The sequence below is a fragment of the Andrographis paniculata genome, unplaced genomic scaffold (assembly GCF_009805555.1).
Source record: "Andrographis paniculata isolate CXL003 unplaced genomic scaffold, ASM980555v1 Contig37END, whole genome shotgun sequence".
NCBI classification, from domain to species: Eukaryota; Viridiplantae; Streptophyta; class Magnoliopsida; order Lamiales; family Acanthaceae; genus Andrographis; species Andrographis paniculata.
In genome coordinates, this window is record NW_026137570.1 from 5,911,873 (window position 1) to 5,983,961 (window position 72,089).

General features: G+C 28.4%; 1 protein-coding gene and 2 long non-coding RNA genes across 7 annotated transcripts in view; 1 reads left to right on the forward strand and 2 right to left on the reverse strand.

The window, feature by feature from the left end:
• Positions 1-20,472: 20,472 nt before the first annotated feature.
• Positions 20,473-23,911, reverse strand: LOC127250224 (uncharacterized). The gene is made up of 4 exons (XR_007838592.1): positions 23,817-23,911; positions 21,698-21,836; positions 21,093-21,326; positions 20,473-20,817 (listed from the first exon to the last, which is right to left on the reverse strand). It is a non-coding gene; the product is annotated as an uncharacterized LOC127250224 (long non-coding RNA).
• An 18,826-nt stretch (positions 23,912-42,737) lies between these two features.
• On the reverse strand, positions 42,738-44,311 carry LOC127250694 (transcription factor bHLH148-like). Of its 5 annotated transcripts, none has more exons than XM_051274096.1 (4): positions 44,118-44,311; positions 43,825-43,874; positions 43,105-43,683; positions 42,738-43,007 (listed from the first exon to the last, which is right to left on the reverse strand). In XM_051274096.1, the coding sequence occupies exons 2-4, from the start codon at positions 43,852-43,854 to the stop codon at positions 42,879-42,881; spliced, it is 738 nt and encodes a 245-aa protein (XP_051130053.1). In that variant the 5' UTR covers positions 43,855-43,874; positions 44,118-44,311; the 3' UTR covers positions 42,738-42,878. The 5 variants fall into 5 exon arrangements, with proteins under 5 accessions (XP_051130053.1, XP_051130056.1, XP_051130055.1 ...); XM_051274099.1 differs by having other exon boundaries at positions 43,105-43,723; positions 44,118-44,309; XM_051274098.1 differs by lacking the exon at positions 43,825-43,874 and having other exon boundaries at positions 44,118-44,309.
• A 27,685-nt stretch (positions 44,312-71,996) lies between these two features.
• LOC127250636 (uncharacterized) overlaps positions 71,997-72,089 on the forward strand; it is a 1,611-nt gene continuing 1,518 nt past the window's right edge. The window contains exon 1 of the long non-coding RNA XR_007838711.1: positions 71,997-72,059. This is a non-coding gene — a long non-coding RNA (uncharacterized LOC127250636). The remainder of the gene's footprint in view (positions 72,060-72,089) is intronic.

The window sequence follows — 72,089 nt, forward strand, 5'->3', positions numbered from 1 at the left end:
GTGATTTGAATCTTAATTTAATTTTTAATAAATAATTAAGAAATATATTAATAAAAATAATTATTACATACTAATATAAATAATTATATATTAAAATTAAAATAACTAATTAATTTAAGTAAAAATTTAAAAAATATTAATTATAAAATTTAAAATGTAACTAAAATATAGTTTAATAAAAAAAGACAAATAAAATAAAATGAATGAAAATAAAAATATTGGACAAATAAGTTGGTATGAGCTAGTATTCGATATAATATTTGTGAAAAAATTAATTATTTAATAATATATACTCCTTTTATTCTGTCATTTGAGATTTTTGTAGTAGATTAAGAAATAATAGTATTTGATTGGTTGGTGGAAGTGTATAAGAAATTTTGACATTGTTTGTGTTATGTATGAAAATTAGAATTAGGTTAAAAAGCCCAAGGTAAAAAGAAGAATGGGCCTGGCAATAGAGTTGATTGCACTGGCTGAAGGACACCGTGAGGAAATCAAGGAAAATAGATTTATTTCTAAGGAAAATTCAAGACGGAAGGACCTCAGGTCGGAAGGTCTTCAGGTCGGGGGGAAATCCTCAAGACGGAAAGTCATCAGGACGGGAAGTCCGCAGGTCGGGAGGCCCTCAGGACGGGAAGTCCGCAGGTCGGGAGGCCTTCAGGTCGGGAGGTCCTCAAGACGGAAAGTCATCAGGACGGGAAGTCCGCAGGTCGGGAGGTCCTCAGGACGGGAGGCCTTCAGGTCGGGAAGTTCTCGGGTCAGAACTCTGCGGCGGGACCAACAAGTCGGATGGTTTGTTAGTCGGGGTGTCTGTAGCTAATCCAAACAAGTCGGATGGTTTGTTAGTCGAAATGTCTGTAGCTAATCCAAACAAGTCAGATGGTTTGCAAGTCGGGAGGATTGGCAATCGGACCAATACGGTTGTAGATTGGCAGTCGGGCCAAAAGGGCGGAAGGTCTGTGGTCGGCTCGAAGAGTGAAATATAGGGATAATTTTGGTCCGCTGAGGACACGTGTCAGCAGGAGAAGGGTTGGAAGACGGTTGGGAAGGAGACGTTGTAACCGTTCGGGCGACGGTTTTCAGTACAGTTTCCCAGAGAATATTTAAGGGTTTGGATCATCATTTGGCAGGGCATCTTCAATCAACTTCAACAAAGCAAAGTCAGATTTGGGGATCACCACTTTAAATTTCAGTCTTTTATTTTCCAGTTTATTTTCTGTACCATACAGTGTTTAGAGATTCCTAATCTCAGACACTAATTAATCAAGTTTAAGGATATTTTCTATATCTTTGAATTTTACTTTATTTTTGTTGAAAAATTACATCAACAGTTTGTCTTTAATTTTATGTATAAATTAATTATACGTGTAATGATATATTTGTAATTTAAATATCAGTTAAGAGTATTTTCGTATTAATATATTACTATTTTTTACTAATAATAAAAAATATATATATACTTTTGAGTGAATCGGATATATAAATAAATAGCATCAAAATTTGTAAAAGTTTTTATATAAACATAGCCTTTGCGTCTCAAATTCGTCAATAATTCGTCGTCTGTCTTTATTTATTTATTTATTTTATTTAAAGCTACTACATGTTGTATTTGTAAATAAAGATACGAAAAAAAAAATAATAATAATAATAAATAAAGATACGAAAAGTATTTCGTGTACAATTTACTCTTTTATTTTTTCTTTTTATATGAAGGGATATAATTATGTATACACTAATTAATGTACTTTACTTTGTACAGCTTGATCTTTTCTACAGTGCAATAACTTTTGACAAAAATAATTGGTATATACATACATACATAAGACATGTGACGAAATAATCATTAATAATTAATAATTTTTATATTTAAGATATTATAAATTTATAATTATATATATATATCTCAATTCCCATCGATGGGGCTAGCTAGTGGCGTGTAGGAGCATTTGCCTATATCGACGACACATGCAATTTGCAATATATCGTACGTAAATTCATTAATTCCTTACAATTAATATATATATATATATATCTATATAATTATACATGTATATGATAATCAGACAAAATTAAAAATTGGGCATTAATAATATAATTTGTTTTTTTTTTTCATGTGATGACACTGACGTGGATGCATCATCATGTCATGTGTATATATATATGTATGTATGGTTGCAACATCCATCGTCATGCAATGATGAAAAGCAGTGGAGTTTCGTGTTCAACATCCATCTCCACATCCATATATATATATATATATATAGTAATAACATAAATAAATACTCCCTCCGTTAATATGGGTGTATTACTGTAGATACGAAAATTTAAGTAAAATATAATTAGTAAGTAATTAAAAAGTATATTAGTAAAAATAATTATAGATTAAGATTAAAATAAATAAATAGTTTAATTAAAATTAAGAAAATTATAAAATTTAAAATACGATTAAAGTGTATAATTATCCAAAAATAGAAATGATAAGTTACGTGAGACGGGCGAAAAAAAAAAATAAGAACAAATTATATGAGACGGAAGGAGTAATTTAATAATAATAGTAATAATAAATATAATAATAATAATAATAATTGCACACGAAACTTGTAACACTTTCCTAAGGTCGTGTACAGTACCACTGTTGGTGTTGGGACCAAAAACACAATACCCATGTATATATATATATATCTATTTATGTACCATACAGCTGTCATCATTCTTATATATATATATATAATCATAACTACATTAATTAGTTCATTCATTGATAATATTCAGACATATATTTGTGTATATATATATATATATAGAGAGAGAGAGAGAGAGAGAGAGAGATCAGATGTCAACTGGGTAATTAATATACGATAATTTCCGTCAACACAAACTGCTTATATTTCTTTATGAATGGTTTCTTCCTTCATTCATATTTTATTATTATTATTATTATTATTATTATTATTATTATTTATTTCCCTTGTCCATTGATACGTTTCCCGGACAACCGACCATCTAATCCAAATGTTTAGATAAAAAGTTTTGAATATTTTAAGAAATAAAATAATTTGTATATTTAATGAGGTAAATAGATATTAGATGTAATTTTTGTATAAAATAACTTAAATAATGTTCTAAAAAAATATCCTCTCCACTAATTAATATATATATATATATCTTTAGCTGAGAGGAAATATTTGATTTAGTGCTAAGGAGAAATGTTTAACACTACTAAATAAACTAATTTTAAGGTGTGTTTGTTTGAGGGATTAAATTTTAATTTCACTGTTCATCCCATTTTTTCCCCTAAAAACATCAAATCAAACACCCATATTTTATTTTTTATATTATATTAAAAATCAATTTTACATTCAAAATATCACGTCAATACCTATTTATATCGCATCATACAACTATTCAAATTCAAAATTTTTATTATTCAAATCCCAACTCAAAATTCAAACCTCCAAACAAACAATGTGATTTGGCATGTTTTTATTTTTATTTTTAAATTTTTATGTAATTTAAAAGATTATCCTTTTTCCATCATAAAAAAATTTGTTCATTTACTTTAGAGACAAATTTTAATATTATGTGTACTTTTTGGCTTTATAATAAAAAATTAAAAAGAAAAACAAAATAGTTAAAATTATCAACTAATTAATAATTAGTATATATAGGAGTCTTAATTAAAACATTAGTATCTCACCGCTCCCTCCTATTTAGCCAACACGTGCCAAAGATACATTTAATTTTGTTACATGTTACTCCCTCCGTTCTACACGTCCACGTTGTCATTTCTGTCTGTCTCATATTTCATATCACTTTTTTTTAAAAAAAAATAATTACACACTTTAATCTCATTTTAAAATTTTTAATTTTTTTTAATTTTAATTAAACTAATTAATTATCTTAATCTTAATTTGTAATTATTTATATTATATGATAATTATTTTCACTAATATATTTTTAATTATCTACTAATTACATCCCTCCTAAAATACTGTATCTACAGTGTAGCAGACACGGTATATGAGACGGAGGGAGTATTGATTTACAATGGTTGTAGTAATAAATTAATTAAATGGTTGATTAATAATTATGTGAATATTCAATATTTAAAATTTATCGTTTTATTCAGAATGTTAACATCTAAAATATATATATATATATATTTTAATAAATAATTTCAAATTTGAAACACCCAAAGCACATCTAACACACCTTAACTCGATCTTGCACCAATTGATGTAATAACCATACCTTGATTTTGAGTGAATTAATTAATATGTATAAATTAAATTGATCAAATCGATCATATATATGCTTGGTTCATTTTGGACATTAATGGATGAAGCAGAAATTTGTGGCTGCTACTAATTATTACTCCCTCCGTCCCAAATACTGTGTCTGCTACACTGTGGACACGGTATTTTAAGAGGAGTGTAATTAGTAAATAATTAAGAATATATTAGTGAAAATAATTATCTTATAATATAAATAATTATAAATTAAGATTAAGATAACTAATTAGTTTAATTAAAATTAAAAAATAAAATTAAAAAATTTAAAATGAGATTAAAGTGTGTAATCATTTTCCAAAAAAGAAAAGTGACATGGTACGTGGAACGGACAGAAACGGCAACATGGTATTTGGGATGGAGAGAGTATTATTTATTTATTCATTTATTTATTATTATTATTTTTTTAAAGCTAGCTGAGCAGTTGGATATATATATATATACACACACACATAGCCATGCATGCATGTAATAAAGTCGAAGCAGAAACAACGGGGAAGCTTCTTCGAATTTAATTCAGCGCTAGCAATCTATACAAATCATAATTATTAATTAATTGAGAAATTGAAAATAACTTAAACTATCTTATCTAATGAAATATCATAATCACTTAATTAATTAACAAGATTTATGGAGATCTTTTTATTTTTCCTAAGTTTTTTCACTGTGTAATTTCACAAATTAATTTAATAAAAATATGTTGTTTTATTTCATAAGAGATCTTTATATGTTTGTTTTAAAAAATAATTTGAAATATATATATTTTAGATATAAGAAATTGTGTTAGTAATATAAAAAAATATTTTATGAGCTTCACTCTAAAGTAGTCTCTTAAATATTCATAGTATATTAAAAAATAATAATATTTATTAATTAGTAAAAGTGTATAATATAATTTTGATATTTTTATTATTTATACTTTGTATATAAATTAATTGTATGTATAATAGTATATTTGTAATTGATCTAAAAATTAAAACGTATTTTATTATTAGTGTGTGATTACTTTTAATAAAAAAAATATTTTTGAGTGAAAAAGAAAATGATAGAAATAATACTTTCAGTTGAGAAGGAAAAAGCAATACTTCTTTCATCCTGCAGTTACGTATAAAATTACTTTTGATGCAAAATTTAATAAATAATAGTATTTTAATTGTAGTGAATAGTTATGTAACGATAACTTTATCTTTACTTTTTAATATAAAAATAATAATATAATGATAAATGGAAATGGAAATGGTCACGATATTGATTTAAAAAATTCAGCACTATCCAAATCAACACCCATAATATATACAAACATCACATGTTCTTATTGCACACAACACATGTTGTGTGTAATAAAGACAATAAGTACACATAACACATGTTGTGTGTAATAAAGACATGTATTGTTTGTTCATAATTGTATGTGTATTGTATAAGAGTATATCGTGCTAAATCAATTATTGTGTGTTATATAAGAGTATGTAATGTGCTAAAATCAATATTGTGTGTTTGTTTATAATTACATTAATGAGAGACAAACAAAAATGACAAAATATTTACGTGTTTAACGGATATGAAGTATCTTATTTTAAATATTGATTTTTGATAAGAGAATCTACTTTGTTCTTTTCATTCTTATCTCCTACACATTTTTCTAAAAAAAAATACACTACACATATTTATTATTTTTATATTCTTTATATGATTTCATATACCTCACATAATTTTTTTTGTTTCAAACTATCTTACAAGACAAACACACCTTTATATATATTAACTAGTGTGTTGATCCGTGCGTTGCACAGATTGTATAAATAATTAAATTTATATCGTATAAATAATTTATTATAAAATAAAATATCAAAAAATAAAAATATATTCGAATCAGTCAATCATTACTACACATATTATATAAGAACATTCTCTTTAATTTTTTGATTTTTTTCAAGAATTAACTATCAATGTATAATAAAATAATAATTTTTAATAGATGACCATGAATATAAACATATGATCATATTCCATTTATTTATTTTTTTTGTTGCCATAGATATATAATTGATAGTTTAAATATATAAACATATTCTATTAAAGGTTGAATGTTCTTCTATTTACATAATTTATTTCATTTATGGTCGTTATAAAATATACTATGAAACGCACTTGGAATAATAATATCGTCATCGTTGACATCAATATTTATCTAAGTAACTATATATTTTAAATAAAATTTTTTACTTTTCATACTATGAATGTAATAAAATTGTATTAGGATATTTTTATATTTTATAATTATATTTTTTTATTAAGTAATTCATTTTTATATAATTATATTTAATTTATATTTATATTGTCATCTACTACTATTTATCTTAATTATTATTCCATAATTAATTTACGTAAATTGAATTTATTAGTTGATTTATCACATTTATTTAATATATAAAACATCCAATACCTTTAAGTAATAATATTTATGTAATTAATTTATAATTTTTTTTAATTAAGCAATTATTTTATATATAATTATGTTTAACTTAATCTTATATTATTATCTACTATTTAAGTGGATTATTATTCCATAACTATATTTTTAAAAAATTTATATAAAAATAAATATGAATAAACTTATTCATATTTAATTCAGAAAATATAAATAGATTTTTATATATAAATGAATTATATAAATATATATATGTGAATGATTATTATGAAATACTTTTATAATTCTTCTAACTCGGTGGAGAAGTCGATAAATAATAAAAAAAATCATAATTTGCACAAATGTAAGAGTTTAAAGTGTTACTTTTTTAATCGAGATTATTTCAATACAACTACCACTGCCAGAAAATTAGGCTATAGTTGCGGTAAAAAAAGTCACGGTTTTAATACAAATTGATAACTTTTTACTAAAAAGTCACGGAAAAATATACGGAACTATTTCCGTGGAATTTTGCTGGTGACTTTTTTTAAATGGTGACATTTCTGTGACAATAAGTTGTAGAATAATACCATGATATGTCCGTGACTTTATATAGCAACAGAAGCTGCAACAAAATTTCGTGAATATTTTATAATTGTGACATTTTCGTAACAATAAGTTACAAAATAATACCATTACACCTCTGTGACTTTATATTAACGAAAGCTGTAACAATTCCGTGATTTATATTTTGGAAAAAATATAATTATATTATAATTTTTGTTCAATAAAACCACGAACTAGTGACATTACAGTTCTTAAAGATTTACACGACCTGTCATACCAACTTAGCTATCTACTCTAAAGTATTACTTTTTTTTTGTTATTATATTTTAACTATATAAATATTATTGATTATAAATTTATCTTTTAAAAATATATACATATTTATTTAATATATCATCATGAATTTTTAACAAAAAATTGAATAGCTACGGACGATATTGAATAAAAATATTGAAGATGATTTTATTATTTTGTAATTACTTTGAATAGCTACGAACAATAATAAGAATAGTTGTTTTCGTTACTTATGTTGTGACATTTAATTTTAAAAAGTCACGAAAATTATACTATGACAATATCTATAATAATTTAAAATGTTGGAAATATTTTGGTTATTTTTGCCGAAACTTAAAATAGTCAAGAAAAAATTTCGTGACAATTTTTGTGACGAAATAGTCAAAAGACGCGGAATAAAAATATCTTGGACATTTTCGTTACATAAATCGTTACTTTAAATAGTCATGAAAAGTTGTTTGTAGTTTTTTCTGCAAATATTACTTATGGAATAGTCAAAGTAAAAAGTTGTGACATAAATTTGTTTACGAAATTACTTTTCGTGGCTTTTAATTGTCACGGATTAAAATTTATGATAAATTTCTGCAATTATCAATATTTTTTCTAGTAGTGTACAATCCACAAATAATACATTTAGAGAGAAATAAATAAAATTAATATGAAATTGAAATCTATAAAAATATATATATATATAAAAATATGTTCATGTTCGAAAGCAATCACAAAATCAAACAAAAATATTAATGATAATACAATAAATACCATAATCGACAAAAAACTATTGGAAATAAAAATAAAATATCATGTATATTTTACATAAAATGAAAAATTAAAATATATCATTATTATTAATAAAAAATTAACATCTTAGTATCAATCCAAGACCACAAAATGCACATAAAATATATATCTTCAATTTGTGGCGCAATGATCCCAAAGATATAGTAATTTATCGTCTTCAAATTATATGATATTCCAATATTCTAGAACTTAGACAAACTAAAAGAGGAACATCAAAGCTATATTGCAAGAAGTGAGAGTTGCCGGAATATCAATCGGAGACTCGCCGGAAATAATGCCGGAAAAAGAGAAAAAAAGAATAAAGGAATATGAGGAAGAAAGTGCTCGTGGTGCATATAAAATAAGTGCTTAGAAAACTTTTTTTTATAGACATTGAAATGATGATTGTCATCAAATTCGTCATTAATATCGACGTTAATTAAGCGTATTCATATCTTTAATATTTGGTAACATGTTGCCATAAATGTTAAAATTTATTTCATTCATAATGATTAAAATTTATTTATATTTAAGATAAATTTTATTATTTAATTGTAACAAATTTTATTATTAATTAAATAGATTTTTTTAATTAAAATATATTATTTAATTTTAAAATAAAAAAGGTAATATTATACTATAGATTTAATAATTATATCAAAATTTTTATTTTTAAAAATATTTATTAATTGTATTAAATAAATTAAAAATACAAAATAGAGTGATGTGACAAATGTATAATATTTATAAGTATTCTAAATTTTAATAAATATATTACTAATTATGATTGCATTAATTATATAGACTATAATTATATAATGTTAATGGTAATATATTAATGATAGCAATTAATATAATAATAATTATTATTGTATTTTGTATTTTAATTGTAATAATTAAAAATTTATTCAAATAATATTTATAAATAAAATTTCAATTATATTTTATGTAAAATATATTATTATTAATTATTTTTATTTAAAAATATTAAAATAAAAATAAAAAAATTCTCCAAAAATTATATAGTTAATATATAATCATAATATAATAGTTATACATTAAAAATTACTTCATCCGTCTCAATACAATAGTCTTGTTTATCATTTTTGTCAGTCCCAAAACTATAGTCTCATTTCCATAAATAAACATATTACTATAAAACTACACTTATTTTTTCATTATTATTACACAATTGTCACTACTTTTTACACTAATACCCTCACAAAGGCAAAAACGTCTTTTACTTGTACTTTTTACCCACTACCAATATAATATCATATTTCTTAAATCCCGTGTCAAACACAACCTAGACTATAATTTTGGGACGGATGGAGTACTTAATAATTATTATATAATTTTTATATAAATATATCAATATAATAGAATATACATTTGTAAAATAAATTAAAATATTTTTAAACTAAAATAAATTATTTAATTTTAAAGTAAATAAAGAATTGTTATATAGTACTCCCTCCGTCCAGCTACAAAATATATATATTTCTATTTTGGGACGTCCAATTACAAAGTAACTATTTCATTAAATACTTCATTCTTTCCACAAATATCTTTACTTTACATTACATCATTACTTTTATATAAAAAAGTAAGGGCAAAAATGTCATTTCACTATTTTTACATACCCACTATCATTAAAATACTATTATTTCTTAAACTTCGCGCCAAAAGTAAATGTATACTTCTTGCTTGGACGGAGGGAGTATTATACAATAATTGTAATAATATTATCAATTCTTTTAATTGTCAAAATATTTATTAATTGTATTAGTTATAATATTATTAAGTATGTTAATTATAATTTTATTAATTGTGAGTATTTAATTTAAATTCAATTTATTAGAAAAACAAAAAAAGAGAAAAGAAAAATAGTTATGCGGCTTTATTTTATATATAAATAATAATGAAAATTATATTTCAAAATTATTAAAATTTAATTACTCTAAATTAGGGGTATAAATGAATATAAAATTAATATTATAATTTATTTTAATCATAAAATTAAATGAATTATTTTATTATTTTTATAAATATGTTATTATAATTTTATTAATTATGATATATTTCTTAGCATTTAATATAATTTTATTTTATTAAAAATAAAAAGTGATATGGTGAAGTGGATCTCACCGATCTCTTTTATATAATAATAATAGTAATTTTTAACTTTTAATGAATACATTTATTAATTATAATTTCATTAATTAATCAATTAAACTATATTAATTATATAATTATATGAAAAACAAATTATAAAATTTACTGGTGTTATATAAATATTAGGATTGCAAAATATAATTAGGTATTTTTTTGTTTTATTGATTATCAATGTAATTATTGTAATTATAAAAATAATAAAAATTATATCCCTTAATTAGGGTAATTAGGGGTATAAATGAACATAAAATTATATTATAATTTATTTTAATCATAAAATTAAATGAATTATTTTGTTATCTTAAAAATATATTAATTATAATTTTATTAATTATGATATATTTAATAGCATTTAATACATATTTATTTTATTAAAAAGAAAAGAGAAACGATCTCTTTTATATATAGATAATCGTGTCCTAGTTAGACATATTATTAATGAAAAATATTCTATAAACACTCTTAGGACTGAGTCAACTCAACGCTAGTATGATATTGTCCTCTTTGGACTGAGTACGCACAAATTTGTTTTTGAATATTCACCAAAAGACCTCTCATACTAGTGGAGTTCACTTGAGACTTATAAAATGTGTAATTTTATTCGCAACTTTCAATGTGAGACTTGCGTTTATAGCCCCGACAAACATACTAGAAACTTCGATTTTTGGACAAAAAAAAGTGCATGGTCAATAAAATGGTCATTAGATTAATTAAATAATTAATTACTACCTTGTTATTTAAGTTAAGTGACGTTTAATTCCTACGACGACAAAAATTCAATACCTAAATTTTACGCAAGCTATTTAGATTAATCATTACCAATCCCCTTCACTCTTTCATGTATCTCATTTCACCAAAACAAAATAAAAATATCTTAATTTTATTTCATAATATATACCTTTGCACTTACACAGTACCATGGTGTGCATGCAGGATCATGACTCTAGATATATATATATATATATATATTTGATATATATATATATATTTTTTATAAATATTGTTTAAATATTTTACTTCTTATATTAAGCCAATGTATGAGTATATTTATTTTGTATTAGACATATAAATAAATATCTGATTTCATTAATAAAATACTTCATCGGTTTCGACTATCATGTCTGGTTTACTGTAACACGAGAATTTATGAAGGGTGTAAGTAGTAAATAATTAAGAATATTTCGGTGAAACTAATTATCATATAATAAAAATAATTATAAATTAATATTAAGATAACTAATTAATCTAATTAAAATTTTAAAACATTATAAATTAAAAAAAATTAAAATAAGATTAAAGTGTATAATTCTTTTCCTAAAAAATGACAAAATAAGTACGACAAACATAAATGAAAATGTAGACATAGTAAGTGGGATTAATAATACTTCCTCCGTCCCACTTAAATTGTCCACTTTAGGTTATGTATGAAGTTTTAGATATTGTCTAATTAGTAAGTAACTAAGAAGTGTAGTAGTAAAAATAATTATAATTCAATAAAAATAATTATAGATTAAGATTAAGATGACTAAATAGTTTAATTAAAATAAAAAATTATAAATTATGAATTTTAAAATGCGGATTAAAATGTATAATTATATTTTTAAAAAAATAAATAAATTATGAAATATAGAAAAAAATAGAAAAATTTGACAAATTAAATAGGACAGATTGAATAATAATTAATAAACAATATATAAACATATCTACTTAACTAGGTACTAATATATGTAAATTAACACAACATGTGTTGAGCTAATTGCAATCTAGAAGTGTCAATCTACAATTTTGGATCGTACTTGTGTCAAATTGAGGTGCGGATATAATAAAACATCTGCCGACTCAAACTCAATTTTCAATTCGAAATTCTAAGTCCGAACAAAATACCAATTTTTTTAGGTGAAGTTTATGTCAACCAAATTTTGTTTCAGGTCAATCAATAATCCGAACGAACCCGAAGAACATGACATGAAATAGACCCAAAAATTGACACGAAATTGATCCGAAAACCTAATAATTTTAAACTAAAAAAAAAAATCCGATGCGAAACATATTCAAAAACTCGATTTTGTTTTGTTTTGTTTTTTAATTTTTATAATTGGTATATTATTATTATTTCTTAGAATTTTAACTTTTTTTATATTGTTTTATTTTGAAATACATAAATAATAATTGTAAATATAAATTATATATTCCGGATTATCAAGTCGATCCGAAACTCGATTAGATCCAACCCAATTTTTTTCGTTTCAGATTCGATCAACTTGATTATTTAGAAAATCCGAAACACCTAAACCTGATGCTGAAAATTTTCAGGTGGAATATATTTGATTTTTAGGATCGAATTCAATTTTGACACCCTTGCTGAGATCCTATGTTGATAGTTCATATTGAGAAGTGTGTTGTATGAATGCATTTTTTGTGAATGAGATGAATGACAATATATGTTATCAGTTTATATATTGTATTTATATTATATTAAAATAAATATTATATAAATATTATGTTATTTATTCAGATTTCATATGATGTCCATATTTGAGGTGAGCACCATAGTGAATTAAAATCATTTAGCATACTAACAACAACCTCAAACACAAAAATCGGACAAGTCCATCAAGTTTGGTAAGAATGCTAAATCAATTACATATATAATTAACGAATAATTTAATTAAAGATATATAATATTAATAACAATATATAACTTGTGTTTGAAACACACAATGTTATAAAATGCATTTATAGTAAAAAAAATAAAAAATAAAAAAATAAATAAGGTGATGGGGAAATTAAATAAATCAAAACAATTAATTAAAGGCGACAATTAGGGGGACCAAATTTCGAAATCAGTCAGAATCAGCAACTCTTGAAAGATTCTGATGAGTGGTCTGCAGGGCTTTCTTTCTTTATTTATTTTTTAATTAAATAAATAAAAAATCAATAAATCAATAAATTAATTATAAAGAATGAAAATTGATGCCAAACTTTAATTAGTTAAAAAGTGGTTGCTTTCCATGCTTCTATTTTAAATTCTATGAATACTATTTCCCACCTCTTACTTATTACTATATATTGAATAATGCTTACAATCTAAGGAAATTGTATTTATTTTTATTTTTATTTTTATTTTTTATTCTTATATTGAGACACATTAAATTGTAGTAGTTAATCGTTTTAGTCATGCTAATGTTAGCCTCATATCACATTTAATTACCCGGTTAGAATTACAAATTAATTGGGGTTGGTTTAAGTTAATTTAAAAATAATAATATTTTATTAGTTAATAGAAAGTAAAGACTCCATTCGTTCCATATCAAATGAGTTTTTTTAGAGTTTTGTAATATATTAAAAAATAATACTTCATCCGTCATGTAAAAGTATGCCCATTTGACCGGGTACGAGTTTTATAAAAAGTGGATAAAAATATAAACTTTTTTCTTTTATGATAAAAAAAAAGTAGAAAAAATAGTATTTTTTTAACTAAAAATAAAATCTGGAATAAATTTAGATGACAACCAAAAATGAAAAGTGGGAATAAGTTTTGATGATAGAGGACAGTATTTTATTGGTTACTGAAAGTGCGTAAGAGATTCTAACATTTTTATCTTTTGAATGTATACTTGTAATTTACATAAAAGTTGGTATTTTGGTATTAGTATATGATTATTTTTTCTAAAATAGAAAAGAGATACTATGAAATGGACATAAAAAAAATGGTACTTTGAATTGAGAGAGAATGAGTAGTATTCTTGTAATTTAAGTAAAAGTTACAGGTATTTTGATATTAATATATGATTATTTTTTCTAAAATAGGAAATAAATCTTTGAAGTGAGATAGACGAAAATGGTAAAAATGATATTTTGAATTAAAATGGCGGAAATAGTTGGTAACTAAGCGATGATGGACGAACTTATGATCACTGCAACATCATGCGTTCAAATCTTATCTGTTGGGAAATAGTGGATCGACAAATCTACTTCGAACACTTAAATAGGGCCAACTTCCCCTGAAGCGAAGCTAATTCACAATAACAACAGCTCACTGACAAAGATATAAATACTTGATTAGAAAAGCAATAAATGAGTCAAGTATTTGTTAACTCAGTTCGGTTATAACAACCCATTCCAGAAAATACTCTACTATAATCAATACTGAAACTAGTACATAACAACCTTAAACTCACTTAACTCATACCTCCATAAAGGTTTACCTTGTATTCAATGCACATGTATTGGAAGTCACAAGTGCATACTGACACCATTGTATACAACGAGCCTAAAGTAATGCAACAAACAAGCTGGTTGTCATCTCCTTTGGGTCTCCGAGAACTCCTTCCTCAAGCAACTCCTCCGGTAAGTTTTGTGTATCAAACATAGATGAAAATCATGGAGATGAGGAGAGTCTTAAATGTGAGTTCTTACAATAATTTCTCTCTCAAGGATAAGCTCTCAAATGTGCTCTCTCTCTAAACCGAGATTGTCTCATGATGTGTATACAACAGTCTGGTTTGATTGTAGATTAAACAATAATTAATTCTCTTAGCACATAAATGGAAGGAGGCCGTTTTCAACATAAATTTGACATTCCTTTTACTATCCCAATTCGATCAAATTTTTCTTGTATGAATATATGAGATAAAATGAACAAGACAAAATAAATATACAGCTGTTGCAAGTGTGAGTCTGCCTACTGTCTGTGTCTATCTGCAACAGTAGAAAGTAACTTGTTGTTTTTGGTATCTGGCGACATTATCAATGCCTTCTTAATCAAATATGTAACACAGAATTTTTCTGACGTAATTTGCATACTATTGTGCTCGGCATAAGGATTTACCATGGTGCCGGATTTCTCATAAAAATGGTAGGGTAAAATTTGTCATATATTTTAGACTTGTACCTTATCTTATTTATTTATTTATATTTTAAATCTGAAATGTACATGTTTATTTATTTATAATTTCAAATAGAAATTTACATTATTTAACTTGCATGATTTTTGATAAAAATATTATATTAAAATACTATTCCCTCCGTTCCAATACAATAGTCTTGTTTACTATTTTTGTTCGTCCCAAAACAATAGTCTCATTTCATAGATAATCATATCACTATAAAACTACTCTTACTTTTTCATTATTATTACACAATTGTTACTACTTTTTACACTGATACACTCGCAAAAGTAAAAAAGTCTTTTACCTGTGCTTTTTATCCACCGGTAGGAACAATCACATATATTAAATTTCAAAATGAAGAAAGCATAATCACAAACTTATCCATTTAGATAGAAGTTTGGTAATTTTGAATTCAAAATAGTAAGAAGACAAATATTTGATATGATATTTTATGGAAAAAAAAAAAAAAAATTAACCTAATACTTTTTGAAATAATTAATATTGATGAATTATTGTAAAAGCTTCCTTAAAGTATATATATATATATATAAATAGTGCATTAAAATATCAAAGATATGATTGTACAATATTATAAACTGATGATAATAATTCATATATAGAGTGTGTTTGTTTGGTTTTTTTTTTTTTTTTTTTTTATAATTTCAAATAAAAAATTTCATTTGATGTGCACAGTTTTTAATAAAATATATTCTTTATTTTCATAAAATATTACATTAAAATATTATTTAAATAAAAATTTAAATCACCAGTTTAATTATAATATTTAATTTTCTTCTCTCTCTCTATATTATTAATTCATACAATTTTCGATAGTCAATTATGTGTAATGAAGGTAGAAAAAAAAGGGTATGAAGTAAAGAAAGATAATTAATTGAAAGCCAAATTTTTAGTTGATTAAAGGTGTAATTTGAGTGGAATTTCAACTAATTTACACACTCTCTCTATATATAATTACTTCTTTCCACTTGATTAAGTGATTGTGCAATAAACTCTTCTAACTAACTAACTTTGTATTAATTTGTCATCATATATATATATATATATAATCAACAATCATTATCCATTCTGTGACGGTTAGAAAAATATTTAAATTAGTAAATAATTATGATTTATATATAAATAATAATATACTACTATTATTCTACACAACCACTATTTATTCCATTCTATTCCAACCCCATCAATTATTTCTTTATGGGGTGAGAGGATTCTCAACAAGATTTTGTGTTATGAATACTCCCTCCATCCCAGATATCGTGTCTACTATACTATAGACACGGTATTTTAAAAAATATGTAATTAGTACATAATTAAAAATGTATTAGTAAAAATAAATCCTATAATATAAATAATTATAAATTAATATTAAGATAACTAATTAGTTTAATTAAAATTAAAAAAATAAAATAAAATTAAAAAATTTAAAATGAGATTAAAGTGTGTAATCATTTTCCAAAAAATGAAAGTGACATGGTATGTGAGACGGACAGAAACGGCAATGTGGACATGGTATCTAAAACGGAGGGAGTATATGATAAGATACATTTTATAAAACTAAAATATAGCAAAATAAAATAAAATAAAATCACTCTAATATTCAAACAATAATTATATAACCAATTCATCACTTCAATCTTCTTTAAAGGATCCATAGAAGTCTACATCGCTATATACCTAACTATTGGTATTCATTCTCAACTATCTTTCAATATTTACATATATATATATATATATATATATGAATTATGTATTTTAAAATATATATATATTTTTTTTAAAATTACTTGCAAGTTAATTTCATCTGCATACAATATATATATTTTTAAAATCGTTTATTCTAAAAGTTACTATCACAAGTCTTTAATACTCCCTTCGTCCCACATACCGTGTCTGCTACACTGTAGACACGGTATTTTAGGAGGGTGTAATTAATAGATAATTAAGAATGTATTAGTGAAAATAATTATCTTATAATATAAATAATTATAAATTAAGATTAACATAACTAATTAGTTTAATTAAAATTTTTTTAAAAAAATAAAAGTTTAAAATGAGATTAAAGTGTATAATCATTTTCCAAAAAAGGAAAGTAATGGTATATGAGACGGACAGAAACGACAACGTGGACATGGTATGTGGGACGGATGGAGTAATAATTATTATATTAATAAAATCTATAATTTGTTGACATAAGTAATTATATCAATCATATAAAATCTTTGTAATAATTTCTTGTATTTACAATTTTGTTAAACCTATGGTTACTTTTTATATACATAGCTTGTGTGTGTGTGTGTGTTTTATTTATTGGTTGAATTAATTAATGTTTATTTTTATTAATATAGTTTAGACTATGTTTAGGCAAAGCTATAACAAACAGCCTATAGGGAAAGTAGTTAAAGTAAACTATTTTGCAATCCATTAATTAATTCTCACTATGGCACAAAAATTGGGGCAAAAAAAGCTTAATGGTCATATTTATGGTTCTTATTTAATTATTAGGAGTTGTAAAATTATGAATTAGTACAAGTTATTTTTATTAATCTTTTCAATATCTGTCACCTTTATGGAGTTGTCCATATAAAATCACTTCATAGGCATGGATCCCATCAACTCAATAAAATTATAAACACACATAAATATATATATATATATATAATCAGGGCGGCTCATAGTAGGAGCAGGTGAACGACTGTTCGGGCCCCCTAATTAATAGAGGATCTATATTTTAAATATTATCTATTATTATTATTATTAAATTTTAAAATTAAATTTAATTTCTAATCATATATATATTTTTTTATTTCTTTCTAATCGTCTATGCTTACACCCTATTTCATTGCTTCCAGCAACTCGATCAAACTTGCCTCACATTTTCTCTTATATATTTCACCATCCTTCAGTCTTTCTTGCTTTTCGAACTTTCAGACAGACCGTCTTTCATCTCTTTTTTCTCAAATTGACATTGTTCAGACGGTCACGTTCAGCCTCTTGTCCAATCAACGACAATCAATAATATTATTAAAAATACATTTTAATCATGTATTTGTAGGGATCTATAATTTATTTTCGCTCAAGGCCTAAAAAAAAAGGTCTGAGACGACCCTCCCTATATATAATTTACATAAAATTGCTTTGCACCATTTGCAACCACTTTCTATTGCACCTTTCTTCCTTAAATAGATAAATAAAGACATATTTCACACAACTTCACTATAAACAATAAAATACTTTTTTGTAAACTTTATTACATTCTAACTTATAGCATTTTAATATATATATATATATATATATTAGATTTTATGAACAAATTGTGTACTATTACATTAAAAGATGAGTTATGCAATAAATAAATTGTGCTTTATGGCATGATATGATGTTGGAGTATAATATATATGTATATATATTGTAACCCTAAAAAATTTAAATAAAAATAAAATAGTTTGTACACTTACCAAAGCGAAACGCTTTCATCAAATTATATGTGAATGTTCTTGCCTATGTCCTTGAAACTTGAATACAAACATTATACTACCTAGAATTAATTAATTAATTAATTAATTAATTAGTATATATATATACAATAATACTTTCTTGAATAAAAAGCATGGTTACACACACAAGTTGTTTGACTTTTTCCTTACACAAATTTTAATGCAACTAATTATACCCTATCTATGCATGGTTTTCATTATTTTATACTCCTTTATTATTATTATTATTATTATTATTATTATTATTATTATGTCACAAAAGTACTTCACTTACCTCTTTGCTCAACCATTAATTAATACAGTTTGCAACTCCAATAATACATATATCACATAATAAACTATAAATTAAACTTAACACATTTTGAAAAAGCTAATCCAAGTCATATATATATATATATATTATACTCTCATTCCGTCATACAAATGTGTACTCATTTGACTGAGCACGAACTTTAATAAAAGTGAAGAATAATTGTTAATTTTTCATTTTATAGTAAAAAGTAGTACAAAAGTGGAATGATTTTTTACTTAAAAAGAAAATGAGAATAGTATAAAAGTGAAATGATTTTTTACTTAAAAAGAAAATGAGAATATTTTTCAATGACAATCGAAAACAGAAAGTGAGCATAAATTTTAACGACGGAGGGAGTATGTACTTATACTTTGTGTAATGAATTACAGAATTTGTCACCCATACTTGATATACTCACTCTAATGACACCCCTTAAAAAATATAATTAATTAATTTAATAAAAATAATAATAGAGAGAGAAGAGTTGAATAAGGGAGGAAAGGTTGACTAATGGGGCTCTAGAAGTTTGAACACTCTACCGTTGATTGCGGCATACAATATATCACCCAACTAACCTTTTTTTTTTTTTTTTTTTTTTTTTAACTTTTTATTTATTTATATATATTATTTATTTATTGTAATAAAAGAATGAATTGTCAGTGCACATGAATCGCAGAGAGACAGACAGACAGTCAAAACAACACACAATAGCTTTTTTGTCATTTGATGATGATATATTAATTCTATCCCTAATTGAAAGTCCCTCTTTTTATACTCATACTCATGATAAAACTTTCTGTATAGCTTTTTGTTTCATGGCTCCTAAGTTATTTTTATTTTTATTTTTTTTTTTCGTTTTACTCAACTCAAATAATTCAATACCCATAGGAAATGATTTAGGAAATAATAATAATAATAATTGATAGCTATATGTATATATATATATATATATATATTAAAGATTCTCCACTATAGTATAAAATAATTCCATATTCCATTGATCCATCCCTTAAGTTACATAATCACCAATATACATTACATAATTATGTATGCATTTTTGCTGTGCTCGAGATATATTCTGACAGTACTGTAGTTTAATAAATAAATAAATAAATAAATAAATTCCCACGTTATGCACTGGTGATGTGTTCTTCCAATTCATTATTTTTATTTCGACAAACCCATATTACTATTATTATAATTATTATTTATTACTATTATTATTGTGGTTGTACATTGATTAATTTAACCAATTAATTAATCCAAAACCCGAGATGGAATGATGTCAACACGCATTAGTCAGAGGGGAAGACACATTTCCAAGTCAAACGAACGAATTCAAAAAAGTCAAGTAAAGAAATTGAAAAAGGGCCCACACCGATCCACTCTGCTCTGATCAATCAATAAATAATAAAAAATAAAAAAAACCCTTTTTATTAATTTATTTATTTACATTAGGTCTTCTTCTCAGTAGTTGTTCCCAAATGCCAATGCCAATGCCAATGCCAATGCCAATGCCCAAAGCCCACCCTTTTCTTGCCTTTCATTGACCACCAGCTATCTCTCTACCTTTGACCTAGTCCTCTGAAAAGACTGCCCATCCCTGTAGTAATAATAATAATAATAATAATCATCATCATCGTCATCATCATATGAGGATATATAAACAAACCCCAGAATTCAAACTCAGTGGTGAAAGTGAAGGAAGAAAAAGAAGAGGTAGACAGGACAAGAAAACCATCCCCACTCATGCAAGAAAAGAGATTAAACAAATGTACCCATCAATCAATATATAATGTTGCAAAAAGAAATGTCAAGATATCCATTTATTTGTCTCTCTTGGGATAAAGTTATATATATATATGAAAAAGGTCTAACCAAAAATATGTTTCTTTAGCTGTCTCCATGCCAAGCTTTGGACCCATCCATGGATTTATTCATTTATCTCATATCTTTTCTCTCACCTGTGTGTTATGTGTTCAAAAAGGGATCAATCAGTTAGTTCCAAGAAAACAAAAGATTAGGCACCACCAACCATAACAGCATGTTTACATGCACCCGGTGAAGCAGGTTCAATTCCCGGTTCGTGCCTGGCCAGGGGCAAAGTATAGGCTGATGAAATGCACATCCAGTTTCAGTATATACACAAGAGACATGTAGAGAGTAGAAACTAGCATCTTGTAATTCGATCAATGCACACACCGATGAAATAAAAAACTTATGGAAGGGAGACAAGACTATTGTAATAAATGCATTTTTGTGTTCTTTCTACTTTGCAGCCAAGGCATATATTTATATCTTTAATAGTTTTTGTTGAAATAATATATAGAAGAATCAATTCCAACTTTCTTGATTAATATTTGGAGTTTTTGATTTAAAAAAAACAAATGAATCCTTCCATCACTTCGCCCACTTCGCCCATTAGTAATTGATGTTTGATCCGTAAAGATTTAAAGGTCGGAAACTACAGCTTGTAAACTTACTTTGGCATTGTCCAAGGTTTCAGTTGCCTATGTCGATAAGTTTTCAAGATTTCATTTGACGACACGAACAAGGTAAACATGTCTTCTGAATTTCCAATCCCTCAATACCTTCCATCACTTCAAAACAAGCAACCTTTTCCTGCAAATCATATCAGTTTAATGAACACAAACAACTCAAAGGAAACCCCTATCATGAAATGAAAAGGAATTTACATATGCCAGTTGTATAATTTGTAACAAAGGCCAAATTAAATAATTATTGCCACATATCACACAACTATGCGGCAAGCAGTGCAGATGGTATTGCAAATATTCTGATTTCTAGACTGACAGGCAGATGTGAAAAATTAGCACACACAATCCAATAAGATGTAGTTTTTCTTGCAGAAGTATTTCTACCAACGTATATAAAAAGAGTCACTAGATGAACAAATTACTTCTGAGTGTATAGGAACAAATTTTTTCAGCGCTTTTATTTTGCTTGCAAAGTCGCAACTAATGCGTAAGCACCCCACTATATCAGGAATTTAAGTTTTTTCATCAATAAAAGGATTGCCATAATTTCTTAGTGAATAAAATGGGAGTCTGGAATGGAATTAAAAGATTGCTCCTTTAAATCACTATATGAAACATAACATCCAAATTTGCAGGAACATAACATCCTTTGAGATAGTGAAATTTGTGCCGTAAGGGCAGCATACAAATAGCCTTCATGAACAAATATTATAACACAATACAAATATATAATTTAAGAAAGCTCTAAATCAGAAATACTCCAAATACATATCAGCACCAGGATAAGGGAAAAATATCATGCTGACGCCATAACCAATCATTTCGGTTCCTCATAAACATTCAAACAACTGAAGAAACCAACCATAAGTAGAGCTTCATAAATGGAGTACTGAATATTGCACAACAAAAATGTGCACACCTCAACAGATCTTCTCCAATTAACAAACAGGCTATATCTCCCACTTTATGTATTGCATAAAGTCTGCTAAAAACACACCAAGTTTAAAAGGGAGCATAGGAAACTGAAAATATTTCTTTTTCAAGAAAATAAAAGAAGATAAATGTATTTTTTAGTCCAGTATATGACATTCATTATCATTTTGGTCCTTTAAGTAAAATTGGTATAGTAATAGTCCTATATCTACTCCGTAATTGTTAAAAAAATCCTCTAATATCATAATATTGTCACGTATGTTAACATGACACCTCCAGAGCTAACATGGACTAGTCATGTATCAAATTTTAACACCAAATTTTGATGTGAATTTAATTTTTAATGAAATATATAAACTATATGTTTTCATAAGCATAAAACATAAATTCACAAGAATAGTTGAGGCTAAAAATTTATATGTTCCTAGTTCATATCCATATAAGAGGTATCATATCAAGTTATCAACACATGTGACAATATTACTATACTTAGCGACCTTTTGCAACCCCATACAATCTTCATTAGAAGGACCAAAATAACAATGAGCATATGGGACTAAATATACATTTATCCTTAAAAATAATAATAGAAAAAAATTTTAAAAAATGGATAAGCCAAGAGTTTAATAAAACTTAAAAAACATACACAAAGGAAAGGAGATCAAAAATCAATTAAGAGCCCCAACATATTGGGATCGTATAAATTCAGGGCCAAATTTGCAGTAAAGATTTAAGTATTGAATTACTTCAATCTAACATCGATTGACCTTAACTTATGCACAGCAAATATCACACTAAATGTTCCATTATATATATATATATATGTGTGTGTGTGTGTGTGTGTATTAGAAACGCCAATTAGAGCATAAATACAGATTCTCAGACTAAAAAATGCTAACAGAATCAAAACCACAAATAATCCAACATCTACAGAGCAAAAGGTAAAAACATCCACAGAGCAAAAGGTAATAGACCATAGAACTGTAGAGACTTTTCACGGTGATCTTCTACAAGCGTGATTATAAAGCATTCAGCTAACTCATTTTCAACTAGTTCAGCGTTGACGGTTAAAAATTGAAATCAAAAGTTGAATTCATTTCAAAGAAAAATAATATACGTGCACTGAAAATAACTATAGAGTCGGCGTAAATAATATGAGGACAGCACAAACCTATCTAGCAAACAATGCGGCGGCGGATCTACGCCGACGGCAGCCGTTTCCCCTCTTTCCTCCGTCGACATTTTAGTCGGCGCTGCCTTGAAGCCGATTGAATTTTTATTTAGTGCCATGAGATTTTGGGCCTTAGTATTTATTGATGGGCCAAATAGTTTTATTGATGGCCCCATTTACTTTTTGGGCCTGAATTTAGGCTAAAAGCCTTTATTTTGGGCCTTGTGACATATATAATCAGCTTAATTAATTTCTTATGTTTGGAGCAATTGAGCATTGGATTAGATCTATGGTTTAATTTCAGGTACCAACTCTCGATCCAATCAACTAGATAAATATATATTAAAATTATATGTCAAAATAAAAATATACTCTTCCATCAGCCTCTAAAGATCATATTTACTTTTTTACATTATTCTACTTAACATTAAAAATATTATTATATTTGTATAATTTTTTATACAAATGTCACTATTATTATTATAAGACATTAATGGAAGTATTTTTGCAATTTTTTTTATTTGTATTATGTTTTGATATAATAATTAATATTTAAAATCAATAAGCAAAAAGTAAATGAAATCCTTAGAGTCTGATGGATATAGTATAATTTATTTGATTGCATTTTTAAACTGTCTATTCTATTACTACCACGGTCCAGCTCTGAGAATTATATTGATCTTTGAATATTAGTTATTATATCAAAACGTAATACAAATCAATTAAAAAAAGGACAAAAATAATTATATTAGGAGCGTTTGGTACACAGAAAATAGAATTGCTAAGAATGAGAATTTATTATCTTATTTGGAAAACAAGGGAATTCACTTGAGAAATATAAAAAAAAAAATTGAATGGATCGAATAAGAATAAACGATGAATCCAACAAAAGATAATTTTAACGAGTGAAAGTTCATAAAAAAATATTTTTGGTGACTTTTTTAAAAAAATTATAAATTATATACGATATTTTGTAAAATTATATATTAATACAATTTTTCATAAATGGTAAAAATTAAATTATTGAATATGAAATTGAATATGATTTTAGTTCAAAAAATTAAAAAAATAATAATAATACTTATTTATCAATTTTCATTTCTCTGAGTCAAACTGTCAAACAAGCCAAAGAAATTGAAATATTTACCAAACATACCCTTATAGTGTCTTACAATATCTAAGAGAAAGACATTTGTACACAAAATTATACAAATATAATAATATTTTTAATATTAAGTATAATGACGCAAAAAATAAATGTAATCTTTAGAGGCGGACGAATGAAAAAAATATTTCTATTAGTATTTATTTAGGGTAAATTATGTAACACCCTCGTGTGTTTTACTAAAAATGTATAAAACAAATTTATTACGTGAAACTCTCATGTGTTAATGTAAAGTTTACACGAAATATCCTTTATCCAAAACATTTTTTTTCTAAATAAATACTTAAATTATGCAAATTTTATACAAATAAAAAGTAAAATATCTTAATTTTTTAATAAAATAAATAAATAAATAATTGATTAATCCTTCGTTTTATAGTTTTTCGAAGATAATTTACTATTTGATTTTTACAAAAATTATAAAAATAAATGATTTGATCATTTATTTATTTATTTATTTTATTCAAAAAAATTATTTAAAATATTTTTTATTTTTTATTTGTATAAAATTTGTGTAATTTATGTCTTTAATGAAAACCAAACATCAAAACACAAATAGAGTGTTTTTTATGCATATTTTACATTAACACAACGAGATTTCATGAAATAAATAAAACATATGATATTTTGTACATTTTACTAAAAACACAATAGAGTGTATATAATTTAACCATTTATTTACAATAATATGTTATTTCTATTTACTCAAAATGTTCCAATTTTGTCATTTAAAGTCTTTTAAGTATAGAATGTGTAATTAATGTTTTACATAAATGTGAACTATGTTAAGTATATATTACAATGTTTTCAAATTTATATTACACCGATATCAATACACCAAATTTGTTAAAATTCGCAACACCTACAAGGCAATACGTACTGGATACGTAGATGTTATGTGTTGTTTATATGGATGCATTATATTCACCCATTCACCTATATGTTGCCTATATATATATATGTACATATGAATGAAGGAAATGGACAGAAGAATTATTTGACTGCATTACAATTTCTCTCACATTACTCTTTCTTTATTACATTAATTATATATATATATATTATATTATATAGATAGATATATTATTATATACTATTATTAGATAGTACACTCACATATATACATACATACTTACCAATAATAGTATTATATTATTATTATTACATAACACGTTATCAGTACGAAGGTTCTTGCCTATTTTATTTTTGGTAAGTTTTATTTTTATACTATTTGTATTACCTATTTTCTAAACTATGAAAAATCTTGCAAAATTTTCTTTTAAACCTCTGTCTTTCACTGGCAATAATTTTCTAATTTGGTCCCTGGATGTAGAAATGTATCTGGTTTCTATGGACCTTGTTCATACAATTGTCAGTGAAAATGCGGCCACAAGCCAAGATCGGGTTAAAGCTATTATTTTCATCCGTCACCATCTGGACATTCCTTTACACTCCGAATATTTAACGGTGAAAGATCCACTTGATTTGTGGAATGAATTGAGGGAGAGATTTGGGCACTTGAAATATATTACTCTCCCCAAAGCCCGACATGATTGGCTGCGATTGCAGGATTTTAAAACTGTTACAGAGTACAACTCTGCTATCCATCATATTACATCTTAGTTGAAACTCTGCGGAAAAAAATGTTACTGAGAATGATAAATTGGAGAAGACTCTCTCTACCTTTCATGCTTCTAATGTTGTGTTGCAACAGCAGAATCGTGAGAAAAACTTTCAAAAGTATTTACAACTCATTGCATGTCTTTTATTAGCTGAGCAAAATAATGAGTTATTGATGAAAAATCATCAGTCCAGGCCCACTGGTTCCAGTCCGTTCCCTGAAGCAAATGTGACATTTTCTGAACGAGGCCGTGGACGTGGTCGCGGTCGTGAGAGTCAATGCGGTTGATATACCCTTTACAATTGTCACAGTTTTGACATTAATAGGATGCAGAGTAAACCCCAATATGGGGATATAGTCAAAAAGGCTAAACAATGAAAGAGACAAATCGGCATTTGTAATCGGTGTGGCATTGAAGGTCATTGGGCCAATACCTGCAGAACAACCAAACACATAGCCGATCTTTATCAAGCCTCACTATAGAAAAATGGGAAAGAGGTCGAGACTAATCATGTTGATAACGATGACAACCCTGATGATGACTTCTGGATTACGACACAACGCATCTTGATATAGCGGATTTTGTCCTCGATCCAACAAACTCCCGGTGATAGACATATTATGTCATTTTATATTTTGTAATATTTAAATTATCGCATATTACTTTTTTGTATTTGAAGGTTAAATGGATGTCAAACAAAATGATGCAAATATGTGTTTCATTGACAGTGCAACGACACATACTATATTGAAACACGAAAAATATTTCTCTCATTTGAAAAGGAAAAAAATAAATGTCAATACAGTAAATGGCAGTGCCAAACTAATTGAAGGCTCTGGAGAAGCCATTATATTTCTCCTCGCGAGGACGAAAATTGTGATACAGTATGCACTGTTGGCCACTAAAGCTCGAAGAAATTTATTGAGCTTTCAGGACATTCGGAAAAATGGTTATCACATTGAAACTATAAGTGATACCGATGGTGAATTTTTATTGATCATCAAAATCATTGATAAAAGGAAATGCATCATTGAGAGATTACCCTCACTCTCTACTGGCTTATATTACGTCAGATTAGGTGTTGTTGAAACACACCTCACGGTAGATCAAAAAATTACCGATTTTCAAATATGGCATGATCGCCTTGGGCATCCTGGCAGTATAATGATGAGGCGAATAGTTGAGAATTCGCGTGACCATTCATTAAAAGGTCAAAAAGTGTTAAACTCAAATGAGTTAACATGTGTTGCCTGCACTCAGGGAAAATTGATAACCAGGCCATCGCCAACTAAAGTAGGTATTGAATCACTTACATTTTTGGAAAGAATACACGGGGATATATGTGGACCAATAGACCCACCATGTGGGCCATTTAAATATTTTATGGTGCTTATTGATGCATCTACGAGATGGTCCCATGTCAGTTTATTATTGATATATGCGATATTAGACAAATATTTTGCTATATTTTAGACGATTTTTGGATACGAATTTTGTATATATGCTTCTAATGGTGTGTTTTTGAACTTTGTACTAGGCGTTGAGGAGTTGGCAAATTTTGGGCAGATTGGAGAGAAAAGCAGAACGCAGGAAGTCCTTAAGCGTGATCACGAAGTAGAAAAAAATGAAAATTGCAAAAATGTCCTCCGGGGTTAATTAGCAATTTTAGAATTATTTGGTTTAAAGTGCAAAGGGGATCTTGGGATAGACTTAAAGAGACACGATTTTTTCAATTGAAGAGGAGAAGAGAAGGGGACTACCACGTTCTCTACCGCGATCTCACCTACAACCTATTTCTAAGAGAGAAGAGAAGCGAAGGAAGAACACTACGGAGGGGGAACTTTTGGAGAGCAATGCAGAAGAACTTCCGGGCACCCTTTTTCTTCATTTCTCAACAATTTGGGCCGAGGGATGTCGTGGGAGTAAAAGAAGCTGTTGAGGTAAGTTCTCATATGCAACAACAATTGAATGAGCTAACTGCTTTTGTGAGGAAACTTGTTGTAGGTAATGCTCAAGTGAAGCCATGTGGAATTTGTGGGAGTGTTGAGCATCCCACAGATGCTTGTCCCACACTAAGAGAAGAGGTGGAAGTGAGTGCTACAAGTTTTGCACCGAGAAACGCTTATGACCCTTATTCGAACATATTCAACCCGGGATGGCGAGATCACCCCAACTTTAGTTATGGGAATCAACAATCTTATGGTCAGCAGCAACCACCAGGTTTCCAGTCATATGGACAACAACAACCACAAAGGACCATGCCCCAAGCCTCTATGCCTGGTAACTCTTTATATGATATGGTGAAATCAATTGCGTCTAATTTTTTGCAATTTCAGCAATAGACAAGAACGAGTATTAAAAATTTGGAAGATCAAATGTCTCAAGTTGTGAAGGAGGTGCGGGATATGAAAGAGACGGAGAAAGGCAAGCTACCGGCTCAAACCCACATGAACCCGAGCAATGCTAGTTCAATGGTCTTGCGAAGTGGTAAGGAGCTAGAAGGTCCGAAGGTTGTTACACAAAAAGATAAAGCAGGAGAGGAGATTGAAGAGGAGATTGAGCAAGAAGTGAACAAGTCAACTGATCAGGTGAATTCTAAACCTCTTATTTAATCAAATGTTAATGTTGCTCCATTTCCTCACAGGTTAGCAAAACTGGCTAAGAGCGATAAAGACAAGGAGATCATGGAGATAGTTAAGAAAGTAGAGCTAAGTATTCCTTTGCTCAATGCAATTAAGCAAGTCCCCCGTTATGCTAAATTTCTGAAGGAGTTGTGTACTAAGAAGCAGAAGTTGAGAAGGGACGAAAATGTGCTAGCTGTAGAGACTGTGTCCGCTGTGCTGCAAAGGAAATTGCCACAAAAGTGCGGAGATCCAGGTATATTTGTAGTCCCTTGCAAAATAGGTAAGATGGTAATTAAAAGAGCTATGCTAGATTTGGGTGCAGCTATAAATGTTATGCCTAAGTCTATTTTTAACTCTTTGAACATTGGGCCTTGAAAGAAACAGGGATAGTGATTCAACTAGCTGATAGAACTTACGCTTACCCCGAAGGGATAATTGAGGATGTTCTTGTGCAATTGAATGAGTTAATATTCCCTGTTGATTTCTATGTTTTAGATATGCATGATGAAAATTCGCCTAATCCTTCACCTATTCTGCTTGGATGTCCTTTTATGTGTACTGCACACACAAAAATTAATGTTAGAACATGGACACTTACCATGGAATTCGAAGGTGTAAAAGTTCATATCAATATTTTTGATGAATCGAATTATCCCGTGGAACCTCATGCTTTGTATTGTGTAGATGTTCTTGATCAAAATGTGCATGAAGTCTTTGAAGTTGGAGAAAGAGGGAAATTGCAGTTGCAAGAGTTGAAGGAGATTCAGAACAAAGCTTTCGAGAATGCGAGAATTATTAAAGGAAATAGTAAAAAATTTCATGATCCAAATATTTTGAGAAAAGATTTTTAAAGTTGGTCAAAAAGTTTTGCTTCATCATTCTCATCTTAAGATTTTTCTGGGTAAACTTCGTTATCATTGGATAGGTCCATTTGTGGTAACTAATGTGTTTCCGTATGGTACAGTTGAGATTCAAAGTTTTAGCACGGATAAAGGTTTGTTATGAATAAACATCGTCTTACGTCTTACTATGAGGGGTTCTAGAGCAAGGAAGTGGATTGCGTAGTTCTTTTTGAGCCACATAATTAGTTTGAAAGATGTTGTGTCGAGCCAATGACAATAAACAAAGGCGCTTCTTGGGAGGCAACCCAAGTGTTTTAATTTTATTTTGCGTGTTTATAGTTTTGTTGTGTTTCGGAGTCAATTTCATGCCTTGTTTTTGGTGTTTTGATGACAGGTGAAATTTTTGTGGTTGAGTGGAGTAGAATGGGAATAATTCTTAGGCGTGGCCACACATCCAGTATGTTGTGATTGATGAGATGGAGAAATTTTTATAGAAATCAGAACGTACAACTTCTTTAGGCGTGATTACGTCTAATGAAGTCTTATATTCTGAAAAATTGTGCAAAGAGGGTTTATTTTGGAGAAATTATTATTATATTATATTTATTATTATTATTAAATTTAATATTACTATATTTATTTTTATTTCTATAATAAATATTATAATAGCTATTTATTTTATTTTATTTATATATATATACTCGTAATATTTTTATAAATATATATTATTATTATTATTTTATTTTTTAATTTTATTTAATTTTATTATATATATTTTGTTTCTATATTTATTATTACTATAGTTAGTATATTTATTCTTATTATTATATTTATTACTATATCTATAATTATAATTATTATGATATTTATTACTATATTTATTATTGTTTCTATAATTAAATTATTATTTTTAGTAATTAAGTTCTAATTTTTTTTTTAATTTCCTTATTGCTATAATAGTTATACTTTATTATTATTATTTCTATATTTATTATTATTATTATTATTATTATATTTAGTATTATTATTATTATTACACCGAATTAACCCTAATTATTTATTTTCTTTTCTCTCAATCTCTCGATTCAAACCAGTTCTCCCTCATTCTCTCGCAGAAGCCACCGCCTTCTTCTTTGCTCTGCCCTGATCCAGTTCACGCCGGCGTTGCTCCTCCGCCAGTCGAGACGTCGCTCCGTGAAGTCGCCAGTTCGCCGCCCCTAAGCTGTCGCCCAGCCGCTGTCCATCTGTCCGATTCCGGTCTGCCAATCCAGCGCGCCTCCTTCGCCAAGTCGGCGCACTGAAGCCGCCCGCCAGTAGCAGTTTCCTCCGTCGCGCGCTACTCCCAATCTCAAACTACTGCTATACGATTGTTCTGCGCTGCCGTGGACAATCAGCCGCGAGTCACCGGTGGAAATTTCAGGGAAGTCATTTACTCTTAATCTATATTGCATTCTCTTGAGAAACCTCTGTTGATTATTGCCTCGATATGATATAAAATAAGTTGATGATGAAGAATTTTAATTTGGGCGATTTTCGTAGAGGTTGTTTGATGCAATCGATAAATGGATGCATATAGATTATTGGGTGATTGATATTGTCAAATAATATTTAATGTTTGTTGTGAAATTGTTTTTGATGTTGCGGTTAATTGAGGACTTGTTATTTAGTTGTTGAATTTTTTTTGGCTTGCAGGCATTATGACTAAAGTGCGGGCATCGGATTCAGTTCCAGCAAGGGTTCCAATAGCTACGAGGTCGTCGACTATTTCAAAGACGAGAGGATGCAAAAGAACAAAGGAACATGAATTGAGGGAACAGACATCTTCTTAGTTGCAGGGTAGAGATGTGGGTAATACAATGCCCACAATTCCAGTCGATTTTCCTACTTCTGCACCCACCAATGCACGGGCACGAAAAGGTAACTCAGTTCAAGTGTTGCCTCCAACTCAAGTTGGGGGCTATTTACATTCTTTCACACCCGAGGAACAGAAAAGGTACAAATTTTTGTGCGCTAAGAGCATTTTCTCGGGTAAGTGCATTCATGTTGAAACACTTGAGAAGTTAGGCATTAAAGATGCTGTTTTTGATTATATATCTAGCATTGGTTGGAGTTGTTTATTTACTTATCAACAACCTGGTTTCATTGAACTTGCCCTCGAGTTCTTCTCTACATTTGTGTTTGACTTGCCTAAACAATTTGATGTAATGCAACCTAATGTAATTAGATTCCATTTGCTTGGTAAAGTGTTTAAGCTTTCTTTAGCAGAATTTAATTTACATTTAGGTTTTGTGACTTTCAAGGAGCTTGAGGATGATTCTTTCAGTACCGCTGCATGTGCATTTGTTGAGCCCTTTTCTGTTTCAGTCGAGAAATTATGGAGTAAATTTTCTATGGATGGAAAAGTTTGTTTTGACAATAATATGCCTGCCCGTAGACTGAAGGACCCCGCCCTTCGTTATATTCAGCATTCCATTGCTTCATTTATATTCGGGCGTAGGGGTACCTTCAGTATTGTTACTAAAACTGAATTTTTCTTTCTATGGTGCATGACTAGTGGCATTAGGGTTAATCTTGGGTACTGGTTGGCTGTGCAGTATAGTGAAGTTTTTAAGAAAAAAACGAGATTTGATTGGTGCCTCGTTTATAACTACTCTTGCTATTAGTTTGGGTGTTCTCCCTAGTATTGATGCTTCTGTTATTTCTAGGAGGTGCCTCCATAAAGTGGGACCAATCAAGTACTTGGATATGGTGGTATTGTTCCGTATGGGTATGGTAGTGAAAGATGATGCTGGATATCGCCTTGTTAATCGGTGGCGTCGGCCGTCCCATCGCGATGTAGTCCAGTTTGATGATAACTGAGAGGAACTCCCTATTGCTGCTTCTACTGAGGATGGTGCTCTTGCGCGCTCCGCCACTGGCTCTACTTTACAGGCGTTGGCATCTGATGTTAAAATACTGAAGGAGGATAATAATAACCTTCGTGGCAAGCTTGATGCGATTTTAGCCGGACAAGCGACTCTAAAAGGACAGTTAGACTCTATTGAAAAGCTTTTGTGCGCCCGTCGCCGGTCCTAAGCAGGCCGGTCGCCCCCACCTATTCCAGGGAAGTTTCTTTTCTCCTTTCCTTTATTTCATCTTTGTTCTTGCAATAGGGACATTGCCTCAATTAAGTGTGGGGAGGAGATTAGAACTTTTGATGCTCTATTATACTCTATTTTGATATACTTTCCTGCATGTCCTCTTGTGTATGTCGAGCTAATATTGTTGTGCTTTACTTAGTTTATTAGGATCTTGCCATGTTTGTTGATGAAGTTAGATGACGAGTGTGCTTAGTCTTCTAACAAGGAACCTTAAGTGAGTTATTTGAGCCTTATTTGAGCAAATTCACTCATACATATCATATATGCTCAATTTTTTTTGGATTGTGTGAACATATGTTGTATTTGACTACCTAGAACTTGCTTGCTTATGCTTATTGACTCCGCGTTTATTGAGAATTGATGGGATTAAAATGATAAGGCACTAGGTTTACCCTTGTTGGCCATAATTTCATGTCTTCACCCCTATTATCCCCTAGTGAACCAAAGTTTGAGTTTAATGTTATTATCCTATTTTTCTTGGTTTATATTTAACCCAAGCCGATATGCCTTTTTCTTGGAATAAGCCGAACGTTTACTTGAGCCCATGAGAATTCGAGGGATTGTTCTTTGATTCATTACATTAGATTATTTAGAGTTGCATATCATCAGTATATTATTCGATAGTTGCATTTGAAAGTTCTCATATATGTGGCACAATTATAAATTTATATATATTTTTGCCAAAAGGATTTCATTGACCAACCTCCTAAAAAAACTAATAAAAAAAAGGTTGTGTAAAAAAAAAAAGAGAAAAAAAATTCCGAGTCAGAAAAATAAAAAATAAAAAAAAGGACCGACAACTGGCGCGCAAAAGCGTTTCAATGGAGTCTAACTGTCCTTTTAGAGTCGCTTGTCCGGCTAAAATCACGTCAAGCTTGCCACGAAGGTCATTATTATCCTCCTTCAGTATTTTAACATCAGATGACAACGCCTGTAAAGTAGAGCCAGTGGCGGAGCGCGCAAGAGCACCATCCTCAGTAGAAGCAGCGATAGGACTTTTGCGAGACAACATCATACTCAGTTTATTATCTACTCCCAATATGGCATTTGCGAGATTGCTTGCCCAAATTATTAAATTACGAGCACAATTCCCCGATAATCCAATTAGAACTATACGTCTGGATAATGCTGGTGAATATACGTCGAATGCATTTGATGATTATTGCATGTCGACAAACCATCATAGCTATTCCCCAATGCAGTTAGTATTTGGTCACGAACCAAATATACCTCATCTACGTATTTTTTTGGTGTGCTATTTATGTTCCTATTCCACCCCCCAAACGTACAAAAATGAGTCCTTAATGTAGATTGGGCATTTATGTCGGATATGAATCACTGTCAATTATAAAATATCTTGAACCTATGACGAGTGATTTATTCATTGCAAGATTTGCAAATTGTCATTTTGACGAATCATATTTTCCGACATTAGGGGGAGACAGAAATGAACCGAAAAGGGATATTAATTGGAAAATCCCATTGAATTTTTGTAATCCTCGTACAAAGCAGTGTGAACTAGAAATTCAACACATTATACATTTGCAAAATATTGCAAATAAATTACCGGATGTATTCAATGACTCGAGCAAAGTCACTCGATCATATATCCAAGTTGTTAATGCTCCGGCTAAAATAATTGTCCCTGATGGACAAATTACAAGTGCTAATGAATAAGCGACACGCTTAAATCGTGTTGGACCACTCGGTTCCAAAGACAAACATCCTCGAAAGAAAAGATGAATTGATGATGATAATCATGAAAATATCAGGAATGACATTGATAAACCTTAATCTAATGAGGAAGTCAACCCTTAAATAATTGCTCCAGAAGAGCACGATCTTGAAGAACATGATGAGATTATTGAAAACTCAATCAACTATGTTACTTCAAGAAAATATTGGAACCGTAAAAGACAATTATTGATAATGTCTTCGCATATAGTTTAGCACTTGATATAATGGAAGAAAACGAGGATCCTGAGCCAAAATCGGTTCATGAATATCGGCAAAGAAATGACTGGCCAAAATGGGAAAATACGATTCAATCAGAGCTTGACTCATTAAACAAAATGGAGGTCTTCGGACCAATTGTTCAAACACCAGATGGTATAAAACCAGTTGGATACAAATGGATATTTGTACGAAAAAGAAATGAGCATAATGAAATTGTGTGATATAAAACTTGTCTTGTAGCTCAGGGATTCTCACAAAGACCTGGAGTAGATTTTGATGAAACATATTCTCCAGTTGTTGATAAAATAACATTTAGACACCTTGTGAGCCTAGCAGTGCGATAAAAGCTCGATACGCATCTTTTAGACGTAGTTACTGCATATCTTTATGGCTCATTGGATACTAATATTTATATGAAAGTTCATGAGGGATTCAATATGCCTGAAACATACAAATTAAACACAAATGAATCATATTCCATTAAATTGAAAAAATTATTGTATAGACTTAAACAATCAGGCGAATGTAGTATAACCGTTTCAATGATTGTTTAATAAAAGAATGTTATACTAATGATTTAATATACCCATGCGTCATTATAAAGAAAAATGGATCAAATTTTGTCATTATTGCAATATATGTTGATGATCTCAATTTAATTGAAACTCCTGAAGAGATATAAATTGCAGTTGGATATCTAAAAAAAGAATTTGAGATCAAAGATTTTGAAAAGACAAAATATTGTTTGGGATTGCAAATGGACCATGTTAATAATGAGATATTTATTCATCAATCCACATATACCCAAAATGTATTAAAGCAATTTTGTCTGGATAAATCTCACTCTCTAAGTACATTAATGGTGGTTAGATCCCTTGATCCCAGTAAAGATCCATTTAGGACAAGAGAAGAAAATGAAGAAATACTACCATATCTCAGTGTTATTGGCGCATTAATGTACCTTGCAAATTTTATCAGGCCAGACATATCTTTCCCAGTAAATCTACTGGCGAGGTTTAGCGCATCCCCCACAAAGCGCCATTGGAATGGTATTAAACACATTTTTCGTTACCTTCAGAGGACTCATGACCTTGGTTTTTTTTATTCGAGTGAATTTCGGAACGAATTATTTGGTTATGCTGATGCTGGTTATTTGTTTGATCCACATAAAATAAAATCTCAAACTGGCTATTTATTTACTTGTGACGGAACCGCAATCTCTTGGAGATCTGCTAAACAGACAATAACAACTACTTCTTCAAATCATGCTGAGGTTTTAGCAATTCACGAAGCCAGTCGTCAATGCATTTGGTTGAGATCCATGACTTGCCATATTCAAAAAAATTGTGACTTGATTTCTGATGATGTATTACCTCCTACAATATTATTCGAAGATAATGCAGCTTGTATAGTTCAACTAAAAGGAGGATATATTAAAGGCGATCGGACAAAGCACATATCTCCGAAGTTCTTTTTCATTCACGATCTTAAAAAAAGTGGTAAAATTAATGTGCAACATATTCGATCATCTGAAAATTTTGCAGATTTATTTACGAAAGCGCTACCGACTACAACATTCAACAAACTGGTGCAAGGAATTGGAATGCGTCGGATGAAAGACATCAAATAAAGTCCAAAACAGGGGGAGCGCATTAATACAAGAATGATGTACTCTTTTTCCTTCACTATGATTTTTTCCCATAGGGTTTTTTTATAGTAAGGTTTTAACGAGACACATTCTTTGTATAAAGCATCCAATGAGGACTGTTAAAATTCGCAATACCTATAAGGCAATACGTACTGGATACGTAAATGTTATGTGTTGTTTATATGAATGCATTATATCCATCCATTCACCTATATGTTGCCTATATATATCTGTAAATATGAATGAAGAAAATAGACAAAAGAATTATTTTACTACATTACAATTTCTCTCACACTATTCTCTCTTTATTACATTAACTATATATATTATATTATATACAACTAGATATATTATTATATACTACTATTAGATAGTACACTCACATATATAGATAGATACTTACCAATAATAGTATTATATTATTATTATTACATAACAAAATTAAAATATAATAATAAAATAATATTTGCATACAAAAAAATTGAAAGCTATAATAAAATATATTAATTAAACTTTATGCTAAAAATAAATGATTTCAATAAAACTAATATAATATTTTTCCTTCGAAAATATCATACTCCCTCCGTCTCGCCACAAATAATTAGCATACTTGTGATTGGATCTATTCACCGGCGGTTCATCTTTCAATTGGATGTAAAAAATGTCTTCTTGCATAGTGATTTGACCGATGATGTCTACATGAGTCCCTCTTCAAGTATTGAGACTTCCGGAAAGGTATGTAACTTGTGTCAGTATCTTTATGGTTTGAAGTAGTCACTTCGTGTTTGGTTTGTCAAATTCTGCTCTGCTCTTACTCAATATGATTTCTCTCCTACTGCTCACGACTCGGCTCTCTTTATTCGTCAGAGCTCCTCTGAAGTTAATAATTTTCTATTGTAAGTTGACGATATGATTGTCACTCGGGACAATATCTTTAGTATTTCTTATTTGTAGGCCTACCTTCGTGAGCATTTCGAGATAAAATGTCTTGGTCATCTTTGGTATTTCTTGAGACTTGAGATTTCTGACACTTCAGATGGCTTTTTCTCGTCTTAGGCCAAGTATAGGTCTGATCTTATCTCTCTTGTTGGCTTGACTGATAGCAAACTCACCTCCACACCTCTTGAGGCAAAAAATCGTCTCACCCCTCAGGATGGCTTATAGCTTGACGATCCGACCCTTTATCGTGAACTGGTTGGATCCTTGATTTATCTAATTGTATCTCGTCCTGGCATAGCTCATGTCGTACATATTGTTATTCATTTTATGGATGCTCCGCGGACTATGCATTATTCTACAATGCTCCATATTCTTTGCTATATTAAAGGTACGCTTCTTCATAACCTGCACTTTTCTGCTCACTCATCATCGATCCTTGCGGGCTACTCTGATGTAGATTTGGTAAATGAACCAACCGTAGATCTACTATTGTTTTCTATTTCTTTCTTGGTGACTTTCTGATTTATTGTCGCAAGAAGAAGTAGAAAGTCATCTATAAGTTTAGTGTTGAGTCTAAGTGTCATGCTCTCGCTCATTCTACAACCGAATATCTGTGGTTTTGCTGGTTATTGTTTGGTTTTGGTGACCTTAGTCCTCGTTTACTACTTTTCATTGTGACAGTCAAAGTGCTATCTAGATTGCACACAATGATGCCTTTCACAAGCGCACAAAGGATATTGAGTTCGATTGTCATTTTGTGAGGCAACATGTGGTTGCCAAGACTATTCTGTTGCATCCAATTTCCACTGAAGATAACGGACAGATGTACTTGCCAAATTTCTTCTTCCAAATTATTTTCATCTTCCTTTATGCAAACTCAAGTTGATATTTATGACACCAACTTAAATTTATGGGGATATTAGTATATATATTATATATTTTTGTACCTATATATTGACCAAAATAGCCTTTGTACAAAATATAAAATTTATGTGTAGTGTAGATTGTGCTTATTGTGCAAGAAAATAATATACAAACTTTCCCCAAAATACACAACACCAAGCACTCTTTTTAAGTATTAAATATAATAATTTAAAGTATATAATTAAAACTAAAATCTATGGGCTAATATCCTCACAACATAATTATGTGATAACCCCAATCCTGTGCAAGAATTAGATCCTAATTATCTGTGGTGTAAATTAAAAATGCATGTAGGGTTTGCTTAAGACAAGTTACAAACATTTTGTTTAGCAGATAAGATATGTTAGAAACCAAATATACCTCTTTTAATTTCTTAATAATATTAATTAATTAATTAATTAATCACTTCATGTCTTAAAAGCTAAGAAACACAAAATCAGATGGGGATTTAATCTGTAATGTCACCAGCTTATAAGCATCAATCTTAATTATTTAATTTAATTTTCTCTACCCTCCTATTTGTTTATATATATATATATATATTTATTTAATTACTTATTATAGTTTTGTAGGTGGGCATCAAAGGTTTGAATGGAAATGTTTACCTATTCTTAACATATTCTTTTTATATGTTTAAAATAATTTAAAATTATAATCTAACAATTTAATTTGTATAATTTTGCTGTAATCTTTCTGTTTAAAATTATATATTAATTATAATCACATTTAGAAATTTATATGGAATTTAGCGAATTCATTTTTTTATTCAATAAACATAATTCAATACTCCCTCCTTCCCATAAATATAATTTTAATTGGATTGTGCACGAGATATAAGAATATTGATATTATATTGGTAGTTGGTAAAAAGTATGGATAAAAGATATTTTTGCCCTTGTGAATATATTAGTTTAAAAAGCAGTGGTAATTGTGTAATAAAAATGAAAAAAGTATTGATAGTTTTATGATCATATGGTTATTTATGAAAATAAGATTATTATTTTAAAACGAACAAAAATTATAAACAAGACTATTGTATTGGAAAGAGTATTTTTTATTATTCAATATATTTATAATATAATTCAATTGATGTTATAATTTTACAGCTCAACATGATACTAATACTGTTCGTTACATTTTTATTTTTTTTATATATATAATTTAACCAAATTTTATTTCTTCAATACTAGTTTAATTTTAAAATAAATATAAATAGCGACCCATAAATATTTTGATTATTTTATTTTATTTTATTTGAATAATAATAATAATAATAATAATACATTGTGAAATGACTTTTTCCACATGCAGAGCACTATTGAGTGATTCTGGAGGAGGGCCCACCCACATGTATTGTGCATTTCTTGTAGCTTCTGCCAACTTATTAATCACTTTTACACACTGTCTAAATTAATTAATTAATTAATCTTTTTAATGAAATAAACATTGTTCTTACAAACTTGGGGACCCAATCTTGGGATGAGTCCATGTCTGCCCATGTGCCTCCCTTAATTACTTTCTTTTATTTTATTTCTTTTTCTTCCTTTCAAACAAAACCACTAATTGTGGTCTCCATTCGGACATACAATTAAACATATATATATATATATACTCTCCCTTCGTCCACAATCTAACGTCTGTCCAACAATTATTATTATTATTTTATTTTTATACACAAAATTTATTCTTTTACCTTTATTTTATTTACTTTTTATTTTCTATACACAAGATTAAGGACAAATTTGTTATTTTATAACAAAAACCTTAATTGCCTAAAAATACATGTAAATATCAAGTAGGACATTAGAAAATGGACGATGAGAGTATATATTAATTATATATATAATCGCCAGGCTTATGAAGAAGCTATTTCCTGTTAAAGTTTTTTTATCAAAGTGGAGTCTCATTCCTTTGCTTATTATTTCCTTCTCAAGCTTTTGTGATCAACAAGTTTTTGGTTATTAACATTAACTTGCAACCTAATTAATGTTTCTATTCTTATTATTATTATTATTATTATTATTATTATTATTATGTTTTTCCTCTTTTGCTGTAATGATCAGTCACACCATGTGCTTCAAACCCAACTTGTCCATGTACAAATGAGTTTTGTCTTTATATTATTTTTATTTTTATATATTTTTCCAAAGAATACATACATACATATATATATATATATTTGGTAATGCCCTAAACAACCCACATACTTGTACAGATATAGATGTTTTAAATTTGGTTTGTTTACAAGTATTTGAGTATTTGGATCAGCAACTGATCTTATCAAGTCAATTCTTTACTAATTTGATCGAATTAATATATAAAAATGACCAATATATAATTGAGCATATGTTATATTATAATTCAATATATATTATCATATAATACAACGGATGCTAAGATACGTTTAAATATATATAGGAGGGAAAGAACATAATGGCAGCTGGAGGATAAATGAAATGATGATTACTTGAACCTTAACCTAAGTTAGTAGCAAGAATTGTTGTAAGGATAATGTTAGTTGTTTCCATTTTGGGGAAACATAATTAAAACTTTGTGGGTTAACTACTTAGACCTAACTAACTTCAATTTTATTTAACAAGCCCTTTTTTTATTTTTATTTTTTTATGACGTGGAAATCCGCAATCGCTACCTGACGGAAAAATCACGTTAGACAAACCATGTGTGGCAAGTGATCTGAAGCATCACACTAGGTGAACCATGTATAGTAGATGGACCTGAGACGTCGGAGGTTTAAACCCATGACCTCACCGTCACAAGTTCAACCCCTACACTATCAAGCCATCTTTTACGGGACTTTTAACAAGCCCTTTTGACCATGCTACAATATATAATATAATTAATTTAAATTTATGCACAAATAAATACCTCTTCCATTCCAGATAAGTTCTTATAACATGAGACGTGCAACGTATATATATAGTTTACCTAGTCCAAACAGAATAATGTCAATTATACAACGTAAGAATTTACATCTGTCACTCATTGGTTACCTTTTTTATTATTTTTTTTTTTTAAAAAAAATTCAGACAGCAAATCAAACAAAAAGATGAAGAAAGTGCCTACCACGAGCTAGCAGAGAGGTCCCCATTTATCTTAAAGAACCAACCATTCAGATAGATTTGTTGTCATTGGCCTCCATGTTACATTTTCTATCTTTATGGCACACTAAAAGTATAAATATAAATATATGGTAATATTTCTTATAATTAAATTCAGCCTAAAATCTTCTTATACTTTAAAAAGTGCATAGTACTTTCTTATATTTTAAAAAATATTACATTAAACCCCACCGCAATAAAATCTTCATTTACTTTAAAAATTGCATAGCGTTCCCTTATACTTTAAAAAATATTACATTAAACCCCATCTCAATAAAATCTTCATTTACTTTAAAAATTTAATAATGCTCCTTATACTTTAAAAAAATATTGCACGAAACTTCACTGCCATAATATCTCCTTTACGATGAGAAGATAATTTTTTATCTATATTTTTTTTGCATGAAGGAGATATTTTATGCAACATTTTTTAAAATACAAAGAGACCCGTACAATTTTATAAATTTACTGAATTTCAAAACTACTGATAAATTTTATGCAATTTTTGGTAAATATAAAATAAATCACTAAGAGAACAGAAATGAAATGAAGAGTTTTCACAAACCCCACTTCGACAACCCTTCCATTATTACTTGAAACCAAACCTAATGACTATGACAAACTCGATTGGTACTCCCCACTTCCACAATTCCATGTATGTGTCCAAATCATGACAACCTTGACACCTACCCCACAATGCCCCCCTACCCCTTATCTATGTGTCGTCCATTGTTGACAGCTCCACTAATCCCACACTTTTACAATAAATAAAAAAATTTAGTCATAACCCAATCTCAATAAATATATATATATCCCCAATTCCCAATTATGAAGGTAAAAAACAAAACACAAGAGATTAAAATGTGACCTCAATTCTTGGCACCTAATTGACTAACCCACATTAGCTATCTTCTTAATTAATTAACTCCAAAATTCAACACATTACCAATATGTATATATGCATTCATCACAAAAACTCTATTTATTTTTAATTCACATTAGAATATAAGAATAATATTCATAAAGAGGTGGGAGAATGGAGACGAATGAAATAGCAAATTAAAAGTGAAGGGAAAGCGAGAATTAGCCAGGAGGACTCCTGGAACTGGGACTGGAACTTGAGATGAACTGAGCGGGAGTTGCAGCAGAGGAGGAAGACGAAGCAGAGCCCCTTCCAGAGAGCAGTTCTGCAATAGCACTCATTGCTCTCACCTGCAATGGAAGAACCGAATAAATTTATACTGAGTTATGTCAAGTGTGCGTTGTTAATAAATGCGACAGTAAAAGAATTCAATGATAAATGAATCACCTGCATTTCGAGGGCCGGGATGTAGTCGGTCGCCTCCTCCAAAACCACCGGCAGCGGCTGTTTCCGGCAGCCGGGAACTAACCTTCCCAAAACTCGCGCTTTGCGCTGAACGGCCGGCAGGGATTTGGATTTCAAACCGAGGATTTTGACTTTCGATTTCCTCTGCGGCCGGCTGCCGCTGGTAATCACTGTCATCACCTGACTCTGTCTTTTCACGATGTTATTCTTTTTCATGAACTTCAGCTTCAGTCGGTTTGTGAGAATTGCTCGGCTCCATCGTGTTCGTCCTTTCGCCGCCGCGGCGAGGACTCTGTCTGCAGCTTCGTGGACTCGCTTCGGACCTGAGGAACCGTCGCTGAGCCGGACCTGGCGAAGAGCCTGGATCAGTTTGGATGAGTAGATTTGCTGCTGAGATTCGGATTTCCATTCGATTGAGGAATTTTGCTGTGAATCGTTTCTATTGAGGTTTTCTCCCGAGGACTGGATACGACTCTTCTTCTTCTTCCTCCTGGTTGATGAACTATCGGAATTTACAGCTGGATTTGCTGATACCAGTGATGACGTCATCTTTTGTTCTTCCTGTTTATCCAAAATGAAAGCTGTTCAGGAAAATTTGATGCTGCGGATTCAGTTGGATTGATGAAAAAAAATTCAGTTAGATTCACAAGTACAGGTAGATTCAAAGAGGTATCAAGTAAAGGCGAAAGAAAATCAACGCACTGAAGATGGACAGCAGTAATCACCAAACATCGCCGCTAATCCATCATGACCTAATCAATTTCAGAAACTAATCTCTCTTAAACCTCAAAGGCTGGTATCAAAATTGATGATACAGTAGCAACACAAAATCAACGCAGATCATATATCCACTTTCCAAACAAACTAATTCCATTAAAATCATCCAAAACTTCAACACCAAAAACAAAAACATCTTCCGAAGCAAGCTGCTCCAATCTCGTGAAATCTATTTCAAATCAAAATAAGCGAACGAACCAGAAATAGCGATCATTTACCTGAGGAAACTAGAAGCTGATCTCCGGTTGCCGTTCTCTATAAACTCATCCGAGAATCATTGGTGCAGAAAATCGATTAGAGTTTGGGAATTAGTTGGGGAGGGAGGGAGAGAGAGGTGTGGGAGGGGAGGCCTTTAATTGACAGTGGCTCGGCTGGGCTCGGCTCGGCTCAGGTCATCACATGCGTTCCATCCCTTCCTTTATATATTTATATGATCTCATCTCATCTGATAAAGAGGAGTTGGCGTTTCGTAACTTGTGAATTACTATACACACATGACCATTATTATTATTATTATTATTTAAGTGCTTAATCTTTGTGAGGGAGTATTATTCACGCTTCAATTATTAATTAATTAATTTTAATTCTGTTTAAAAGTTTATTATTATTTTTTTTTAATCTATTCAATTTGAGGTTTTTTTATTTTTTTTCTTCAAAATCATTTTATTTTTATTTTTCTCTTAATAAATAAATATTTTATCTATATTTTAAATTTATTATATCTTTGTAATATTAATTTATGTTAATTATAGATTAATAAATATATACTCGGTCCACGAACTAATGTCCTACTTTTTTATTTAGACGTCCAACAACTATTGTTATTTCATTTTTTAAACACAAATTTTACATTTTTATCCTTCATTCATTTATTATTTTTAATCTCTACCGTACAATTAAGGGCAAATTTGTCAATTCATAACAAAAAGACAATTATCTAAAAAACCGTACAAATATACTTTAGACAATAGAAATTGGACTGAGGGAGTATTTTATTGTATTATATAAAATTTTATTTTTTATAAAATAATATATATATATATATTTGATTAAAAATTAATTTTAATTTTTTTAATAATATATATTAATATTTATTTCAAAAATACTAACATCCTTATATAATCTATTAAATTATATCACCTTAAATATTATATTTCTAACCAAAGGTACTATCATCTACAGAATGGAAGGAGCATAGCATATAATTTTATAAAAAAACATAACAAATGCATAATTAAACGGGTAAACTATATAATATATTTTTATATTTTACTAAAAAAAGCACAAAACATCTTACGTTTTATTTATTGCGTGAACCCTTTTGTGTTAATGAAAAGTTTACATGAAACATCTTCCTTGTTCAAAATTGATTTTTGGTTTGAAATAAAAACCTAAATTACATAAGTTTTATACAAATAAAAAAGGTAAAATATCTTAAATAAATTTTTTTGAATAAAATAAATAAATAAATAATTGATCAATTATTTATTTTTATAATTTTAATAAAAATCAGACAACAATTTGTCTCCAAAAACTATGAAACCAAGGATTAATAAATTATTTATTTATTTATTTAATGCAAAAAAATTATTTAAGATATTTTGCGCTTTTTATTTGTATAAAACTTGCGTAATTTAGGTCTTTATTTAGAACTAAATATCAGTTTTGGACAAGAATGATGGTTCGTGCAAACTTTACATTAACACAAAGAGATCTTACGTAATAAATAAAACACAGATATTTTGTGCATCTTTACTAAAATACGAGAAGGTGTGATATAATTTTCCCTAATTAAAATCAATTTTCAAATAAACATATCCATAATATTCTTATAAAAACACGACATTTAATTTCAAATTTTATTTAAAATATTACATGTAAACATTCTTTCATTTTGAAAATACTAAAGCAAAGAACATACAACTAAAATATAAAACTATTAAGTAAACAAACCTTTATTTATATTTTTTCATTAATTAACATACTATCAATTTTCATTCAAACATTTCATACAAAAACATTTGATAATTAACTGTTATAATTTTTATATTATTTAACTGCTATAATTTTTTTATAAACATATTTTTTTTTTACAAAATATCATGTAAAATAAAATTTAAATTAAAAATCTAGTTGAACTAGAACACACATATACAAATTTTCCAAATTTTTACTATTATCAAATTCTTTTCTCTAAAATGGTATCAAATCAAATACCTAAAATGAATTTTAGGTTTAAAACATTACATTAGCATCTAGTTATATCACATCATATAACTATTTCAATTTAAATTTCTTACTATTTAAATTTCAATTCAAAATCCGAACATTCAAACAAGTCCAGATCGGTAAATATTTACTTTGTTATCTTTATTTATTATTGTGGGCTCTATTCATTCTGTTTTTAGATGAATTGATTTTTTATATATATATGAGAAATTGTGTAAAAAAATATAAAATATATTTTCACCGTCTGCTTTTAAGGGTCATAATTACCTTTTGTATCATTGTACTTAACATTAAAAATTTTAATATTTGTATAATTTTTTGTACAAATATCCTTTTATTAGTATTACAAGACGCTAGTAAAAATACTTTTGTATTTTTTTTAATTTGTATTATATTTTGATATAATAATTAATATTCAAATATTGACATCTAAAAAGTAAATAGAACCCATAGAACCAGACAATATTATTTAAGTTGAATATTTTATTTTTTTGAATGAGTATTTGAATTTTTTAAAATATTCTAATTTTATATTACTCCGTCCGTATTGGGTCAACTATGACATTATCTGCTTTGGGCTGAGCCCAGTAGATTTGTTTTTGGATATCCTTCAAAAGTCCTCGTACTAGTAGAGTTCACTTGGGACTTATAACGTGTGCAATTTTCTTCACAACTTCCAATGTGGAACTTGGTTTGCACCCCAACAATTATTCTTATCTTTTCATTATTATTATTACACAAATGCCACTACTTTTTACACTAATACACTCACAAGGACAAAAAAGTCTTTTATCCGTACTTTTTACCAACTACCAATATAATATCAATATTTCTTAAATTCTATATCCAACCCAATTAAAACTATATTTATGGGACGAATGAAGTATTATTTATAGTGCTGGGTGAACAAACCCGTTGTTTGTAAATTGTAATTATACATTGGTTTTAATTATCTTATAAAATGAATATAATATATGACGTGAAATTTAATAATTATATTTTAACAAGAAATAGATACGATAATTTATGAATGAAGTGGGGGTATTAAAAAATAGTTTAATAAGAAAGGTTGAAATTGGAGAAGTGGTGGAAATGGCCCACACACTAACCACCAATAGTGGGGCCCACTTACATGTGCGCTTTCTGTCCCGTGTCTTGTTTTCTTCTTCGGTTCCGTCCCAATTTATTTATTCACTTCATTATTTATATTTTTTCATTTTCATAATTACGGATCTATTTGTTTTTTTTACAAAATTTTAAAAATATTAGTATTATATTGATATATAGTAGAAATAAAGTAGAAATAATTAAAATGATCTTATTAGTATTATGTGGTATAAATATAATGGTATTTGTGTAATATATTGGAAATTGTAAGGATATTTGTAATATTAGGTAGATTAGTACATTTACTTAAAAAAAAAAAAAAATGATACTTTCTTATAGGACAGACCACAAATAAAAAAATAGATATTTTGTTACGAGACGAAATGAGTATTTTTTTTTCACTTTTATTCCATTTTCTATTTCTCGGAATTACTTTTTAATCTTTGTTTATAGATTAACAAAAAATTATGTTAAATATATGGTGTGTTCATTTCATAAAATAGTTCAAGAAGATATTTTTTTATGTTAAATATAAAAAATTGATAAAAGTAATATAAATAATAAATATGTATAATATATTAATTTTTTTAAAAAATATATAATTAAAAAAAAAAAAAAAACGAAATGAACACTAGATATTCTTCATTCATATTTTGTGTTTGTGTACTTTTGTCATATGTAAGAATTAATATGATAGATAATGTGTAATAATAACTTAACTAAGAGTTTGTTCTTTTGTGATTTCAAAATAAAATTAATATTACTCCATCCGTGTGTCTGCTATACTGTAGACACAGTATTTTAGGAGATGTGTAATTAGTAGATAATTAAAAATATATTAGTGAAAATAATTATTTTATAATATAAATAATTATAAATTAAGATTAAGATAACTAATTAGTTTAATTAAAATAAAAAGAAATAAATTGAAAAGTTTAAAATGAGATTGAGGTGTATAATCATTTTCCAAAAAAAGAAAGCAATATGAAATGTTGAACGAACAGAAACGACAACATGAACATAATATGTGGGACGGAGAGAGTAAATCAAAATATAATTTTAATTAAAATTTAATTTAATATTCTATTTCAAATTAAAAAAAATTCTAAAATACATTTGAAAGGGCATGGGATTGTCGCCCCTCCGTCTACCCCTCCCAACCCCTTCTAATACAATCATGTATATAAGAATGTGTATATATATGTAATATATAAATATATATTTTTTTGTCCAAGTCAATTTAACTTTTGCATGCAAATTTAAGTACTATCTCCGTTTTAGAAGACATGTCTTGTTCGGATATGATACGAGAGTAAGGAATAATAATATTTAATTGAAAGTTAGTATAATGTAAAATATAAAAGACTAAAATGTCCTTATATTTTTTTAAAGATTTTAAAAAGTATGTTAGAGTAATAATTAGATCTAGTTTGAAAAAGTAAGAATAATTTTATTATAAAATGGCGTCCACGACTACTAAATAAGAAAACATGACAATTGTTTTTGGACCGACGAAAATGGAAAAATAAGACAACTTTTTTGGGACGAATAAAGTATATTAGTATGTTATAGATATATAGTGTAATAGAGTAGTGTATAATTTATTTTACTATTAATATTAGTAGGATTAAAAGAATATGAACAATTAAGTAAAAAATATTTTAGTATTTAATTGAGAGATATTTTTATAAAAAAAATAAATACCTTTTAAATTGGACTGACAAAATGTATACCTTTGATTCAGATGAAAAGAATATTATATATATATAATATATATCATTTTTTGTGAGAGACGACCAGAAGGAGAGGGGCTGAGAATCCTGTGCCTTTTAAAAGTATTATAAGGGTGTGTTTGTTTGGTAATTTTGATTTTAAGTTTGAGATTTGAATAATAAAAAATTTGAATTTGGATAGTTATACGATGTGATATAAATAAATGTTAATGTAATGCTTTAAATATAAAATTAATTTTTAATATAATAAAAATTTTAAAAAAAAGATGTTCAATTCAATTTTTTTGAAAAATAAAATAAAATTTGGTGAATATATAATAAAAGTTTGATAAAAAAACGCACCCTCGATATATTACAAATTATGATTAGTGTTATATTAGTAATTTTGGATGAAATATAAGCTTACTTTTGTTATTGGTGTGGATGGTACATTTATTAAATTGAAAATTTGTTATATTAATTGTGTTGGTTGTTACTACATTCAATCATTAAATCAAAAATAATATACGATATAACTACACAGAACATAGTATTTATATTAATATAATTTATATAAAATATACTTCCTCCGTCTCAAAAAGAAGTATCTATTTGCTTTTTACACGTAATTTAGAAATATTAGTATTATATTGAGATATAGTAGGAATAAAGTAGAAATGACTAAAAATAACCTTGTTAGTATGTGTGATATAAAGGTAATGACATTTGTGTAATATATTGTAAGTTGTAAGGGTATTTGTAATGTTAGATAGATAGTACACTTACTAAAAAAAAATAAATACTTTATCATGGGACATACTAAAATGAAAAAATGGATACTTTGTTATGGGACGGAGGGAGTATGAATTATCAATATATGACATTATTCAATACAACACAATATATATATTCCTTTAATACTCCATCCGTCAAAGCTTAATTAATATATTTTCCGTCAATTCTTAATTAATATCTTTTTAATTTTTGTCTATTTATAACAATTGATACTTTTTTTTTGATAAAATTTTCTAAATTAAAATGTAATTAACAAATATAAATAAATTTAATTAAATATATAATACATAACATCATAAATCATATAGGACTCACTTAAAATTCTTCATATTTCTTTTAAATAAACAATTTTTTTTTTTTTTATCTATATTTAAAACTCTATATGAACGCATTTTTTTGCTTACTTGTATTATAAGAAATTTTATTTTATACAAAATGATATCCATATTACTATATTTTCTATTGCGATATAGTTTTTTAAATATTTAAATACATATTCTATTTTTTAAAAGTATAGATTAAATTTATTTTAAAATTATCAATATTATTAATTATATAAAAATAATAAAATAATATCGGAATTCACTATTATTAAGTAATTAAACATTATTATTTTAAATATAATGTCACTAATGAAATAATTCAATTGAATCGAGACGAGAAGAATATAATATATCCGTTATTTATACCGATTCGCACAGTAATCATTGTATTAATCGTAATTCATGAAATATATACTTCATTTAAATCAAATAACATTATCTCCTCCATTGAAATATGTTCATTTTATCTTTCTATATTACAAATAAAATGATAATAGAATTGAATAAGAAAAGTAACAAGGCTTTGTCCACTGTTAAGGATGTTTGGTAAAGAGAATAAAATTGCAGAGAAACGAAAGTAGAGAATAAAATCGAAAAGAAATTAAATTGAGTAGAGAATGAGAATTAATTTTTTTTTATGAAGTAAAATCAAGAATTTAGTTGAAATATAAAAAAAAAAAAAATAAATGAGGTGAATTGATTAAATAAGAATAAATGATTAACCGGATAAATTTTTTTTTAACGAATGAGAATTTATGAAAAAATATTTTTGGTGATTTTTTAAAAAATAAATTATAAATTATAAATTACATACGATTTTTTAAAGATTAAAGTTTAGTAAATTGCTTAAAAATCGTAAAATTAAATATTTTAACAATAAATTAAATTTCATTTTTGTAAAATTGTATAATATAATTTTTAAAAATTATAAAAATTAAATAATACAAAAATAATTAAAAAAAAAATAAAAAAATATCTGCATCAAGTTCCATTTATCTGAAAAGTTTCATTTATAACAAACAAGAGAAATAAGATCATTTTTATTTTTTTTATCTTATTTCTCTATATCAAACATACCCTTAATATATTCATTTTTTTTTATCATTTTTTATTTCACCATTAGTAAATGTTACACGTTACTGAAATATTTTTACATTTTTATTTAAAAACATAATCATATCATTCATTATCAATTAGATTTTTGAATGAATTTTAGTTATTGTATTCTTGCACAGTACTATTACTCATAATATAATAATATTTTTATTTACGTAGAAAATTATACAAATACATACTCCCTCCGTCTCGGCAAAGATGATCCATTTTGTTGGAGTACAAAAATTTAGGTAGTATAAATTAGTTATTTAGATAGTTATGATTAGTTATTTAATAATTAAAAAATAAAAATATATATTTAAATATTTTTAATATTATCTCAATAAAATATATATATATAATGAATATCATTTCATAGAGAATAAAATTTTATATAATACAGATAAATAAAAATTATATTTATTTATTTATCATTATCATTTAGTTCATAAAAAAAAATTAAAGATAAATAAAAATATTTATTAATTGATGAGACATAAAAATAAAATGATTTTGAGTAAATCCTACGTATATATAATAAGTTATAAATTTAATTTAATTTATTTACATTTGTTAAAGTATGTTTTTCTTGGTGGAATACACTACTTTAATAATGTGCTTGATTGTATTTTAATTTTTTGTTTTTACTTATAAGTTTTTATTTAAAAATTTGCATCTAACATTTATATTTTCATAAAAAAAAAAAAAAAGATTAAAACTCATAAATGCAAACAAATGCTTTGGGCCCTTTTCTTATCAAAACAACTCAAATTGAATGATCAAATAAATGTATTGATATATTTTCGAAAATTAATTTTATGCATTTTAATTTCATGTTATATTAATCATTGGCATCTTTTTCTGTACGTTGTTTTCACTCAAAAGTATCACTATTTATTTGACAAGATCGATCTCCTTATAATTTGATTCCAATTTTTTTATAAATGAAGTTCGTTTACTCCATCCGTTCCATAACTAAATATTCGTTTATTTTTTTACGTAATTTTATAAATATTAGTATTATATTGAAATATAGTATGAATGAAATAAAAATGACTAAAATAATCTTATTAGTATGATGTGATATAAAAATAATAGTATTTGTGTAATATATTGTAAGTTGTAAGAGTATTTGTAATGTTAGGTAGATAGTACAATTACTAAAAAATAAAATAGATACTTTGTTATAAGACGGACTAAAATAAAAAAATAAATGTTTTGATATGAGACGGATGAAGTATTATTTTTCAATATTAACAAGAATTGAGATATGAAACACTGCGGATGTATTTTGATTTTTTGGATTGTAACAAATATAGAAAATTATGGTAAATTGTATCAAAATACTACAAATAAAATTCAATGAAATTAAGACCCTCTCGTACAAAATATAGTGTCATAGTTACTCTAGATACGATAATTTATAAAAAATATAATTAATAAATAATTAAAAATATGTTAGTTAAAGTAAGTACAATATAAAAAATTAATCATAAATTAAAATTAAAATAACTAATTAGTATAATTAAAATTAAAAATTAAAAATGTAATTAAAATGTATACTCTTTTTTTATGACATAAGATATGAGATGAATAAAAAAAACCTTAATACTCCATCTGTCTCATATAAAAAGTAATGTTTGCTTTTTGTACGTAAATTTTTAATATTAGTATTATATTGGATTGTAATAAAAAAATAAAAAAAAATACCCTTGTTAGAATTGTATAATATAAAAATGGTGGCATTTATATAATATATTGTAAATTGGAAGGATATTTATTATGTTAGATAAATAGTATAATTACTAAATTAGAAAATGATACCTTTATTTTGAGACGGATAAAAATGAAAAATGGAACCCTTCTTATAAGATAGAGGAAGTATTCACTACAAAAAAAATAGTATATTTGTAACGGAATTCTGTTCCTAAAGTTCACGTAGCTAACGTAATTCCATCTCTAATTCCGTCTCTAATATCATTAGTAACGGAAAAAGTGAATTTATGAACAAAAAAACCTCGTTATAAAATTGATAATTTCTTATAGTAATTATACGTGTGACTGAGGGAGTAGTTTATTTGCTTATATATGTTATTTTAAATTTTTATTTAAAATATTATTTTAATTTTACACGTAAACAACAATCTTATTAATAATATAAAAAATAATATTTTATATTATATTAGTAGTTTTTTATAAACGAATATAGTATGTTCATACTGATCGGTAAAATTAATATATTTGGGTCTATTTGTCACAGACATTAAAAAAAATGAATATATTTTATAAAAAATGAAAAGAGTAAATATATAGTTGAAGATATTTTTTATTAAAAAATTATTATATCGCGAGAATATCAAATAAACAATCGAAAATTAAAATTCGATAATCGAAATAATTTATCAAAATGAATTCGATATCGATAATAATTTATCGAAATAAATTTAATAATCACGTCGAGTCGAAGTAGAATCTCTTTTCGCAAAAACGAATACGTCATGGTAGTGTCTTCGGTTCGTGACGCAACGTTCTAAAAAATAAAACAATGTTTCGCCTCCAGATTAGATAGCACCCCAATATTCCGGAGCTTCGACGAACTAAAATGAAGGGATAAAGAGTTTGTGTTGGAAGACTTGAACATGAAGAAGAGTTCTAGGAGTACCTCCGAGAAATTCACTGAAAGAAGACTATCCGAGAGAGAGAATTAGAAATGAAGTGAAAAGATGTTGGTGTTTGGTGCTTTTTGAAATGGGTGTGAAGAGGACCATTGAAAAATAAATTCTCTGTGTCGAAATCGCTCGACAATAAATGTCCAATCCGAAAACGTCGATGATTAAATTTTCAGTAACGTTCGGCCATAAACATTAAACTTAACTATGATTATAAATATATTTGAATTTTAAAATTGTAAATAACCATTTATCGTAGATGCATGTAACTACAATTTTTTGGCTATATTTTTTGTTACACAAAAATATATTTTTTTAGATTTCAACAAAATATTTTGTTATTTCGATTTGACTCCGTAGCATAATAGACTTTGCTAAGTCTAACATTAATCAAACTCAAGCCTAAATCCACGACCACGATCAGGACCTTTGAGTTGGAGATAAAACTCATGCTTGTATACTTATGTCATTATTTGGTTCGGATAGGTGGCACGCTTGTGGCTTACCAGCATTTATATGTCTAACCAGATTATTAATAACCACCATACAATTCACATACATTTCAATCACCTAATACTCGATTATAAAATTTATAATTTAATTCAAAATTCAATTCCACCAATTAAATAATTAATTGATTTTCCAATATTCTATAAATTTTAATTAGAAATTAAAGAAAATAAAAAAATATAATAAAAATAATAATATTCGCTGTAAATTAGTATTGAATAAATGATAATAATTAAATAGTAATTTACTAATTTTTTTAAAATTAGTATTATACTGTAATAAATTTAATGGACCAATCAAAAGAAAATTTAAAAATATAAATAAATAAATAAATAAAATGGAATAGAATATGCACTCTCATGTAGGGATAGAGAAATTTATCGAAAATACCGAAATACCGATTTATCATACCGAATCGAACCGAGTATACCGAAACTTTTGGTACAGTATCGGTACCGTACCGAAAAATTCGGTACGGTATCGGTATTGATTTTCAAAAAATTCGGTATTTCGATATTATACCGTACCGATATTTTTTTATTAAATAATTTTATTTTTAATAAAAATAATTAAAAATTACTTTAAAAAATAATAAACAAAAAAAAAAAAAAACTTTTTAATTCCTAAATCCTAACTTCCTTTCCTAACCCTAAATTTCGTATTCCACATTCAGACAAACTCAATCTTTTTTGCCGCACAGCGTAGGCAAAGCCGCAGACCATATCGACGCGACGAAACAACCCACCCAATCCTCATCCGATTTTCGACTTGACTACGTAGATTAACACCAACCACTGCCCGCGACCCCTACTCACATCTCACTCGTCGGTGCTTTTGTATGTGTTGGTTAATTTTGTTAATATTGTGTAATTCAAAATTTTACTTTCAATAGGATTTGGGATACATCGGTATTGTATCGAAATTTTTGGTATAAACATCATATACCGATATCGTACCGAAACATTCGGTATACCGACAACTCTGTAAGCAGAAAAACAAAACATACAAAATTGATATCGCAGTTCGGTCACACATGACCTACATATGCTAACTTAAGAGCGCACACACATATTCTTCATAAAATTGCTCAACTAGCCATCTACATATCCAATTTTGCATATATATATATATTTTTTCTCTCGTGAAGTTGATTTTTTGCTCTCACTTTGTGCTCTCAATTTTCTACACATACGACTCTAGTGTTTTCCTTTCTGCTATATACATTTTTTTCTTCTATTTTTCTTCTAAAATGTTCTTCAATAATATTCCATATAACAAACACTCTCCAATTGAAAATTTGCTTTCTAAGCTAAAATTTTATCAAATTTTCACCAACAATCGAATTGGATCAATTTGCATTTAGAGCACCTTTTTGATTGAGCTGACGAACACAGGCCCACAGTTCTTATATTGTCTGGCCTACATGCATACATTTCTAGTCCACCTGAAAATATCAACGAAAACAATATATAATTTGAGTAGTGATATGAGTCGGTGACGTGAACGTCCAAAAGCCCCCCGAACCACTTGGACCAATTATCCAAAGCCGAGCTCGTAACTTCAAGATCAATTTTTCTGCTTAATCCGAAAGCTCGAGATGAAGAATATAAACAAAGATGAACCATGGAGACCTATTGGCCCAAGCTTAACGGTTATACAAATCAAAATAATTGAAGAGATGTGATGATGTCATTGCTTACATCATTTTTTGGGAATGTATTACCATTAATTACAATTTTGAAAATATATTCTTTTGGCAATGTGTAGCCATTATTGTGATATTGGTAATATGCTTTTGGAAACATGTAGCAAATATATATTGGAATATGTTCTCTATGAGAATGTGTTGTCAATTTAATTGTAGTAAGTGTCTTTTTCCCCTCTCTTTGGCCTATATATAGGCTATTGTATCAATTTTCATATCAACTTTTGTCATAATATATTTCCCTTCCTTTGAAAACTTGTATTTTTTATTGTGTTTACTTTCAAAGTGTGAGTGACTGATTCCTTGCATATTGTTTTTAAATCGGGTCTTTGGATTATCCATTGGTTCGTGACTTCTAAATTATTGCAAATGAATTAAGCCTATCAATTTTTTTCTTTTCCATAGTTAGAATTTTGGGCTCAAGATTGAATTTTTAAGGTTCTTAATGAACTAGGTTGGGTATCAAATTTCTACTCTATCTTATTTATTTTCTTTCTTGAATTCCTTACATTGATTAAGGTTATTCTTTTTCAACTTAGGGAAACTATACGAACCCATGCGGGTTACGTCAGTCAGGGACGATCATTGATACCCATGAGGTTGAATAGAAGTTAAATAGATTGAATAGACTACTTTTCGGGAGCCTTATTGAAAGAACTCTAGAGTTAAACATACTTTCTTTGAAGTAATTAAGATTCGTGTTGATATGTGGGGCTAGTCTAATCGCAACACGCCCAGTCTTACGTGGCTTGCAGGCTGAGGTTTTACACAATAATAACGTAATTCATTGTCAACAATCCCTCTCTTTTGGCTAACGATTACCAACCAACATCAAACAATCAACATCAATTTAAGGAATAAAAAATAAATTTCCCGAAAATAATCAAATATCAACCACAATCACTCCCTCTTTGGGAACCATAAAAACAAATATTTTTTTTATCCGTTGTGATGAGGGCTGATGATTGCTCCTTTTTTTACCATCCATTCAAGAATATAAGAGACCCTCTTTTAATCCGTGCATATAAGCTTAGTTATCCCTCACAATCAACAACAAATAACACACACAAGCAAATAACCTGTCCAATCCATCAAGCCAATATCAAACCAAATAAAGATAAGAACAAACAATTTACCCTTTAAAATGTAGCATTAGCTCCTTCCTTTTGCTCCCTACCATGGGAAACGGTCAAGCCAAAAAAATTTGAATTAGAATTTAACTTTGATTGGAGCCGGGGGGGGGGGATGAGATGTTTTTCCATATTTTCTATTTACACTATCCGTTGTTGGCCCTCTCCCCTCACCTGGATGAAGAAAAACGTTTGAGTCGCATCAACTCTATGAGAGAAAATTAGAGTAGATAAGATTGACTGTATAGATAATTAGTTGAGCAATCTTAGGTAGAAGATGTTTGTATTCTTGAAGGTAGCATCTCATACAATCATATTGAAAATTTGATTTGTTACAATGATTTGCAATCAATTTCATCAACTTCGCAGAGAGGGGACCAGCTGTTGTGATTCTTCCTGAGCTTCACCAAATTTTCACCAAAATCGAATTGGGTTAATTTTTATTTGGGCCACCTTCTTGATTGGGCTTATGAACGCAAGCCTACAGTTATACTGTCTAACTTACTTGCAAATATTCATGGTCCACTTGAAAAACATCAACCAAAACAATAATAATGAAATTCATTGTCAACAATAATTATACATAACTTTAAAAATAATTAAATTATTATTTAATAGTTTTAATACTCCATCCGTCCTGTAAAATTAGAGCATTTGTATTGTGCACAAAAATTACAAAAAAAATGAATATTTTATTGAAAAATAATAAAAGTAAAAACATAATTAAGAGTATTTTTTGGAAATTTAGTTAGAATTAAATAAAATGAGGAGAGAGAACGTAATAAAGGTAGTGACATTTATTGTAAATAAGTGTTGAACGAAGGATAATAGTTAAATATTGATTTGTTGACTTTGCCAAAATTAGTAATGAAGTAAATTTAATCGATAGACTAAAAAGGAAAGTAGGAGTAAATTTGATGGACGGAAGGAATATAATTTATTTTAATATATAACACTACAAGAAAAAATCATTTTTGTAACAAATTTTTTTTGTCTCTAAATCTACTTTTTCCGTTACTAATGACATTAGAGACGGATTTATGAACGGAATTACGTTAGCTACGTGAACTTTAGGGACGGAATTCCGTTACAAATATATTATTTTTTTGTAGTGATAATTTAAAATTAGTAAATAAAATTTTTAACCCTTAACAAATAAGTGTTGGATGATATAGTTAAATGTTAATTTGTTAACTTTGTCAAAATTAATAATATGATAAATTTAATAAACGGACAAAAAAATGAGAATAAATACGGAGAAATATATAATTCCAAATTTACTTATTTTAACATACTATCATATTTTTTAAATTTAATGGAAGAATAATGCTAGATTATTAGCCCTTGAGTACTTATCTAATTATACTGTCAGTTTTGTCAAGAATCAAGTGCAGAAACCACTTATCAAAGTTCTGACAAAAAAAAGACGAAACTGGATGAAGAATGTGTGTATGTATTTATTTGGGCCTTTTTTGTATATTTCTTTATGGAATAGGTCCAGACTCATCTTGTTTGTAAAAGGCTCATTTTCTTAAATTCCTTTTCTATTAGTTTTTTAGATTGTATATATGTGTTGTACTCTCATTCCCAATTTGAATATACAATCCAGAAAATTCCAATCATTTTATTTCTTTTCTCACGGTATCAGAGCATATCTTCTGTTGGTAATTACTCTATTCTTTAAGTTCTTCCCTTAATTTTTGCAGACAACAACATGGCTACAGATTCAACCAACCCCATGTTTGTGTCATCAAGCCCCAGGTCTGGTGCCTTAAGCTTTAACTTAACCAATGTGCTTGCCTCTTCCATGGCATAGTTGGAGCTGTCTCCATCTGATTAGCCTAGCATGAGCCTGATTTTCACTCAACTAAATGACACTAACTATCTACTTTGTAGTAGAGGAATCATGCGAGCTCTTAGTTCTAAAGAAAACTAAGATTTTATCACTAGTGAAACAGGTAAGCCTGCAGATCTTTCAGCTGCTCTTATTTGGAAAATAACAAACAATATGACTGTCCAATGGCTTTTAAATTCTATTTCTCCACATATGACTGATGCTTTTGGCTATGTCAATTCGGGTCATGAGCTATGGAAAATTTTAGAGAGAGGTACGAGCAATGCAATGACCCTATTATATATCAACTAAAAAGGGAAATCTCTAGTATGGCACAAGAAAACATGAACATGACAGCTTATTTCACCAAAATGAAAAAGCTCAAAGATGAACTACATTGCCTTGCCCCTGTGCCAGAAGAAAAGAAGGAACTGAAAGAATATGTGAACAAGCAGAACATCATGGACTACCTTATAGGGTTGGATGATGTGTACTTTGAACATAATTTATGGAATGTTATCAAGTGTTGAAAAACAACAAGAGATTCAAGGTTTGATGGCAGAAACTAGCCCCACAATTCTGGTGAGCAACCATAGAGCTGCTACCAAGTTTTTTGAAAAAATAAAAATAAATAAAAGGAGAATGGTGTGTGAGCATTGCAAGAAAATAGACCATAGCAAAGATACTTGCTTTAAACTTCATGGCACTCCGGAATTTTTCAAAACCATTCAAGATAAAATGAAGAAAGAAAGGAAGAACAACATTTCAAACATTGAGGCAACCTTTCAAGTTGTTAGGGAAATTTTTTCAACCACTGACTGGAACATTGATGCTCTAACATAATTGATTCAAAAGGGAATTCAAAAGGCTTTCCAGAATGTGAAAACACCACTTGACCATCTCAACATGTTGGAGATTGATCATTCAGGTAAAGAATGCTTAAATGTTTTTTATGAATCTGATAATTATAGTCCATGGATCTTGGACTCAGGGGCAACATGTCAAATTAGCAATAATTCTGCTCACTTCAAGTATTTAAAGTCTCCAAAACAACCAACAACGATTCATCTACCAAATGGAACTACTCAAGTTGCCACTCATACAGGAAATATTGAACTAAATGATAGAATTACCTTATATAATGCTTACGTGATTCCTGATTTTAAGTATTGATCGGTGTCTGTGCATAGGTTGTGTTTTGATTCCAACTTATTTATAAAGTTTATGCCTAATGATTGCATCATTTAGGACCAGATAACTGAAGCGAAGGTATGTAGAGGCAAACTCAAGGGTTATCTATATCATTTTCTGTTGGATTGCCCCTTGCAGAGTTTAGCAACTAAGAAGGCCTATCCTTGGCATTATAGACTTGGACATCCATCTAATAAAGTACTTGAGCATATGGCTTGTTGGGAAAACTCTTTTATAATTGATTGTCCTTGTGATGCCTGTTATTTTTCCAAACAAAGAAAATGTTCTTTTAATAAAAATGCTTCATATGCTTCTAATTGTTTTGAATTAATTCATCTAGATATCTGGGGCCCATACAACATTGCTTTTTCAAATGGAAGTAAGTATTTCTTGACCATAGTTAATGATCACAGCAGAGCTACTTGGACATACTTGATGAAGTTAAAATCACAAACTTCCGTTATATTCTCTGTGTTCATAAAAATGGTGAAAACTCAATTCAATATGAAAGTGAAAGGTGTTGGAACAAATAATGGGGTTGAGTTTACCTATTCCAATTTTCAGCGCCTGCTACAGGGACATAAAATTCAACATCAGAAGACATGTCCATACAATCTTCAGCAAAATGGAAGGGTCAAGAGAAAATATCAGCATCTATTTACTGTGATGAGGGCCTTGTTATTCCATGCAAATATGCCCATATTTTCTTTTTGGGAGGCTCTACTCATAACAACATACCTTTTTTTTTAATTTTTGTTGCCAACACTAGCAATTGAGTGAAAGTCTCCATTTCAAAAGCTTGCATAGGGTTGAACCTTCATTGGAGCATTTGAGAGTATTTGGATGTCTCTGTTTTGCCTTAAATATAGATCCCTACAAGTCTAAACTTTGCAAAAGAGCAATAAAGGGACTATTTGTTGGCTGTGAATCAGAAACAATAAGCTACAGAGTTTTGGACCTTGAAACAAATAAAGTCATAATATCCAGATATGTGGTGCTTTACAAGGAGGTGCTGCCAAGTGTATCATCTGAGTCCACTTCAACTAAGGGTCAATCCTTACCTATAGTGAAAGGGATGACATTTCATCCTCAGATTTTTTAGGAAACTACTCACCATAACAGTTACACAACTCAACATGAGAAGATTTTAGACTCTACACAAGTCTTTCAAGCTTGAAAAGTCTCCACCTAGCACTGATTAAGACTATGATGGAGATGGTATATTTGGCTCTAAAACTCTTAATTCTGATCCTGGAAATACACCTCAACAAAACAGGTCGTCAGAGGCTTCACCTACCCCAAAGCTAGTTCCACGTGCCTAAAGAGCAACAAAGAAGCTTTGTTGGATGAATGAGTATCTATGCTATAAGGTTAATCTTCTTGAAAATGAAGGGGCTAAGCCACTCACATATGCTGAAGCTGCTGAAAAGCCTCATTAGGTAGTAACCACGACAGAAGAAATTGAAGCACTAGAAGCTAATGGGACTTGGGAGTTAACCTCTTTACCAAAAGACAAGAAGAAAATTGTATGTAGTGGATGTATATAATATAAAGGAATAAGGATGGCACTATCAACAGATTCAAGGCAAGACTGGTGGATAAAAGGTACCTAAAAAATATGGAGTTGACTTTAATGAATGCTTTGCCTTTGTTACTAAAAGTGTAACTATGAGAGTAGTCATTGCAGTTGTCATCACAAAAGCATAGAGTATTCAACAAGTGGATGTCAACAATGCCTTTTTGCATGGAGAATTACAAGAAGAAATTTGCCTCAAACCCCCACCTAGTTATCTTGCTAATTCTGATCAAGTTTGCAGGCTCGAGAAGTCCCTCTATGGCCTTAAGCAAGCCCCTAGAGTTTGGTTACAAAACTCTTGCTGAAAAAGTGACTAAGTTTGGCTTTGATAAATCTTCACATGATCAATTGTCTCTTAATCAAATATCATGAAATAGTTGTGTTGGTTCTAACTGTATATGCAGATGATATCCTCCTGACATGGTCATGCCTAAATCTTATACAAGAGGTTAAAGTCTATCTTCATCAAGCTTTCACAATAAAGGACTTGGGTGATGCTAATTTCTTTTTTGGAATAGAGATTGTGCAGTTGGATGAAGGGATAGCCTTATCCCATAAGCAGTACATTTTTTACATTCTTGATGACATGAAAACGTTAGATGCCAAGTCCACCTTCACTTCTTTGCCTTCTGGACTAAAGCTTTCCTCAACCGACGGTGAAACTCTTGATGATCCAACATAATATAGGAGATTGGTAGATAGGTTGTTGTATCTTAACTTCTCTAGGCCAGACGTAGCATTTGCTACTCAACAATTAAGTCAGTTTATGGACAACCCTTCCACTGCTCACTGGAAGGCAGCCACCCATCTCCTACGATATCTAAAAAGTACTCTAAATCTATGTCTTATATTCAGCTCAAATTCATCTCTACACTTAGAGGCCTATTGTGATGCTGATTGGGGAACTTGCCCAAATTCTAAAAAATCCATCACAGGTTACTATATATTTCTTGAATCAATCTCATTTCTTGGAAAGCCAAGAAACAATCAACCATCACTGTCTCCTCTACAGGGGCTGAATACAAAAGCATGAGTACAACTACTTGTGAACTCATTTGGGTATCATATCTTTTTCATAGACTACATATTCATGTCACTCAAGCTATTCCATTACATTGTGATAATCAGTCAGCTTTTCATACAATGAGGAATCCCAGTGTTTCATGAGCGAACTAAGCACTTAGAAATTTCGTGCCATCTTGTTTGGCATCATTATCTACAAGGATTCTTTTCTCTATTGCATATTTGTAGTAAGTTGCAAATTGCATACAGTTTTACAAAAGCTTTGTCTGGTCCCATGTTCAAGAACTTTCACTTCAAGCTGTGTATGTACACACTTGGCTCGAAGGGAAAGTGTCAAGAATCAAGTGCATAAGCCACTTATCAAAGTTCTGGCAAAGAAGAAGACTAAGTTGGACGAAGAATATGTATATGTATTTATTTGAGCTTTTTTTTTTTTTTTATATTTCTTTGTGGAATAGGTCCAGACTCATCTTGTTTGTAAAGGTCTCCTTTGTAAGATTCCTTCTCTGTTAGTTTGTTATATTGTATATATTGTTTTGTAATCTCATTCCCAATTGAATGAATATACAATCCAGAAAATTGTAATCGTCTTATTCCTCTTCTCAAGCTTTTCCTAACACTCACTACTAAAAAATCGTTATATAACAAATTTTATATTAATATTTGACTCAAGAATTTTTGTATTTTTTCTACAAGATAATTTTCATCAAGATAAATTATTTAAATATATAAGTTTCAAAATTTACATGAACTATACCATGTATGTACGAGTCGCAAATTAATATTTTATAATTTTTTATATGAAATTGTGATAATTATATATTACTCTCTCCGTCTCGGATACCATGTCCGCTTTACTGTAAATACGGAAATTTAGAAAGATACAATTAGTATATAATTAAAAATGTATTAGTGAAAATAATTATTTTATAATAAAAATAATTATTGATTAAAATTAAAATAACTAATTAGTCTAATTAAAATTTAGAAAATATAAATTTAAAAATTTAAAATAAGATTAAAATATATAATTTTTTTTTTTTAAAAAAAAAGGTGACAAAATAAGTGAGACTGACAAATAGAAAGATAAACAATGATAAGTGGAACAAGCTGACTAATATTTTTTAAAATCTTAAAATATAATAACTTTCATCTCTTGTCAAAACCAAATTAAAAAAAAATCCATATATATATTAGAAACTATATCATAATTATAAACTTACAAAAATATATAATGATTTAACAAAATGAGTACTTAATTTTTAAAAATCTTAAAAAACATAAAATAGCTTTAGTCAAACAATAACATAATTATAATATTACAAAAACATATAATGATTTAACAAAATACTTCATTTATTTAATGCAATGATAAGTTGATCAGATAATCATATTATATATATATATATATATAACACTATAGCACAAGGTGTAACTATAGCATAAGGGTGTGGTCCACACTTTTTCAAAACATATATATATATAGATATAATTTTCAGTTACTCAATTATAATTTTTTTTTTTAAATAATGAGATAATGGGATAGTTTCTTAATTTAGTTTGTTTTTTTTTTTTTTTAATTCAATTTGTGTATCTTTGCAATACGAATACACATATGTATTCTCTCAACAATTTAGCAAAATCAAAATATGGGCGATTACTCTCTGGCGTTGGATTTCGGAAAGGTGTATTGAAAGTCCGACAAAAGCTCGGCAATGATTTGGTGTCTCTCTCTTCTACCCGTACTACATTTATTTTCAAATGTGTTCTTTATGACAAAATTGCTTTTATTTTTAGATTTGGTTAATTAATTCTGGATAAATTTTATTTTTAATATATTTTACAAATATTTTCTATTTTATTTGTTTTTCAGATAAATCACGATCTAATAAGGTAACACATAATACAATAATTATTTGATATATTTTTGTAATTTTTACAATTTTGAATCAGTATTATATGATTATCTACTAATAATTTTATATACTCCCTCGGTCCATTAATAATCTATTCATTTTTCCATTTTGGTCTGTCTCATAACAAAGTATCAATTTCTTTTATTTTTTTTTAATTGTCCTATCTACCTAACATTACAAATAGTCTTTTAATTTACAATATATTACACAAACATCATTACATTTATATCATACAATATTAATAGGGTTAATTTAGTCTTTTTACTTTTATTTCTATTTTATTCCAATATAATACTAATATTTCTAAAACTCCGTATAAAAAACAAATTAATATACAGATATAGGACAAAGAGAGTATTTTAAATTGATAATTTACTTATTTAAATATCTGCAATATAAAATTAAATTTTAAAAATAAGTTTTATTTTTATTACATATATTTATACATACTTTGTATATATTATAATGTGTTATTTGTTACAGTACATAAAAGAAGAAGAGTATATATAAAAAAAAATGATAAGTAATTCAATTTCATTTTTATTTTCATTTTTTTTTGCATTAATAACTTGATTTGTATATTTTATTTGGACAGATTATGCAATCTTATAATTTTGCATTAGTATTTTAATTATCTAATACTATCTTTGTCCAGCTATTTTGTCTCTTTTAATTTAGACAAAGGGAATAATAATTTTATTTGAAATGTATTATGCAAAAAGTAAGTAGATAATAACTTTATTCATTTATATCTACACTGAAATAAAAAATAAAAAATTAATAATAAATATAATTAATTATTTTAATTTTTCTCAAATAAAAATTAATATTTAAATATACATATATAATACAACATTATTTTAAAATAATAATTATTTATATTTTAATTATTATTTTTTAAAATATTTTAATTATGTATATTGCACGAGTTTAAATACTAGCATAAAATATAGTAATATCTTCATAGGTTAATTGGAGGGGTATGAATTAAATTAAAAGAAATATTGGGTGCTTTAACTAAAGAAAGGGTAAATTAATTAATGCATATACGTAGCTCCACGTCTCCACTGTAACTGGCCACCCATTTCTGTCTTCTTGGGACCATAATTCACACTGCGACTAATTTATGTACATATCAAAATGTCTGTAATAATTGACAAAACTTATGCCATTACTGGAATCCCAATTGCCATTCTTCAATTTGGAATTATTATGAAAATATATATTATGCTCCAGTTGTTTTTAAAATTATTAAAAAATAGTACTCCCTCTAGTTCGAAACTAAATATTTAATTATTTTTTATATATAATTTTAGAAATATTGGTATTATATTAAGATATAGTAAGAAATAAAATAAAAATGACTAAAATATCCTTATTAGTATGTGTGATATAAAAGTAATGACATTTGTGTAATATATTGTAAGTTGTAAGAGTATTTGTAATGTTAGGTAGATAGTATAGTTAGTAAAAAAATGAAATTGATACTTTGTTATGGAGAGACTAAAATGAAAAAATGAATACTTTGTTACGGGACAGACGTAATATACTTTTATCTTAAGTTTACTGATAGTTTTTATGAATGATGTAAGAATATAAATATATATTGTCAGGATCATCACTAGGCATAATTTATATTTATATATATATCTCATGAAATGAATAATTGAATAAATTGAAAAGGATTATGAAAATTCGAAACATTAATTTCTGATCTGGACCACTCATCAATAATTCAATGACTGCTCTTCGCCCCAGAGAAGCCAACACTGCAAAACACATGCATATTTTAGATCTATTTACTTAATTATTTTTATTCTGTTTATGTAAATTTTTTTTGGATGTTTTAAAGTTTTAATTTGTTTTATTAGTAAATATATATATATATTATATATTGTGAGAATTTTTTTTATATGATATTTTTATAAATATTGACAAAAGTTCAAAAATATCTATTAAAAGAGATTTTTTTGATTTTTTTTTAATAAATAATACAAAAGTCTATGCAAGTTTATAACCACTAGAATACAATATTGAAATTTTCTATTTTAATTATAAGAATACGTATATTTTTATAGATATATACAAATCGCTAATAAAGTAATTAAGAATTTTACTGTAGACAAAAAATGGTATTATTTTTAATAAATACAAAATTTGTACAAATTCTAAATGGGTTATTTGATTATCTTTTCGGGTCGATTTATTTTCCAATTTGGTTTTTGATGGCTTCTTTGATCCAAAGAGATTTGGTCTTCGGTTTGACATTGCCAAACTTTGAAGGGTGTTGGGATGGTGATTTATCGAACAATCTCCTTCGAATACCAACAAAGGGCCAACTCCCAAACCGTGACCAGTTCACAATTAAAACAACCCCTTGACAACAAATAAAATGCAGAACACAAAACAACATATGAGACAAGATGTTTGTTGACTCAGTTCGATTATCAACCAATCTACATCCGGGGATTTCAATCCATGAGATATTATACTAATCAGTGCTGATTACAGAGTATAAACAATCACAACTCCTTCAACCCAAACTCCTATCATGGTTTACCTTGGAAAATACCTCACAAGTTCACGTTGCACAAACGCGTACTGACAACGACCATATAGCAGAGCCGCTCATAGTTTGATCATCCTTTCCGGTTGAAACTCCTTTAACTCCGATCACCGTCGACCTCTCCGACGAATTTTTCTGTGAAAAACTAATTCAAACTAGGGAGAATCGATATGGATAGAGCGTTAGAACTTCACTCAATATTCTTCTTTCTAAAGTATGATCTCCAAATCGCTCATCATTAATCTTCAACCATATCCGGTTAAGTAAATCACTCACATTCCTGAAATAAAAGATTCCACATTAATTTCCCTTTGCACCGAAATGGAAGGAGTGAGTTTCCATGTTTTGATCTTTCCTCAAATATGCCTTTTGTCTTTGGAAAGTCTTTGCTGCAGAAATTAAGGCACCATTAGTTCATATGCCAAAATAACTTAGGGGAATTTCCATTCACAGAGGATTTTGGTCTTCGTGCAGGCGATTTGATCGTCGGCTTTGGATTTGATGTCCTCTTTGGACGATTCGAGGCTTTGATCTTTGATTTGGTTTTGCTGCCTTTTAAAGAGCTTTGGTCTCCGTATGGGCGATTTGATCGTCGACTTTGGATTTGATATCCTCTTTGGACGATCCGAGGCTTTGATCTTTAATTTGACTTTTGCCATATTTTGGAGAGCTTTTATCTCCGTATGGGCGATTTGATCATAGACTTTGGATTTGATGTCTTTTTTCGACGATCCGCAACTTTGATCTTTGGTTTGCCTTTTCCGCCTTTTGAAAAGCTTCAATCTCCGTGTAGACGATTTGATCGTCAGCTTTGGATTCAATGGCTTCTTTGGAGGTCTGGAGCTTTGATCTTTGCTTTGGCTTTGCCGCTTTTGGAGGACTTTGGTCTCTGTGTGGGCGATTTGATCATCGGCTTTGGATTTGATGTCTTCTTTAGACGATCCGAGGCTTTGATCTTTGCTTTGTCTTTGGCGCATTTTGGAAAGTTTTGGTCTCCTTGCGGACGATTTGATCCTCAATTTTAGATTTGGTGTATTCTTTTAACGATCCGCGACTTTGATCTTTGCTTTGGTTTTGCCGCTTTTGGAGGACTTTGGTCTCCGTGCGGGCGATTTTGATCCTCAGCTTTGGATTTGATGTCTTCTTTGGACGATCCGCGGCTTTGATCTTTGGTTTGCCTTTTCCGCCTTTTGGAGAGTTTCGGTCTCCGTGTGGGTGATTTGATCATCGGCTTTGGATTTGATGTCTTCTTTGGACGATCCAAAACTTTGATCTTTGCTTTGGGTTTGCCGCATTTCGGAGGGCTTTGGTCTCCGTGTGGGCGATTTGATCGTCGGCTTTAGATTTGATGTCTTCTTTAGATGATCCGATGGTTTGATCTTTGCTTTGTCTTTGCCTCTTTTAGAAGACTTTAGTCTCCGTGCGGGCGATTTGATCCTTAAATTTTGATTTCGATGTCCTCTTTGGACGATTCACGTTTTTGATCTTTGAGGAGGTAGATTTGGTGCTCCATAACACTTTTGGAAGCCGTGTCCCTTTGACTTTTGGATCGAAGAGGGGCTGGTTGATGCTTTTGACGAAGAACTCAACGAACACCCTGAAGCTTTGGGATGAACTTGGGAGGCTCTTCCTTGGCTTTGAAGGATCCTTCAACGGCTTTGGGAGTTTTGATCCTTCCTCTGCTCAGACATACGACGAAGAACGTTAACTCCAACGATTCGTCAACCAATATTGGATCATTTTTCCAAATCAGTGACTTTCGACGAAGAACGCTTCGAAGGACACGAAGAACATGAAGGACAATACAAAGAGAATCTAGAGATTTACCCATTTGCTTGAATCCTCGATGTAACTTCGGTGTCCCAATTGAATTGGCCATGACTCCTATTTATAGGGGAGTGGTAGTCTTGGCTTCCTTTTCGGATGGTGCCACGTGGCGCGTTTTGATTGGTCAATAGGAAGATTTTATAATATTTTCTTTTTCATCAGATGTTGTTTTTCATTCTTCGACGAATTTGATTGTGCACATTTCTTTCTCGTCAAGATCTTTATATCATTGTCATTTTTGGGAATATATTAATTTATATACTTCCTTTATTGACAAGATTAATTTATTTTGGTGCCAAATTTATTATGGCGCTATTTATGCACGTAATATTTGTATGATATCTTCAATTTTAAGTTGATTTTTACATTAATGGTTAATATTTATTGTACAAAAATTAACATATGTGTATAATTAAATAGCATATATTTATTTTATTGGAATTTTATTTTCTTCCAAAATACATGATATTTAATTGAATTTAGACATATATTTTTTATGTCTACACCTACGAATCTCTCAAATAAGACAACTATCATAAATATAATATATTACTTCTAAATATATTTTAACAATATAATGTATTTTATAATAAATTATCTATTGAAAGTTTATATGTATATTCACGGCAAATTTTTAATTTGCCGTGAATATACATATAAACTTTGTGTACATATATTCTAATTCTTTAGTCAATTTTTTCAAAATTTTATTATTTGGATTCTGCATTCTCCGAAAAAAAATGCTGTACATTTTTTTTTTCAAAAAAATATCACATCAAATATTATTTTCATACCAAATTCAAACTAAGTTTTTTTTTCAAACTCATCAAACGAAAGAGACCCTAAATTAATATAAATATAATATAGTAATAAATTAAGTTGGTGGAGAGCAAGTTGGGTGGGACTGTGAGTTGGCAAAAGAAAGCACTATATTATGTATGCAAGAATGAAATTGTGAGCATGTGTATTAATTTATTTTAAAGAGACAAAAATAAAATAAAATAAAATAAAATATCCAAACATTTAAATGTAGGCACCATCCACATCGATCATAAGTATTTAAGTTTAAGCCAGAGAGGATTGTCTCCTACCATGAGACATAAATTTAATCATGCTTCATTTCTTTTTCGAGTGTCATGCATCTATTGGCGTACGTGAAGAGTTTTCGATCGAGCAAATATACAAGTTACACGCGGGCGGTTACGGTGCTGATCATTTTTCTAATAACACAATAATATATATAATTCAATGTACTTCCTCCGTCCACTTATAATGTTTACATATTTTTATTTTGGGGTGTCCAATTACAAAGTTAACATTTCATTAAATACCTTACTTTTTTTCACAAATAGCTTTACTTTACATCACATCATTACGTTTATACAAAAAAGTAAAGGCAAAAATGTCATTACACTACTTTTAACTACTCACTATAATTAAAATACTATTATTTCTTAAACACCGCGCCAAAAGTAAATGTAAACATTGTAAATAGACGGAGGAAGTATTAAATATAAATTTACACTATGCATAGAATATAATTGACAGCACATACTAATACTTTATACAATATGTGAATTTTTTTATATTTTCATATACTATATATAGAATATTTATTTGTTGATTGGAACAATTAATATGATGCTGATAAATCTCCAATCAATATTCTAACAGTGACATTATACCTTATACGTAAACATAGTCTCATTTAATATATATATATATATATTTCACAAGAAAAATATAATATATTGTGTCGACGAATTTTATTACAATGCAATTTAGCTATATATATATATATAGTGATATGATAAAAAAATATAACAAAGTGTTGAAAGATAAAATATGTTTAAATTTAGATTTGGTTATATTTATCAGATTATGTCATTTAGATTTGATTCATCGAGTTTGTTTTATAGTACTTATGTATAGACTTTTTATTTTGATAATCTATAATGCAATTTTCTAATTTCGATAAAGTATTTTAACACAAAGAATTAGTTTTTTTAAGAAGAGCCAAGAATCTCAATGAAGCCAACATATACCTAGGTAATCATTGATCTCGAACCTAATGCAATTTGCTTAATTTTTAGTCTGTTTTGTGTGTGTGTGTGTTTTTTTTTTTTCTTTAATACAAAGTCTTTCTTTTAAGTTTATTTCTTTTGGGTTTTAGATTTTTTAATCTATTGTGTGTTTGTGCGGAGGTTTGGATTTTGAGTTGGGATTTGAATAGTAAAAATTTTGAATTTGAATAGTTGTATATGTGATATAAATAGGGGTTGATGCGATGTTTTGAATGAAAAAATGATTTTGAGTATAATATAAAAAATGAAAAATAGGTGTTTGATTTGAATGGGATAAATAGTATATTTAAAATCCAATGCCCCAGACAACTTGTTTCTTTTCGTATTGGGTCTTCATTTTATTAGTAAAATTATGTTCCTTTTTTTTTTTTTTTTTAATAAGAAAATCTTTCAAGGGTGTGTTTGTTTGAGAGATTTTACAAAAAATTCATTATTCATTCAAAATTTTTTTCCAAAAAATTACATTAAACACCTATTTTTCATTTTCTATATTATTCTAAAAATCAATTTTACATTCAAAACATCACATCAACACCTATTTGTATCACATCATACAACTATTTCAATTCAAAATTTTTAATATTCAAAACCTAACTCAAAATCCAAATCTGCAAACAAAATCGGTGTCAAAATCTGAGGTAGTGGAGAATTGACTAATGAGCACTACTTAATGGCTACTTAGAAATTTTTAGTGATATATCAGTGCTGCACTAACAATGTGCTAAACATTTGTTTCAAATTAATTACAAAGTGATTTTATTAATCTTCACCATATACATACATATATATATATATATAATGTCTTAAAATTGATGTGTTGGTCTATCTGGAATATTAATCATCGAAGCTGCAAGTAAATAATTATAAGGTAATTTGTATTCCATCCTTACTTTCATTC

Bases quoted from the DNA above. Each gene is read 5' to 3' on its own strand.
- LOC127250694 (XM_051274096.1), bottom strand. From the start codon at position 43,854: ATGTTTGGTGATTACTGCTGTCCATCTTCA. The intron at 43,684-43,824 runs GTGCGTTGATTT...TTGGATAAACAG, and splicing joins ATTACTGCTGTCCATCTTCA to GAAGAACAAAAGATGACGTC. The intron at 43,008-43,104 runs GTGATTCATTTA...CTTCCATTGCAG, and splicing joins TCCCGGCCCTCGAAATGCAG to GTGAGAGCAATGAGTGCTAT.